Consider the following 72,089-nt stretch of genomic DNA (forward strand, 5'->3'; position numbering starts at 1 on the left):
GACTGGAATTGGAGCTACTGGTTCTGGCTCATATGCTGGGTGGTCAACTTCAATTGAATGTGAAGCAGGTACCTACTAAAGTGGGGTGGGAGGGCACGTCTCCAATGGGAACCCACTCCGAATGCTGCTCCAGATTAAAATGGACATAACTCGGTCAATATAACTCAGAATATTTATTATAACCTATTTTTGGAAACAAAAGGATCATTTTGCATCTTCCCATGTGTTGGAAATCCTTATCTGGACACTCTAAAATCTCAGATTCGCACTGCAACTATTCCGCCGTCACAAAAATTCTGAAAAATAGTTGATTTTAAATCAGCGATATCTCCCACATCCGAACTCCAATTCGACCCATTTTTTTTTTTGAAATTGGGTGATTTTTCGCAAGGAATCCAGATCTGGTATTTTTTTTTGTAAATTTTGTACCAAATGTTTTAGATCTGATCTGAAAAGTCGCCACCCAAGAACATTCCTGCAAAAAAATGAAAAAAGAAAAATTCTTCCTGCTTGGCCCAAGAAAATGCTCTGTGGAGGACGTAGCACATGCCTAAATTTTGTTGAATATTGCTGCAAAATTTGAAACTGAAATATGCATCAAACCCTCATTCCCATGGAATCATAACCTGCTCTGATACCACTGATCCGGATCTTGAGGGGAGGCCCCCAAGATCTAAAAGATTGAAATGGATCTTGGGGGAAAGACCCCAAGATCTGAAAAAAATTGAAATGCCAGAAGAAAAAAAGAGAGGAGAATGCCCAATAAACAAAAACCACAAAGAAACTTTTTATTAAAACCGATAATAACTATAAAGGCTACATTGTGGCGGACAATCTCTCCTTTTACAAAATGTGACTTGTTACTTATAGTATTTTTCAGTTACAATACCACGGGTCAATTCCATGGGTGAATGAATACCAAGGGTGGATTTTACAATACCATGGGCGGATGCCATTTACAATACAATGAGTAAATTCCATGGGTCGGTGAATAATATGGGTGGATGAGTATCATGGGTTGATGCCATTTTCCATTCGGATCAAAATAAGACCTCGGGAGGAGCAGTAGGTGAAGATTTGGCTTCATAGTCCGAGTTTTAATTTACCCTCATTACATGCATGGCTAACACAATGATGGGGAGCGTGTGGTACTTGGACTCATTTGCATCTTTCCATATGATAGGGAATATAGACCTTTTTAGTGACATGGAAGAAAAATATTTGCAGATGCATAGATGGGGGACAGCGGAAGGTATAGCATGACCGAGATTGGTACAATCACCTTTCAGAGGGAGTCGGGCTCTCCCCTCAGGCTCAAGGATGTCTTGTTCATTCTGTCCTAAAGAAAAATCTCTTCTTTGTTGTAGTTTTCGAAGATTGTGGTTATGATGTGATCTTCAACAAAGGAAAGGCATTCCTAAGACACATAGCTATAGGACATGTGAAGCAAATCGGGGCTCATGTGAAGAACTTGTACAAGCTAGATGTGGAGGATTGTACTGCATTGAGCACAAAGGGGGAGAAGGTGCAGAGTCACAATGTCGGTGAACTTTGGCATAGAAGACTTGGCCATTTGCATCATGGTTCTTTGAATATCATACAAAAGATAAGAATAGGCCTCCCAAAAGGAGCAATTTAGTAGCAGGATGCATGCAAAGGATGTACTTTGAGGAAGTACACAAAGTCCACATTCCATGATCAGGACAACAAAGCACATGCAGTCCTTGAAAGGATCCACTCCGATGTTTGTGGACCTTTCTCGATATCCTCCATTGTGAGGCACAAATATATTTTCACTTTTATGGTTGACTTCTCATGAAAGTGCAGGATCTTCTTCACGCAGAATAAAAATGAGAAATTCTCCAAGTTCATAGAATTCATGGCACTGGTTGAGAAATAAATGGGCAAGAAGGTGAAGGCTCTTGGGAGAGATAATGGAGGTGAGTATGTGTTGAATGAATTTAAAGATTTATGTGAAAAATAAGTCATTTGAAAAGAGTTGACAACACCCCACAACCCAAAATGGAATGGGGTGGCTGAGAGAAATAACCATAGCATTGTGGGAGCATGATCAAGGCCAACCTCTATATTTTTATACCAAGGCATGTAACATAGTAGTCTATTTGCAGAACTGGAGACCTCATTGGATGCTTGGCATGATTACATCGAAGGAGGTTTTCTCGGGGAAAAAGTTGGATGTGTCACACTTCAGGATTTCAGAGTCTATGTTTACTGCCATGTCTCCAAAGAATCAAGGAAGAAGCTAGAGTTGACAGTAGAATTGGGGGTAATTTTGGGTTACACAAAAACTCCCCAGACCTACCATGTGTACTTGCCATACCTCGGAATAACAGTTGTGTGAAGGGATGTAAATGAAGACAAAGGCATGTGATCCTTTCTTGAAAGGGAGCTTTAGATCCCATCAGAAGAGGAGATTTTTTCTCCAAAGGAGGAACCTCAGGAAGTTGTGGAGCAACCACAAATTGAGGAGAAGATATTGGAGACATCCACTCAAGCAAGATCATCCATAGAATGCAGGAAAAGGACCTGGGAAGCTGAGAGACTTGTGCAAGATACAAGGGAGAATGTGGGTGCTTCTTCAAATGAATGCAGTCAAATAAGGTCACAAGATCGGTACATTGGCTACATGCCTCTAATGACTGATCTTGTAGAGACTGAGCCATCCTCTTTCAAGGAAGCAATAGAGAAACTTGTGTGGGTTGATCCAATGGTGGAGGAATACGAATCCATTATAAACAAAAATGTTTGAGAAGTGGTCCCAAGACTATCAAATAAACCAATTGTGGGTTTGAGATGGATCTTTAAGGTAAAGAATGCAACAAATGGAAGCATAGAAAAGTACAAGGCCAAATTTATGGTCAAGGGGAACTCCCAAGTTGAGGGGATTGATTATGAGGAGACCTTTTCTCCTATAGCAAGGTACTCATCCATCAGATCAATTATTTCTCTAGCTATACAGATGGGGGGGAAGATCCACCAGATTGATGTGAAAATAACATTCCTCAATGGAGTTATTAAGGAGGAGGTGTACATCGAGAAATCTAAAGGATTCAAGACTTTTGACCGAGAGTCTCATGTGTGCAGACTGAAGTGAGTGTTATACGATCTCAAGCAAGCACCTTGTGCTTGGTACACTAGGATCAATAGCTATCTCACAGGTTTGGGCTTCACCAAAATTGAAGCAGATGAAAACCTCTATCATGTCTTGGTAGAAGGTAAATTGTTGATTATTGTCCAATATGTTGATGAATTGATTTTAAGTGGTGATGAGCAGCTAATTAGATCTTGCAAGGAGGACCTTGCAAGATAGTTTGAAATGAAGGACATGGGCCTCATGCCACTTCAGGAGAGGAAGTGGATTCTACTAGATGATCCAAGCTAGGGTTAGGCCAACCAAACTATTTTGGAGGGAAGCTAAGCATGTTCTACAATATCTCAGAGGCACTACCCAGTTTGGACTATGGTATAGTCAGACAGAGGGAGTGAAGCTTTGTGGCTTCACAGATGCAGATTGGGTGGGGAGTCCATCAAACCAAAAGTGTAGATTAGGTGGAATTTTTAGTGTTGGGTCTACACCGGTTTATTGGTATAGAAGGAAGCAAAGATTTGTGGCACTCAGCTCGGCAAAAGCAAAATACATGGCTTCCAATCAAGAAACATGTGAGGCAATCTGGATGAGAAAGATACTTGTTGGATTGTTTGGTCAGATGATGAATCCAACTACGATCTACTATAGTACATTCTTATAGAGGAAAAAGATGTTAATATTTTGAAAAAGGCCTTGTCAAGAGGGAAGTTCGAGTTCCATAGGTGCAGGATAGGGGTGGTTGATAATCCCTTTCTTGCTGAGAGGGAGTGTTGAAAATTGCAACAAGAAATTCTCAATTTGATTTTTCCTTGATTAAATTGATAAAATTCGAATTTCCACATTAGCAGACAACTTGGATGATGTTAACTTGTGTGACATGGATTGTGTCACCTAGTTTACTTAGTAAATTTGAGTTGGAAGAGTTAGAGCTCAGTTTTTCATGTGTGATTGCTAATTTGTAGCAATCAAGATCAGTTATCTCAAGTTGTTTTCAGTTAAACTAGTTCCAACTTTTGGAGGAACTAGTGGAAGGTCAGTTAAGCAGTGGGACTTCAGTCAAACTCAGTGATCATCTAGTTAACTGATAAATCAACCAAAAATAGCTAGTGCATGTAGAGAATTTGAGTTACCTAGTTGAGGTGGAGATTCCAAGGCAGTGTAACATCAGTTGTAGACTAGTCTTGAGTGTACATGTGTTGCATGCAGTCAGATGATTAGCCTAAAGGAATTGTGCAATTCAATTGAGGGAATTTCCTAAATAATAGGGGTTAATTCCTCAAGGAACAATGTAAGGAAATAGGAGCTCAAGTTGAGGCAAAATTTTGACTTAGTCTATGTTAGAGGCCTTTAGTGGGCAGAGAGATAGGTTGTGCACTTGGAAGGTGAGTTTATCTAAGAAAATAAATTGTAATACATCTATATTTCATTTGATTAATGCAAAAGGCATTGGGGTTTTTAGCATATTTTTTTCCCCAGATAAAAATACTTGTTTCATGTGTGTTATTACTTCTTGCAAGTCAGAATTTTTTGTTCTAAATTGTGAAATAATGTCAGTAGAGCAGTAGTGTAGATCTGTTTCTTGTGATTTTGTTTAAAACTTTAAGAGAAGTTGCAAATCTACATCCTAATTTGTATGTAGAGGGTCCAAAAATCTAACATTAATAAGAAGTTGACACATGCAAAAATTGTAACCCTAACCATGGATGACTATTAAGCTATGTTAAATATTGGGCTGCTATGAAAGGAAGGGTTTCCATTATTATTATATTATTTATTATTCCATAGTTAACTAGATGACCTAGGAGTGGGATATTGAAGCATCACAGAAGAAACATAAGATTGTGTAATAGCCATACTAGACATAGTGCCCATAGAAACTCCATATTAGGTACCCCTTTCTTTGTATTTTCATTTCATAACTAAAGAGAAGAGAGTAGAGCATAGGCCTCCCTTTCTAGTTTGGTTTTTACTATATTGGTTTTCCCCATGATTTATCTTATGTTCATTGTGTGGATAGTGCTTTATTTCCGTAGCTTCATTCATTTCAATATTTTCATGTATTAAGATAGTAACTAGAATATTAAGTAAAACACTACCACTAATTATAGGATGAGAAAACTTGTATGACTTATTATGATGAACTATTGTAGTGGAATATTTCTCGTATTTTATGGAAATCTATATTGATTTTTGAAGGGATATATGTTAACACTTGATTTTTATCACCATGAGACATCTATTATTGACTTTAGTAAACATCACCATGTGGAATTTGAAAAAGGAATTAGTGTTGGGTATTTTAGTCTATTCTTTGCATGAGTAACCCCATGCAGAAAAAATCATTGATAGGTTTTTATTGACCAATTTCTCACAATATCATTTTCCACTAGCATTTATGGAACGGGTTTTGAGTTCCATCATAATGTTTTTTTTGGTTAAGGAACTACGAGTATATTATAATCTAGGGTTAATTCATTTGGGGAATATACATATTGTATTATAACATTGTAAATATTGAATATACTAAAAAATTGTTTCTAGTTTTCTGAATTTGGGTTTCGAGAGTAAGGTCTTTTCCTAAATGTGTGTGTGTGTGCACGCATACCATTGCATTTTTTTTTTTATTAAGAATATTTTTGCAACAATTAATTGTATAGGGTCAACACCTACATTTGGTATCTAAATAGTTTGGCTTCAAGGGGATGCCTTTGTTGCTAAGGGTTTTAGCTTAGCCTTGGGGAAAACCTTGTTAGAATCATACATATGTAGTGTTGATTCTTATGGTGAAAGGAAATGGCGAGAAATTAAAATACATCTATTGAGAAATTCTATGGGTAGAGTTTTGAGATGTGGAATCTCAAAATGGAAGATATATTGGTGGACAAAGATCAATGCATTGATATGGATCTTGGTACTAATACAATGAGGATGTTAATAGAAGACTGGACCAAGTTGGATTAGAAATAAAAGAGAACAATACAATTGTATCTCTCAAATTTAGTATTACTAGATGCTCTAGGAGAAGCTACAAGGAAGGCATTGTGGAACAATTTAGGGGCTTTGAATTATTCTAAGTCCCTCGTGAATAAATTGTTCCCACAAAAGAAGTTGTATAACATGATGATGAAGGATGGAGAGCCAGTGAAAGATCATCTGAATGCCTTCAATACTGTGGTAAGTAAGCTATTATTTATTTATCATAATATTTTAGATGAATATAAGGATGTCATATTGTTTTTTTCTTTACCAAACTCATGAGATAGTCTGGTTTTTTCCATAGGTTGTAATGCAACTACTTTTAAGTTTCGATGAAATAGTCTTATGGAGGAGATGAGTTGGAAAAATGAATAAAGACAGAACATAGATTCCTTATTTATAAGAGGATGATCCTTTTATAGAATAAAAATAAGTCCCAATGTGGGCAATTTAAATCTAGATAAATCTCGAAGAAAATTTGTAAAGGTATGATGGAGAAGTGCAAAAGAAGGGAAGTACAAGAAACATTGTATATCCAAAATTGTTAAGAAAGGGAAGGGATCTAATGTTTGTCCTCCTCCAAAAGCAAAAACCTTTTCAAAAGAATGGGATATGTCCTTGGCTTCTTCAATTACACATGCAAGGTTAGTCAAATTAGGTGTATCTTTTCATATGAGTTCTCACAGGGAGTGGTTTTGTAATATGAAAGATATGATGGCATTGATGTTTTCCTAAGAGATGTGGTAATAGCTAGAATCATAAGATGTGGAAAAGTCAAGTTGAAGCTCATTGATGGAAGGATTAGAACACTCTATGGTGTTATACATATCCCATATTAGCCAAAAAATTGATTTCTAAAAGCAATATGAACAATGCAAGTGTAAAAATAATGTTTGGAAAGGAACCTATAAGATGGTTCAAGGAGAAATGGTATTTCCAAGGGTATTTTGGATTGTAACTCTGTATAAGTTTCTATGAAGCACTATTAGTGATGAGTGCAATAGCTCCATTGTTTCTAATAGTAGAACTAAAGAAGGAAAAAACCATGTAGTCTTTGGAGAAAAGAATATGTTGTGGCGTCAAAGACTAGGACATACCGAAGAGAATGACCTTCAATTACTCCGTGATAAAGGTGTTGTTAAAGCTATGTCTAGATTTTATCTAAACTTTTATTTTTCTATGAACAATTCTTATATGAGAAGAAAAACCAAGTAATATTCTCCTCTAGTGCTATGAGGATAGAGGGAATGTTATACTTGACGCATAATGATGTGTTTTGTCAGTTCCATCATTGGGTAAATGTGTATTATTTCTCATTTATAGATTACTTCTTGAGGAATACGTGGATTTTTTTTTCCTTGGGAAGGAATATGAATACTTTGACAAGTTTAAAGAGTTTAAGGATCTTGTGGAAAATCAAATAGGGAAGAAAATCAAGGTGTTGAGGATACATAATAGTGAGGAATTCTATGGGAAACAGTTCCATGAGTTTTTTAATATGTGTAGTATAGGAAGGAAAAAGACTATACCATGCACACCTTAATAGAATGGGGTTGCAAAAAGGATGAACATGACATTGATGGTAAACGTAAGGATCATCCTCAAAGGTGCCAAGTTAGGACATGAATTCTTGTAGAGGCAATGGGCATTATGTGTTACCTAGTAAATAAATCACACTCCCGAGCATTGGATGATAAGAATACGAGAAAGATAGATAATAGTATCTTTATTAGAAATGAAAATGTTATGAAAGGTTATAAACTTTGGAACCCAGAAACTAAGAAGGTTGTGTATAATCAACATGTGGTATTTAGAGAAATCAAATTTTTTGTCAAACAAGAAGTCCTACATAGGGAGAAAGAACTTTAGAAAGTAGAGTTTGAATTGAAGGGTGATGAATAATACTCTACAAAACAACACGAGTGAAGAAAATCATGTTTCAATATTGAGGATATTGGTTCAAGAAAGAAGGCAATGAGAGAGGTATGCTCCACTTGATTTTAATTCTAGATTTTCTTTTATTTATTATTGATGATGATCCTAGAACTATTAGGCAGGTAGTGGATTCAAAGGATGGAAACTTTGGAAAAAGGCCATTTTTAAGGAAACATAAATCTTGGTTAAGGATGAGGCTTGAGATCTAATGGAGTAGTTGGTTAGAAGAAATCCCGTTCACATCAAATGGGTGTTTAAGAAGAATTTGAATGTAGAAGAAAAATGGACAAATACAAAGCTCATTTAGTAGCAAAAGATTATTTCCAGGTAGTATAAATTTCCTTGTGAATTTTTTCCTCCTATTGACAAATTAACTTCTTTTATATTTCTTTTATCTATTGTTGTTGCTTTTTATTTTGAGGTAGAATAGATGGATGTGAAAACAAAATTCGTACATGGGAATTTAGAAGAGTAAATCTAGTTGAAACATCCAATAGACTTTGTAGTGAAAGGAACGGAGTTGGAGGGTTGAAAAAGTCATTGCATGGGTTAAAGAAATCATCAAGGATGTGGTATAAATTTTTTGATACTTATACATTGGGACTTGGATTCATAAGGAGAAAAGCATATCACTATGTATATTTAAAATTAGTTGGTGATCATCTTATTTGTTTGGTCTTGTATGTGGATGATATGTTGTTTATTTGAAACAAAGAAACCATATAGGTTGTGAAAACTTAGTTTTCCACTAAATATGACATGAAATATCTTGGTGTTGCAAATTTGATTTTGGGAATGGAAATTAAAAGAGATTGAGAAAACAAGAATGTATAGTTAAATCAGAGAACATATGTTGAGACAATATTCTATAGGTTTAATATGCAAGAATCTAAACCGATAAAGGCCCATGTTCCTGCAGGTGTAAAGTTATCTATTGATCAATGTCCCGACATGGGAAGAGGAAGCGGACATGTCCCGTGTTCCTTATGCTAGTGCTATTGGTAATTTAAAAGATGCAATGGTCTATGCTAGATTGAACATTGCATGTGAAACGAGATTTTTGAGCAGTTATATGTCAAAACCCAAGGAACATAGGGAAACAATAAAGAGGGTTTTCAAGTATCTACATGGTAGTTATCGATTTCACTACTGAGGAAGACTAGGATTGGATAAAGTGTTGGACATGCATGCGTTTGTTGATGCAGAATTGACTAGAGATTTGGATCACAAAATATTTACAAGTGGACGTGTTTAACCCATTTGGATGATCAATTGGTTGGATAGGAAAGAGATAATATACAGTCACACTCTCAACTACAAAAGTTGAATACATGGCATCCACTCATGAAATAAAGGATGTAGTATGGTTACAAATATTGTGTTCAAGTATTGGTTTGTATAGAAAATCTAATGATAGATTTTGATTGTAAGAGTGTTATATTCCTAGTGAAGAACCCAATTTATCATTGTAAGACAGAGCATATTGATGTTTAGTATCACTTTGTGAGAGAAGAGTTTGAAGGCAAGATAGTGTTGTTGGTGGAGGTGGACACCTTGAACAATTTTGTAGATTCACTAATAAATTGTATGAGCACTAAGAAGTTTTCTTGGTGCAAAGAAACATTGGATGTTGCTTTCTTGGATCATTGATCAAGAACCCTTGTGGTGCCTGAAATGCAAAGAAAATGACAAATGAGAGAATATTGTTTATGTGTTATATACATTGCATGATTATCGCCACATGTGATTCATTACATTGGGCACAACAAGGGGTCACAAAGGGGATATTAGCCCTTGTGCAGGGTCCCAAAGGGGCCTGTTGAGCAAAAAATCATTGGTAATTGTTTATGGAGATTATTTTATTAAGCGATTTTTTTGGTATGGTTTTTGTCTTTGGTGGTTTCATGGCACATGGTTTTGAGGTCCATGGTATTGTAATTATAGTTAAGGAACTATGCTTATATTCTAATCCAGGGTATCAAAATTTTGATACTTATACATCGAGACTTGGCTTCATAAGGAGAAAATCGTATCACTGTGTATATTTAAAATTAGTTGGTGATCATCTTATTTTTTTGGTCTTGTATGTGGATGATATGTTGTTGAATGGAAACAAAGAAACCATATAGGTTGTAAAAACTTAGTTTTCCACTAAATATGACATGAAAGATATTGGTGTTGCAAATTTCATTTTGGGAATGGAAATTAAAAGAGATCATGAAAACAAGAAAGTCTAGTTAAATCAGAGGACATATGTTGTGAAAATATTTTTGAGGTTTAATATGCAAGAATGTAAACTGATAAAGGCCCATGTTCCTGCAGGTGTAAAGTTATCGACAAATCAATATCCTGACATGGGAAGAGGAAGAGGACATGTCCCTTATTCCTTATGATAGTGCTATAGGTAATTTGATGGATGCGATGGTCTATGCTAGATTGAACATTTCGCATTCAATGAGGGTTTTGAGAAGTTATATGTCAAAACCAAAGGAACATTGTGAGACAATAAGGAGGGTTTTTAAGTATTTACGTGGTAGTTATTGATTTTTCTACTAAGGAAGACTAGGGTTGGATAGAGTGTTGGATATGCATGGGGTTGTTGATGTAGAATTGAATATAGATTTGGATCACAAAATATTTCAAAGTGGATATGTTTAACCCATTTGGATGATCAATTGGTTGGATAAGAAAGAGATTGTCTATAGTCACTCTCAACTACAAAAGTTGAATACATGGCATGCACTCATGCAAGCAAGGATGTAGAATTGTTACAAATAGTGTGTTCAAGTATTGGGTTTGTATAGCAAACTCTAATGATAGATTATGGTTGTAAGAGTGTAATATTCCTAGAGAAGAACCTAGTTTATCATTATAAGGCAAAGCATATTGATGTTTATTATCACTTTGTGAGAGGAGAGTTTGAAGACAAGATAGTGTTGTTGGTGAAGGTGGACACCTTCAAGAATGTTGCAGATTCACTAATAAATTGTATGAGGACTAAGAAATTTTCTTGGTGCAAAGAAACATTGGATGTTGCTTTCTTGGAGCATTGATCAAGAACCCTTGTGGTGCTTGAAATGCAAAGAAAACGACAAATAAGAGAATGTTAGTTATGTGTTATATTCTTTGCATGATTATCACCACATGTGATTCATTACGTTGGGCACAACGAGGGGTCACCAAGAGGATAGTAGCCCCTATGCGGGTCCCAAAGGGGCTTGTTGGGCAAAAAAATCATTAATATTTTTTTAGGGAGAGTATTTTATTAAGTGGTTGTTTTGGTATGGTTTTTGTCTTTGGTGGTTTCATGGCACATTAATCTTGGTCAATGGCCATATTCTTGGATAAAAAATTGTTAAACACTTTGTAGGCCTTCTCCATGTCTCCTCCTTTCACTTCACAATGACCTACACACTAGAACATGCAACACACCATGATTTCTTCCTTACACAACTTAATCAATCCACACCATTTCATATTATTCAATGTTCTTCCTTCTTGTTCATCCATGCCAATTTTGTCCTTGAGTGGCTAGAGATTCTCTTGCATCACCTTATGAGGACATATTTTTGCATAAACAAAGTCTTTAGAAATGATGGCCTTGACTTAGCGAAAGTGGTCCCTTGACTCTTGTTCTAACATAGATGGTAAAGTTGTAAAGAGGAGTTTTTGATTAGGATAATGGAAGGGTTAATAATGTTTCTTTAAGTTCATGAAGGTAAAGAAATAATTGCTTAAAAGGAAACTGGAGGAGCCAATATTGTTCTATCAAGTTCATGAAAGTATAATAAGAAGTGTTCGGTTAGGGGTTAATATCGATCCTTGAAGTGGGTGAATGTATAGAGAATATATACATATAAGTTTTTTAATTAGGAATATGGAGGGGTAATATTAATTAAAGGTACTGAGAGATGTATCTATTCTGCTAAGTAACATGACATGTGATCCTCCTCCCTTGTGTCACGCATTTCAAGTGTCAGACAAAATACACAAGTGACACGTGTCTGATATGAGTTTGAATCATGTCCTATTCGTAGAACATGAGTTTAATTGGTGTTAGACACAAGATCCATTGGTGTCGCAAATTTTGGACATGTGTCCAGTGAAAAAAGCATCTTAAAATCATTTATTGCCTTATTCTCATGCAACTTAGTCATAGTTTTAGAGATCTCAAAGGATTTGGAATGAAGCTAAGGGAAATTAAGCAATTTTAGAAGGGATTCCAAGTGTTGGGAAGTGGATTTATCCAAGTATTACTATTGCTATGCAATTTAAAATTCTTAAAATCAAAGTGACATTCTCCTTAAAGAAGAATGTCACTTTACTTATTTTTTTAATACTACCATTAATTACCATTAACATTATCATTAGATTTTATATGGAGAAAATAGAATTTTAGATCCCACTCAAAATTCAATAGATTTAACAATTTTCAAGATAGACTTTATAATTTTCAAGATTTTAGGATTGGGGGTTTGCAATGTTCCCATTGGAGTTGCCATGTATGAGGGTATGGGACTAACATTTAATTAAGATGATTAAGCCCTCTATGTGCCTTGATGTTGGTGGCATTATTTGTTGAACTCTTGTGTCACGACCTAATAAAAATGCACCCATCACTCAAATAGAATTTCAATTTGATATGCTAAGATTTTTCTATTTTATTTTAATGCTTAAAGGGTGATATTAATGATGAGAATCCCAATATAAATAATGATTTTGATGATATATAGAACTAGTTATTTGTTGTAGTATGGCTTTATTTTAGTGTACAAGTCATTTAAGCTCTCTTTGTTGATGTATTTTTAGTTCAGAAATAGATTGCATTCAATGTTATTTTGGTTATATGCATTAGTTATATGATTAAATTTATATTATCATTATTTAAATGTTTTATATTTCATATTATATGTGTAATTGATTAATTTGTTATATTTTTAAATACATATTATATTTTTCAATATGTAATATATGCGCCCTCTGTGTTATGTTCTTCGGAGACACTAAGTCGCTTGTCGGATATTTGTATTTTCTTGTCTTTTGCGTTTGTGTTTTTGTGTCATGTGACTTAGCTATTTTGGAAAAGGGAGGGGTAATATTAATCCTTTATATTAGTAAATGAAGTATAAAGAAGTATTTTGGTAGGAAAATGAAAATAAAATTTGAAGTTGGTGTAGGGAGGGAAAAAGTTTGAAATTGATGAAGGTATTAAGAAAAATATTTTGATTAGAAAAATAGAGAAATTAATATTGGATTTTAAAGTTGGTGAAGATATGGAGAAATGTATTTGATTAAGGAAATAGAGAAATTAATATTAAATGTTAAAGTTGGTGAAGATATGGAGATAAAGATGTGGAAAGAGGATTTTGGTAAGATGGAAATGAAAGTATGAAATGTTTCAAAGAAAAAGTGAGAAATTTCCTTCGGTGGGTGAAAGCATGACGTAGTGTTTTGTTTTGAATGGTTTTTTTTGGAAGATGATATCTTTAAAATTGGTGAAAGTATTGGGAGATGATAGCTTTAAAATTGGTGAAAGTATTGGGAGAAACGTTTAGTTTGGAAAATGAATAGCAACTATTGATTCTCTAAGGCAAAGACGTGTCTTGTTGAGAAATGCAAGGAACCATTATTGATCAGTTAATAGATAAAGAAGTATTGTCTGGTTGGAAAGACGGTGGGGACAAAGTAATCTTTAGCTAGACTTTCTGGTTGGAAAGACGGTGGGGCAAAGTTATGGGAACAGTCTGGGAAGACGATGGGGGCGAAGTTATAGAAAATAGTCCTGGGCTGGGAAAACAGTGGGGCCGAATATTGTTCATTTAAGTTTTAACCAAACACAAACACAGTACATGGTACAGGAGCATGACTTTATTTTGAAAGGTGAAGTATATTTTACAGGCGCATGAGTTTATTTTTAAAAATTTTAAAGGTTAAGTTAAATTTATAAATAAATGTTTTGTTTTTGCCTAATTGGTTTATTGTAATTTTTTATAATTTAAGATGTTTTTTAAATATATAAATAAATTTAGTGTTTTGAAAAATTATTGAGTTTAGAGTTTTATTCTATAATTTAGTATAAGGGGATATGTAAGGGTAGTATAAGGGGATGTGTAAAGTTGTTGGTGGGTCTGTTCTCCTTTAAAATAAAAAATAAAATTAAAAATTATGTTCTAAATTGAAAAATAATGTAAATTATAATAATAAAAATGAAAATGTTGTAAAATAATCGGAAGTGAAAAAATTGTGTAAATAAGATGTTTAAATCCTATACTTTTCAAAAATATTTAAATAAATTATTTGAAAATCTATGTTAACTAATTTATATTCATATAATCTTCATATAATTTATATATAGAAAAGAATTGTTAATAAAATATTTTAATGCTAATTATATATATATTGGTAAATTAAGTTTTATTGTTAAAACATTTATTTGGTCCTATATATACTCTATTTAGTATTCAAAAATACAATTTAAATATTGAAAAATAATACATTATATTTTGCACTCTAAATAAGTTTACAAGTGAAAAAATTTGATCCCTCTCAACTAATGTTAGATCCATACTTAAGATGGCTCTATGCTAGTTATACATTTAAATTTTGTTAAATAAATAGGTTTAAATTTATTCTTAAAAATTAGTACTAAATTTTGAACAAAATAAAATAATTAAAAAAACATGCACTTAACAAAGAGTCAGTGGTAATAAATAATGTGTAATGTTAAAGGGCAAAGTTTTTGGAAATCTAAATTACAGCTGTGAAGCATTAAGATTTTGAGTATCCCTAGCTAAATCTATTTATATATTCAAACACTCCAAAATTTCAAGTGAAAATTTAAATTACAACTCTGAAACTTCAAAATTTTGAATATCCTTAGAGTGAAAATATTTCTTGCCAAATATTTTTTTTGCCTAATTCGGATGAGAAATTTTGAGACAATTAAAGTAAATCCAATCATCCAACAACTTTACGTGCTCAAAACTGGAATGGAAATAAATGCGTATCTTCCTGTGTGGATAATCTTGGAATGGAAATAAATATGGCAGTTGTCTATAATGCGACTTTTTGGAAGCCTTTCCGGTGGGTTTTTCGGGTCAAAATCCAGCAGCAATCACAAGTTTGATAGCTAGTTTCTGCACAATCAAAACGTCCCAGGGGTTTTTCAGGGTGCTGAATCCAAATATGCATTAAAAAAACCATTTTAACTCCAACAAATCAAGATTTAACCTCAATTTCTTCCGCGGGATTCTGTCACCGAATCTCCAAAAAGTCACAGTATATACAACTCCATAAATATGTATCTTTCCACGTGGATAAGCGATCAAAAACAGAACGGACTTCAAGTTGGTACCAGTCATTTAATATATCTCACGTTAAAAGTGAGATATATACACACGTGACTTAAACGAAGTTTCAGGAATGCACTCACCTTTACACACTAAAAAATGCAGTTGTCTATAATGCTACTTTTTGGAAGCCTTTCTGATGGTTTTTTCTGGTCAAAATCCGGCAGAATTTTATTGGAATCGCAAGTTCGATAGCTAGTTTCTGCACAATCAAAGGGTCCCAGGGGTTTTTCAGGGCGCTGAATCCAAATATGCAGTTAAAAAACCATTTTAACTACAACAAATCAAGATTTAACCTCAATTTCTTCCGCTGGATTCCATCACCAGAATCTCCAAAAAATTGCATTATAGACAACTCCCTAAAAAATTAACTATAACTTTTTGTTGAATTCTATCTTTACGTGGAGCAACCTTACACTCTACTGAAACCCTTCCATCGATACACGTCTGCCTCATTGGGTAGACGCTGCGTCCGTGCATTGAATATGAATGACTTCACAAGATTCTGACCGCGATACGCGAAGGCCACCTAACAGTCCATGGATACCATAGAAACATCAACCAACATATCAATTCAAATCTGTAACGAGTGCAGCCTTTCGCAATCTCAGCAATTATCTGGCAAAATCATGGAAACCTGCCCTTACGTGACTGATCCCAACATCTATTGCTGCACTCAACATTTACTACCGCACTACGAGGCGTAACCCTTCGAACTTGTCACTTTTAACCCTTTGAACTTGTCATGCAGATGGCATAAAAGTCCTAAACCGTTTCACAAGGAAACTGTAACCCTTTGAACTTGTCCTGCATATGGCATAAAAGTTATTGAGACCACGTCGAGTAGGTACTAGGTAGGTGTCCAAGATATATCGCAGAGCGTCAGCATTCCGCGTACGACGGGAAATGCTATTTCCAACCCTAATGCGGCCTGACAGCCTGACATGGCCGATCGTTTTTTTCGCTCGCTAGTCATACCCCGCGCGTACGAGGGGAAATGCTATTTCCAACCCTAATGCGGCCTGACATGGCTCATCGTTTTTTTCCCTAGTCATACCGCGCGCATATTAGGGTATCGATCGGTCATGGCAAGCGTCATTAACTTTGTTATAGGGTTGGATATAAGAGTCGCCCCGTACAATACAGTATAAAATGGATCTTGGCTTCTTCCTTTTAGCAGTACCATCATATCTTTCTGTTGCATCTCTTCCTCGGCAGAAACTATCATTACAATTATACCCCCCTTGAGATTCTTCCAGTAACTAGGGTACTTGCTGCAATATTTCAATTCATTCATCCATCATGGATAAACTTGCAGAGGTCTTTCACTTTGGCCCCCATCACAAGTCTACGTCTGGACAGCAAAAGAAAATTAAAGGGTTTGTGGTGCTACAAAAGAAAAATGTTTTAGATTTTAGCGATTTCGGTGCAGACATCCTAGACGATCTTAGCGAGCTGATTGGGAAGGGAGTTTCATTCCAGCTCGTCAGCACATCTCAAATCGATTCCAGTGGGTGCTGCTTTCCCTTCATATAGATTCAATCCTCAAGCTGCTTTTTCCTTTTGATTCACCCATTTTTCTATAATTTAATATGTAAGCTGTTCGAAAATTCATCTGCAGGCAGTGGAAATGGAAAGTTTGGCGAGAAAGCGCTTCTACAAAACTGGATTTCTACCCCTGAAAGACTCGTTACAGGCCAGACTACGTATAGTATCGATTTTGATTGGGACTCCGACTTCGGACCCCCTGGAGCTGTCTTCATCACTAATTCGCATCATGATGAGTTCTTCCTCAACTCACTCACGCTTGAAGTTCCCCATCATGGCAACGTCCATTTCGACTGCAACTCGTGGGTGTATCCCGCCTCTACAGACAATAGAGGCCGTATCTTTTTCTCTAATCGGGTATGTAGTGTTATGTGTAGATTAGATATGTAGTGTTATGTGTAATTCCTTAGAGTGGTTTAGGTAAATTTGATCGGGTTTTAAAAGTCTAGATGTATAAGAATTCATGGTTTTGTTAATGATATTTATGTTGAAATCTAATGGTAGGTCTAGATCTGGTGTCTAAGAACTTATGATTTTGTCAATAATTTTCATGTAAAATATTACCTATTTAAAAACACTTACAAAATCAACATAAAATCCTTTTACCTTTTGCCTACTTATAAAATCACTCACCAAAATTAACCTAGCATCCTTTTACCTTTAATAAGATACATTAGAGATGAATAGCCTGAACAAAAGCATGGGTTGTGTAAACAAACTAACCTTACATTGATCACATCTCTGAGATCGAGTACAATGTCTTGAATGGAACTGACGAAATTATGTGCTACTAACCGTGTTTTACTGTAATATGCAGAGCTATCTCCCTTCGAATTGTCCTCCCGCGCTCATAAAACTGAGGAATGAGGACCTGATCAGCCTGAGAGGCGAATACGATGGAATGGCAGAGACTGAGAGGAAGGAGAAGGACAGAGTGTATGACTACGATTTCTACAATGATCTCGGAGACCCAGACAAGAGTGTGGAGCTCAGCCGACCAGTACTGGGAGGGTCTCAACAGTTCCCATACCCGCGGAGGGGCAGAACGGGCCGCCCTCCTACAAAAACAGGTTAGTGCATTTGTAGTGCCGATCTATAAAACAACACAATCCTTATTTTCCCACTCAATTGTGTGGCATTCGTTGATTTTTGGCATTACAGAGCCCGCTACCGAAAGCAGATTGCCATTGGACATGAGCCTTGACATCTACGTTCCCAGAGATGAACGTTTTGGGCATCTGAAAATGTCTGATTTCTTGGCGTATGCCCTCAAGTCAGTCGTCCAATTCCTGATACCAGAGCTCCAATCTCTGTTCGATCCAACCCCGAACGAATTCGATTCCTTTGAAGACATTATAAAGCTCTACTCCGATGGGATAAAGCTGCCCGACAACCCAATTCTGGACGCTATCACGAGTCTCATCCCTCTTGAGCTCATCAAGGAGTTCCTCACAACAGACGGCGAAAAGTTGCTCAAGTATCCGCTTCCTCAAGTTATTTCCAGTCAGTACTTTTCTTCTAAACTGATCCCTTCATGTTCTTATTCTGCATTAAATTTAATCGACCTGATTTTAATTGAAATTGATACAAATTATGGAATGAATGGACACAGCTGACGAATTTGCGTGGAGGACAGACGAAGAGTTTGCGCGCCAGATGCTGGCCGGTGTCGATCCTGTTGTTATACAGAGACTTCAAGTAATTAGCAAAGAGCTGGCCCCTCCCTGCCATTATCAATATACAGAACCTCGTTTGATATTTTAGTTATGCTAACTTCACATTGTTTTCATGTTATGAATGATTGAATTGACAGAGTTTTCCTCCGAGAAGTAAACTGGACCCAGAGATATATGGTCCTCAGATCAGTTCTATTACGGCTTCACATATACAAAAGAATCTCGATGGGCTAACAGTAGAGCAGGTATCATCCAACCGTATACTTGTTTCTTATAATAATAATAATAATATAATATCCATTTTTAATGTCACAGCCAAGCCAGACACCAAATTGGTGTATGAGACCCCCTTGTTTATGGGACAAGGGACCCACCTCCGCCCAGCGATTTGACTGCTAAGTCTACGAAGGCATACATACTTTACCCCCTCTAGTTTTGAACCTGTGACCTCTTAGGAGGAAACACATGCTCTTAACCATTAGGCCCACTTAATCTGATACTACTTATGTAATTCTGTAAATAAAATTCATTGCATCCAGAATCGTAACAAATATTTACAGTACAGTACATTAAAGATGCCATATTTCAATGCAGTAACTATGGTGGATTTAAAAAAATATAATAATTATAAGAAATATAAATGAAATTCATCGCATGCAGAATGGTAACAAATTTACAGCACCGTCGGATGAAGATGCCATATTTCAATGGAGTAACTATTTACGATTAAAAAATATATAATATTTAGATAAATGATACTTTGATAAGTCAGTGAAACATCCATATAAATTACAAATATTAATATATACAGATTCCTAGCCACTTCACCTATCAATTGATAAATCAATAGGAAGCTTTTCCACCCACAAAACATTTTATATATCGTCACTTCTGTATTTAGATTAATAAAAACTTTAAAATGATAGCTAAACAATGATTATTTAATGTAGAATAATTACTTATCGTAAAGAATCGTAAAAAATTTGATGTCCAAGAAAACATACTACCAGCCATTGATGCTTGCTCTCAATTTGTCACTGTTTCTTCCTCTCGTTTTGGCACTGGGTACACCTTCAACCTTTGCTCATGAAGTTTAACAAATATTTCTTTCCGCTAGACTCTTGAAACTAAATATCTCTTCACATTTATCTGGCTGCGAATTTTTCTATGCGCTCAAAATAGAAATAGCGAGAGGGGGATTTGTTGCTTCTAAACCAATTGTAAAATACACCAAATGTTCTTCAAACACCCATAGGTGCCGACAATGAAGGGAAACACCCACAGTTGGCCCACTGGCATTTGATTTACCGGCAATCACCATTCACTGGTGAGAATGAGAAAACATATCCACTTGTGAAACAGCTATTCCGGTCACGCGTCGGACAGACCCTACATAGTCCAAATCTGGGTATGCATGTTGCAGAAAAGATGAACTTTTTCAGCGAAGAACGGCATTAGAAATCACGCCAAAGCAGGCAGATAAGAAAATCTGAAGGCACCTCGAAGCTCTGCTCTCTCAACTTGATGGTGTAAAACTAAAGGGGATTGAGATGCAAGCTTGGGGACCAAACATAAATATATATAGCCAAGCTTCCATCAAGTTTCTGTTGGCTATGTGTCAAGTGTTCCAGAGATCATGGTAGAGAACTCTAGAGGGAGTAATGGACCACTTCAGAAGTTCCCAACAAGAAATTAATTAACTGCAGTTGATTTCCTTAATTTAAGGAAATTACTGCAGTTGATTTCCAGAAATTAAGGAAATGACTGCAGTTTATTTTTGTAATTGTAGGCAGCAGTTGGGAAAACATAAAGGAACTTAACATTCCCCCACTTGGTCCATACTTCCAATTTTAATGTCTCATCTTAAAACCCATTGATAATCTGTATTAAGTAATAGATACATGAATCATGGCGATAAGTCCTCTAATGACAAGTATTATCTTCCATGTATTACTATGTATTTATTCTTATTATAATTAATGTGGCAACAATTTCTTAATGAATAAACCTTATGTTTATTCATGGTCCTACACAGATGAATTTTCTCAAATCAAATTAAGGTGCACATAAATATGAGAAAAACATCACAATAATTAAGAATTTCATTAAAATATCATTGTCCATACAATGGGAAACTACGTAATGGAACCAAGTCCCATATTCATTACATGATCCTTGAATTTAAACGGTGGCATGCCCTTAGTCAAAGGATCATCGATCATCAACTCAGTGCTGACGTGCTCAATGACCACTTTCTTTTCTTTAACACGTTCTCTTATAGCTAAATACTTAATCGATGTGTTTATTTCGACTCCCATTTTTGTTGTTTCTAGCCATAAAAACAATAGCTGAATTGTCGCAATATATTCTTAATGGCTTAGAGATAGAATCCATAATTCTAAGCCCAGAAATGAAACTCTTAAGCCATACACCATGTAAAGTAGTCTCAAAATAGTGGACGAACTCGGCTTCCATAGTGGAAGTGGCAATCAAGGTCTGCTTGGCACTCCTCCATGATACAACTCCACCGACCATCATAAAAATGTATCTTGATGTTGATTTGCGTGAATCAACACATCCAGCAAAGTCAGAATCTGAGTAGCCAATTACTTCCAAATTGTCCATCTGTCTATACATAAACATGTAGTTTTTGGTTCCTTAAAGGTTCCTCATTACTTTCTTTGCAGCTCTCCAATGGTCTAAACTTGGATCACTCTGATATCGTCCCAACATTCCCACAACAAATGCAATGTCAGGTCTTGTGCAGACCTGAGCATACATTAGGCTTCCAACAGCAAAAGCATATGGAATGTTCTTCATTTGTTCCCTTTCAAAGTCGTTCTTCGGGCATTGGTTCAAATTGAACCTATCACCCTTCACAATGGGAGCTACACTTGGTGAACAATCCTTCATCCAAAATCTCTCTAAAACTTTATTAATATAGGTTTCCAGTGACAAACCCAAGATGCCTCGAAATCTGTCTCTATGGATCTTAATGCCAATGACATAAGATGCCTCACCCATATCCTTCATATCGAAATTTTTAGAGAGGAATTGTTTTACCTCATGTAGCAAACCCTTATCATTGGTTGCTAGCAAAATGTCATCCACATATAAAGCAAGAAAACAAATTTTACTCCCACTGACTTTTAGGTATATGCATTGATCCATAATGTTTTCTACAAAACTGAAAGAAGAAATTACATTATGGAATTTCAAATACCATTGGCGGGATGCTTGTTTTAAACCGTATAATGACTTCTTGAGCTTGCAAACCAATTGCTCACCATCACTAGAGGGGAATCCTTCAGGTTGTTTCATGTAAACCTCCTCCTCTAGATCTCCATTAAGAAATGTTGTTTTCACATCCATTTGTTGCAATTCCAAGTCAAAATGGGCTACTAATGCCATAATAACGCGCAAGGAATCTTTCTTAGATACAGGAGAGAAAGTCTCCGTGTAGTCGATTCCTTCTTTCTGAGTGAATCCCTTAGCAACAAGTCTTGCCTTGTATCTCTCAATGTTGCCCAATGAGTCTTTCTTTGTCTTAAAGACCCATTTACATCCAATGGCTTTTGCACCATTAGGCAACTCAACAAGATCCCAGACTTCGTTACTCTTTATAGAATTCATCTCTTCCTTCATGGCATTGTACCATAGTTCTGATTCTTTGCAACTCATGGCTTGTGAAAATGACTCGGGATCATTTTCGGCTCCAATGTTGTAGTCAGATTCTTGCAGATACACAACATAATCATCAGGAATTGTTGATCTCTTTGGTCTAGTAGATCTTCTTAATGTTGTACCATCATCTTCCTGAGAAATATGTGGTTCAACTTGTTGTTCAAAAGTTCTTGGCAACTCTTGAACTACCTGATATACTGGAATGTTGTCAACAGCTTGTGGAACTTCAACAATTGGTTGTTTAACACTAGTTTGTACTTGAGGGATGCTATGAACAATAACGAATCTATCACTTGAGGTGGAAGGTTGAGATTCTGAATGATCCTTTTTAAAAACTATGTTCCTGGTTTGATCGCTCCCACTGATCAAGTCATTTTCAAGAAACTTTGCATTTCTTGATTCCACAATCCTAGTGCTGTGAGATGGACAATAAAATCTGTAACCTTTAGACCTTTTAGCATATCCAATGAAATACCCACTAATGATCCTTGGGTCCAGCTTCTTCTCTTGTGGATTATATATTCTCACTTCAGACGGGCATCCCCAATCGCGCATATGTCGCAAACTCGATTTCCAACCTTTCCATAATTCAAATGGCGTTTTAGGAATAGCCTTGGTTGGAACTCGGTTTAAGATATACACTGTTGTCTTAAGTGCTTCATTCCACAAGGATTTAGGAAGATTGGACCTGCTAAGCATACTCTGCACCATGTCCAATAATGTTCGGTTTCTTCTTTCTGCTACACCATTCTGGTCGGGTGAACCAGGCATGGTGTATTGGGAAACAATCCCATGCTCTTAAAGAAATTTAGTGAATGGCCCAGGTGCTTGTCCATCTTCTGTGTATCTACCATAATATTCTCCACCTCTATCTGATCTCATGATCTTAATTTGCTTACCGCATTTTTTCTCTACTTCAGCCTTAAAGATCTTAAAGGCATCTAATGCTTCGCTCTTTTTATGAAGCATGTAGAGATACATATATCGTGAGTAATCATCTATAAAGGAGATGAAGTATCTCTGACCATGTGAGTCCATGTCTGGACTACATATATCAGTATGTATGATCTCTAATACGTCCAAACTCCTATTGGCACCTTTCTTTGACTTGTTGGTCTACTTTCCCTTTATGCAGTCCACACAAGTCTCAAAATCAGTGAAATCCAGAGTATTAAGTACCCCTTCATCTACCAATCTTTTAATTCTTTCTATGGAGATATGACCTAGTCTCCAGTGCCATAATTTAGAGGAATCTTCATTAATAACACATCTTTTAGTGCCAGTGTGAACATGCATTGAATCATAAGTGACATTGTTTTGTAAATTAATACAGTAAAGACCATTAGACAAAATACCATTCCCAACACAATCAGATTTATAAAATAGATTGAAGGATTTTTCTGAAAAGTTAAAGGAATATCCAAAAGGTACAAGCCTTGAAACTGAAATCAAGTTTCTAGAAAAACTTGGAACATAAAAGGTCTTTTCTAATTCTAAAACAAAGCCACTACTTAAAGTTAAATAACATGTTCCTATAGCTTTCACATGTGAGCCCATCTTGTTTCCTGATAAGATGCTTTGCTCATTTCCCACTGGCTTCCTTAGGTTTTACAAACCCTGCAAGGAATTCGAAATGTGAATTGTTGATCCAGAATCAATCCACCATTTGTTAATATTGACGTTAACTATATTAGATTCATAACAAACAAACGAGATTAATTTACCTTTGTCCGCAAGCCATTTTTGAAATTTGGCGCATTCCTTCTTCATGTGTCCCTTCTTTTTATAGAAGAAACACTTGGAATCCTTCTTGATATCAGCTTGGGGAGGTACTTTACCTTTCCCTTTCTAATTGGCTTGAGATTTTCCCTTTCCATGCGTTGGCAGCATTGCACTTTCTCCCAGTTCCATCACCAGTCTCTCTTCCTCTTGAACACACATGGTCATGAGTTCATTAATTGACAATTTATCCATATGTGTGTTGTATGAGATTTTGAAAAGGTCTGTATTGGTGCGGAAAGGTGTTTAGGATGTAGTGCACTAGGAAGAACTTTGATATTTCAACCTCGAGTTTCTTCAATTGAGCCACAGTGTCCCTCATTTGCATGATGTGCTCGCGCACACCTTTCACATTGGTGAGCCTTAGGGATGATAACTTCATGATTAGGGTGATTTCTAGTGCCTTGTCTGAAGTGACGAATTGATCATCAATGGCCTTTAGCGAGTCTCAGACCTTTTCATGCTGATCAACGGAACCACAAATACGAGCTGAAATTTTAGTCTTAATGAATATCATGCTTAGGCGATTGGATTGCTCCCATCGTTCATAAAGCGTGATGTTCACTGCAGTGCAGGTATTAGTGAGTGCCAGTGGTTCATCTTTCCTAATAGCATAGTCTCTGTCCATCCACCCCAAATGAAGTAGAACTGTCTCCTTCCAAACCTTATAGTTATCTCCCTTAAGTTCAGGGATATCACAATGAATTTTAGAGAAATTTGCAAGTTGTACAACTGCATAAAATTAAAGATCACATGGGCCTAAATAAAATTTCATGTTTTACCAATGTAAACCATGCTTAAAAATTGAATCTAATGACATAAAAATTGCATGTGGGCTAAATTTTCAATTCAAGCAGATTCGATTATTCTTTATGATAGAATTTATCAAATTATTCACTTAATTCATAATTCTAATTCTAAAGGGTATATTATGATTATAATTCGATATAAATTCTATCTTAGATTTGAACTTTATGATAAAACTATTAATTCATAATTCTTGTGGGTAAGTTATGAATATTTTATCCTAATTAATTATATAAATATAATAAAAATTCCTCTGGGATAAAATTTATTATATTTAGTATAATTAATTACAATTAATGTCCAAATAATCTTTATCTGATCTTAACCAATCTTATATAATATTATTTAATTTGAGATGTTGTGGCTATTCTCTAATGAATTAAAATTATATGGATCACTAAACATTATTTTTTACATAAAAAAATAAAAATAAAAAATAAATAAAATAAAAATAAAAATAAAAATAAAAATAAAAAATAAAAAATAAAAAAATAAAAAATCACTTGATATGAAAAGAATGATAATATGCATAAATAGAACTAAAATATTCATGCATAACATTCTTAAAAAACTCTAATTAGGTTTTGTAATGGGAATTTGTTATGTAATGCATTAGGTTTTAGTGAAGAGTCTAGAATTCCCCTGTATATTTTGAAAAATCTTTATATGTCAAAAAATTTCATTATTTATAAGGCCACTCATTGATTTCATTATATTCCTCTTTTTACTTAAGTAAAAACAAATTGTACAATCGAGTAAAACATACGAAATCAAGAAACTCCACAAAACCCTCATTTTAATGCTAAACACCAAGGCAAAAATAAAATAGTGGCTCTAATACCAAATGATAGCTAAACAATGATTCTTTAATGTAGAATAATTACTTATCGTAAAGAATCGTAAAAAACTTGATGCCCAAGAAAACATACCTCTAGCCATTGATGCTTGCTCTCAATCTATCACTGTTTCTCCCTCTCGTTTTGGCACTGGGTACACCTTCAACCTTTGCTCATGAAGTTTAACAAATATTTCTTTCCCCGAGACTCTTGAAACTAAATATCTCTTCACATTATTTTGTTGTGAATTTCTCCATGCGGTCAAAATAGAAATAGCGAGAGGGGAATTTGTTGCTACTAAACCAATTGTAAAATACACCAAACGTTCTTCAAACACCCATGGCTGCTGTCAATGAAGGGAAACACCCACAGTTGGCCCACTGGCATTTGATTTGCTGGCAATCGTTGTTCACTCGTGAGAATGAGGAAACATATCCACCTGTGAGACAACTATTCCGGTCACGTCCAAATCTGGGTATGCATGTTACAGAAAAGACGAACTTTTTTAGCCAAGAAAAATCACGCCTAAGAGGAATACGCCAAAGCAGGCAGATAAGAAAATCTGAAGGCACTTCCAAGCTCTGCTCTCTCAACTTGATGGTGTAAAACTGAAGGGGATTGAGATGCAAGCTTGGGGACCAAACAGAAATATATATAGCCAAGCTTCCATCAAGCTTCTGTTGGCTATGTGTCAAGTGTTCCACAGATCATGGTAGAGAACTCCAGAGGGAGTAATGGACCACTTCAACTTGATGGTGTAAAACTGAAGGGGATTGAGATGCAAGCTTGGGGACCAAACAGAAATATATATATCCAAGCTTCCATCAAGCTTCTGTTGTCTATGTGTCAAGTGTTCCACAGATCATGGTAGAAAAATCCAGAGGGAGTAAGGAGTAATGGACCACTTCAGAAGCTCCCAAAAAGAAATTAATTAACTGCAGTTGATTTCCGTAATTTAAGGAAATTACTGCAGTTGGTTTCTAAAAGTTAAGGAAATGACTGCAGTTTACTTTCGTAATTGTAGGCAACAATTGGGAAAACATAAAGGAGCTTAACATAAAATCGTTATGCAAAAGAGAAATATTAAAATATATTAATCTTACAAATACATATAAAATTATGAAAAATAGAAATATTAAAATACATTACTTTTACAAATACATAAAAAAAATTATGAAAAATTGATATAAAACAATTTAAGTGATTTATATATATATATATATATATATATATATATATATATTGATAGTTTTTAGAATATATTTTATTTTTTACCATGTTTTTATAATGACCTGAGTAACAATTTACAATGAATTTATCATGCTTTTAAATAGACTACATAATGTGAAAATATCATAGACAAAACCATAGGTTACCAAAACTAGTAAACTTTAGGTAAATTGACTCTATGCATGAGTCGAGTTTACCCTAAATACCCTAAAAATCCTCACTTTAAACTTTATTTATATAGATTAACTTGGTCCTATGTTCTTTAGGATTATGCATAAGATAATTATACCAGTCTTCCTCATGAATGCCACCATCCAAAGCTATAATGGGTGATTATAAGGAACAAGTTATCCTTACCGGTTCTACCTAAAAATGCTTTTCCAATCTTAAATTTGAGATGCTTCTCACTATGTCCATGATAATGCAATTCATCTTTTCTAGATCTGCTCAGGAGTATCATCTTCTCATGCTTTATCCAGAACCTATTGCAATAATGCTTAAAGTCATTTGGATGGAACAATACTCTCTACCATTATTTTTTCCTCAAACAATTCAACAATATGTTAGTATCAATACTACCCACCATTATTTGTCCTAGAACAATTCAACAACATGTTTTTTTAGAAATATTTCAAGCACCTCACTTTTGCTTTTCATGAGGTGGGGCCCAAACCTTCCCAATTGCATCATCTATGAACATTACAAAATATGTTTTTTTAGAAATATTTCAAGCACCTCACTTTTGCTTTTCATGAGGTGGGGCCCAAACCTTCCCAATTGCATCATCTATGAACATTACAAAATATGAGGTTCCTTTAACTAGGACCAAATACAACAAAATGTAACGATTCTAATATATTTGTTTTCCTTTCTTGGCCACTTCTCATAAATGAAACTCTTTTTACAATTGTGTAGGCCTAATGATTAAGCCCCTCTGCCTTGTAAAATATCACTAATTCAAATCTAAAAATAAATAAAATATGTACACCTCTATAAAGTTTAACAATTAACCTTGTTCAACTTTCTTTTCTTATATCATAATATTGCAATGAAAGCAATAAGTCAATAACCCATAACCCCATAAATAAATTAATATTATAATTAATAAAATATAATTTAATAAAAATTCAATTATTAATAATAAATAAGAACTAAAATTAAATTATGAATAAATAATAATAAATAAAAATGATTTAAGGCAAACTTCAATTAAAAAAATATAAACCAATGATCGATAACCACCATGAATATATTAACTTCATGACTAGATAAAAACTATTTAGGTCAAACTTCAATTAAAAAAATATTTCTCTTACCGAGCGAAAGATATAAATATTATTTAAGTCAAACTTCAATTAAAAAAATATATCTCTTATCGTTGTAAATGTGTATATTAAATTATTAAAAATCTTATATTGCTAAGTTCTTTATTCCTTTTTGTATTTATAAATTAATATGATATGTCTCTTATCTTTGTCTTTATAAATTAATATGATATATCTCTTATCTATGGGCAGATGTATATGAAACTATTATTTTGTATTTATAAATTTATATGATATGACGTATGTTCAGAGTATGGAGGACAACAGGCTGTTCATTCTGGACCACCATGATGTCTTCATGCCTTATGTGAACCGAATAAACGCTCTGCCTACCACTAAGATATATGCTTCTCGCACAATTCTGTTCCTTAAAAAGGATGGCACATTAAGACCAGTCGCAATCGAGCTGAGGCTACCCCCTTCACATTAACGTCCGGAAAGTGTTCGTAAGGTGTTTAATCCAGCAGAGGAAGGCGCACAAGGAGCTCTATGGCAGCTCGCCAAATGCTACGTAGCCGTTAATGATTCTGGTTACCATCAGCTTATCAGTCACTGGTAAAATCATGCAGAATCTGGGAATATATATTCAGAATCTATTTAGTATTTACAATATCATTATATAATATAGGGTCCCAACTGAGTAATGGTGGGATTTTTTCAGGCTTAAGACTCACGCAGTCACGGAGCCATTTGTCATCGCTACCAACAGACAGCTGAGTGTGATGCATCCCGTGTATAAGCTACTGAGTCCCCATTTCCGGGACACCATGAACATTAATGCTCTGGCTCGCCAAATTCTTATAAATGGTGGAGGCATTCTTGAAACAACAGTATTTCCTGGAAAGTATAGCATGGAGATGTCTGCGGTAGCGTACAAGGACTGGAGGTTTGACGAACAAGGGTTGCCTGCAGATCTCCTTAAGAGGTAATCATAATCAATACTGCCTAAAATCTAATCTCGATCTGTGTCATCCATTTGAATTTTGATTAATATGTACTCAAAATTTGACAGGGGTATGGCAGTGGTGGACTCATCAATGCCCTACGGGCTGAAGCTGATGATCGAAGACTACCCTTATGCTGTGGATGGATTGGAGATATGGTTCGCAATAGTTTCATGGGTTAAGGAGTACCTGTCCCTGTACTACCAGAATGATGATGCAGTGAAATCTGACAGAGAGCTGCAAGCATGGTGGACCGAAATAAAAAATGTTGGTCACGGAGACAAGAAGGACGAGACATGGTGGTACAGCATGGACAACGTGGAAGAAGTTGAAAAAGTAATAACAACAATCATATGGGTAGCCTCGGCTCTTCACGCTGCGGTTAATTACGGGCAATACCCTTACGGCGGATACATGCCTGATCGGCCCACCATGAGCAGAAGGTTAATCCCGGAAGAAGGGTCCCAAGAGTTCTCAGAGCTGGTGGAGAATCCGGACTTGGCTATCCTTAGAACTCTAAGTAACCCATTTCAAACCACCCGTGGTATTGCGCTCTTTGAAATCCTGTCGAGGCATTCAACAGACGAGGTATATTTGGGGCAGAGAGCCACGAGTGAATGGAGTGATGATAAACGTGTGACAGAGGCTTTTGAACGTTTCGGAACAAAGTTGAAGGAGATAGAGAAGAATATAACAGAAAGAAACCTGAATGCAGAAATATTGAAGAACAGGTCTGGTCCGGCCAAGGTTCCCTATACTTTGCTTTATCCAAACACCTCGGATCTGACTCACAAAGGAGGAATTACTGGCATGGGAATTCCCAACAGCGCTGCTATTTAATTTACTCTATCCGCCGTTAATTAGTAATTACAATGTGATTTGTTAAACAATATTAGTTTTATTCTAAGGCATTAAATCATAATGTCATATGTATGTTAAATAACAGATGGTGCGTTGAAATCCATCAATTAATAAATATCATGACTGTTTATATGTATGTTAGCAATCCATGATTATTAATTCACGACTGTTTATATGTATGTTAGCAATCCATGATTATTAATATCTATATTTGATAGATAGGAATCATAACTTTCGGATCTTGTGGAGGTATTCCAATTGAATCATATATATTTATCTTCATTTTATTTCGTAATTCAATCTGCAATTTGGTCACAATTTTGACGTTTTGAAGTCCAACCCGCTTTCCCCGACAGGGCTGAGACCCTGACCAACTGTCCTTTAAGTCAACTTCAATGAAAAAATGACACTCCATGTTATTGAAATTGCAACATTGCATATGCTTCTAAAGAACAACCTTGCGCCTGCTCCTTGATGCGTAAAATTCTCACATCTTGCACCTACTTTTTGATATATCATATGTTGCTCCTGTTCCTTCTTGTTGCCGGAAAGAAAGTGGTGGTTTGTCTCCAATCTTGTACATTGATAGAGTTTTGTCTTGGCCAACACTGATTGGCTTATATTGACTTCGTAGGGTTACAAAATTTCACCTCTTGGATTATAATATAATATAATAGTTGCAATATTATGATTTTTTTTTTCACAAATTATATGTTTTATAGCTATCAAATGTTTTTAATCTTAAAAAAAATTAATAATCAAATCACGATATATATTTTTCAAAGGATTTTTTTCAAAAAATATTTTGGTTAACCTCATTTAATAACAATGAATTTTTGTAGTCTCTTATGATTAAATATAAATAATTAGAAAAGTGGCAATTCATGGCTAATTAAAGATTAAGGTATTGAAAGCATGTCATAATGAAGAGTATTACATCTATTATACAACAAGGTGGCATAATTAGAGATGACAAAGCTTAACCATGTGGCAATAGTGGTAGGTTACAACTCTAAGTAATTAATGCATACATATGAAAGGCAACGAGGAAAAATGTTTAAAGAAGAATGAGATGAATAAAATTTGAGTGTAGCAAAAACTCTACTTGTGTCATAATGATGACATGTTATAATTATTTAGAGACTACTTGGTATAATGAAATTGCATTTCACCATAGTCATTACAGTAGAAATTGCAGTTGCTAATGAAATCAAACTGAAATTAATAGACACAAATTTCTTCTATTAAATTCCGCAGAAGGAAAACTAACAGTAGAAACACATGTAATCATTCAATCACAATGCGCAAAGTTTTTACTGAGGAAACCAACTCGGAAAACCCTTCATCTATTTGTATTATATTAGATGAGAACAATGATCTATTACAATGACTACTTCAATGCTTGAAGCTCAATCTACACTGCAATATTGATCTCCTCTTGAGTATGCTCTCGCTAATACTTAGCCAAAATAGGACTCCTACTTCCTCCTATTTCCTTGCGCAATTCTTGCTCCTAAAGAATAGGGAAGCTCCTATTTCCTTGCGCAATTCCTGAGGAAATTAGCTCACCTGCTACATGCAAACATTTTACACTCATTAGTATACAATAATGATTACATTATGCGTTTTCTCTCCAACTTCACTAGGCAATTCGAATTACATGCATGACTAGGGCTATTTATAGTAAATTGACTACTTAATTGATAGTTAGTTATGTTTACAATAGTTACAACTACTCAACTGAACTCATACTGACTCTATTCTAGATTAGAGCTCAGATAACTGACTTTCACTGAAGATAACACCTCTAGATAGCTATATATTAGCCACCAACTTGCACACAACTCTACTTCTAGCCCACAAACTTGAATTGACTGACTTAACTGAGTGATTTGGCCATGTCACTCTTGCTAACTACTTGACAACTCATCCTACTGAAGTGGAAATTCGAATTTATTCATTTGATTAAGGCACAAGTCAAATGAATCATTTTCTTGCTACAATTTAACACTCCCTCTTAGAAAGAAAAGGGTTTTAAACAACCCCAATCCTGCTCCCATGGAACTCAAACTTTCCTCTTGACAAAGCCTTTATCAAAATGTCTGCATTCTGCTCCTCTATAGGAATGTGCTGTAACATAACAATCCTCCTCTACACACAATCTCTCAGGTGATGGTACCCTATGTCTATATGCTTGGACCTATCATGAAACACTAGATTTTCAGAGAGTTTTATACAAATATAATTGTCACAGTGGATCAATGTAGGCTCCATCCCCTGACTGAAGAGACCAACCAAGATCTTCCTCCAAATAGCCTCACATGCTGCTTGACTAGCATCCATATACTTGGCCTCTGCTGAGCTAAATGTTACAAATTTATGTTTCCTGTTGTACCAAGAAACTGCTACTGACCCAACACTGAATACAACTCCCAATGTGCTCTTCCTATCTGAGGGACTCCCTGCCCAGTCTGCATCTGTGAATCCTTGGAGCTTCACTCCATTAGTATGCCTATACCATAAACCAAACTCTGGTGTGCCTCTGAGGTATCTTAGAACATGTTTTCCTACTTTCCAGTGAATCTTGGAAGGCTCCACCATGAACAGACTAAGTTGGTTCACTGCAAAACAAATATCGTACCTTGTGTTCACAAAGTACATCAAGCCCCACCAACTGTATGTAGATAGTGCCATCTACTGCCTCTCCTATAGAAGCATCCTCTTTCCTCCAGGTAGTACCTAGAGGAGTATCCATGGGTTTTCAATCCTACATATGCAGTATCTGAAGGATTTCCGAGGTGTACTTCCCCTGTCCAACAAATATCTCTCCATCTCCTTGCCACACCTTCAAGCCAAGGAAGTAGTTCATCAAAACCATATCCTTCCTGTCAGTATCAAATCATCCACATATAGAACTAAGATGAACAAACTTCCATCTACCATAATGTAGTAGAGATTGGCATCTGCTTCACTCTTAGTGAAGCCCAATCCATTGAGATAAGAATCTATGTGAGTGTACTAAGCATGGGGTGCCTACTTGAGACCATAGATGGCTCTCTTGAGCCTACACACATGTGTCTCCTTGCTAAAGGTCTCAAAACCCTTAGGCTACTCAATGTAGATCTCTTCCTCAACCACTCCATTGAGGAAGGTAGTTTTAACATCCATTTGGTGGATCCTCCACCCCGACTGTGTTGTCAATGCAAGTATGGTCTTGGTAGATGAGTATCTTGCCACAAGGGTAAATGTCTCCTTATAATCAATCCCCTCCAACTGTGAGAAGCCTTTTGCCACAAATATGGCCTTGTACTTCTCAACACTGCCATCAGCTGCATGTTTCACCTTATAGAACAGTCTGGAACCAACAACTGACTTGTTCTTAGGTTTGGGCACCACTTACCAAACAGTGTTCTTCAATATGGAGTTATACTCCTCCACCATGGAATCTACCCACACCTGCTGTGAAACAACCTCTTCAAAATAAGATGGCTTAGAATCTATCAAGTCTATCATGAGTGCCATATATCCTATATATTTGTCCGGTGATCTCCTCTGTCTACGCAAGGAGCTAGGAGTTCCAACCTGCTCCCGAGCTTCCTGCACCAACTTGTCAACCATCCTGGTCCTCTTCCTCCCTTCTCTGGAAGGCTCTATGTGAGTGGGTGCCTCTACTCAGTCTGCTCTTTGCTCCTCCACATGTGGCTTCTCCACATCATCCTCTTGGAATGTCCTCTTGCCTTTGAGTAAGATCTCACTCTGTGGATTTCACTGAGGCTCCTCCTAGAAGCTCCTCCTCTAGTGGTATGCTCATCTCTCACTCTAGAGAACTCCTCATGGATTTATCCTCATCAAATATCACATCCCTCCTCATAACAATCATCTTGAGTGAGGACGTGTATAGCCGGTAAATATGAGGTGTCTCAGAATAGCCCATAAATATCCCCTTTTCTGTAGTGGGATCCAAATTTTTCTTGCTATTTTTGGAGACATGACAATAGACTATGAATCCAAAAATACAAAAGTGCGAGACATCTAGCTTCCTCCTAGTGAAAGTTGGTTTAGGTGAAACCATTCCAAGAATTTTGTGAGGGCTCCTGTTTTGCAAGTAAACAATAGTATTGAAGCTTCAGCCCATAGGGATAGTGGCAACTCTTGGCCATGTAACATTTCACTAGTAGCTCCTACAATACTTTTATTTTTCCTCTCTGCAACTCCATTTTTCTATGGGTTGTTGGGTGCAATCAAATCCCTTCTAATACCCTCCTTGGCACATAATTCTTTGAAGGCATTAGATACATACTCTCCTCCATTATCACTTCTCAAGGATTTAATTTTCTTTCCAGTCTCATTTTCAACTAAGGCTCTAAATTCAACAAACTTCGAATAAACCTCATCTTTGTTCTTCATAAAATAGATCCAACATTTGTGGGAAAAATCATCTATGAATATCACATAATACCTGTACTTTGCAGTGGAGGCTGTGGAAAACAATACACCTACATATGAGTGAACTCGCTCCAAGATGGCTCCAGCTTTTCTATTTCATCCCTAGAAGGAGCATTTAACATATTTTCCAAGAGTTCATCCCTTGCAAACATCATGTTGATCAAGGGTGCATTTTGGAAGTCCATTGGTGATCTACTAAATTATTTTCAAAGCTCCATGGTGTAGGTGTCATGCACGCTTATGCCAGAGCTCTCTAACATTTCAACCATGAATATGTTTTTCCTTGCTACTCAATGCAACACATCCATCCACCTCTAGCTTGTAGATATTTTTTAACTATAAAACCAATTTGTTTTGCTTGTCTAGTAGAAACATGCTTCAAATAAATCTTCCCTTTACTGAACACCACATCATATCCTCTGTCTTCAAGTACAACTACAGAAACTAGAATTTTATTCAGACCAGGCACATACATTACATTCTTTAGGTGAATATGGGAGCTTGAATCCCTCTTAAAAGTGACAATGCCAATCTCTTTGGTACTATAACTTCCATCATCTTCAAGCTCTGTGTAATTTTAGGTCCTTCTCGTCTAAGCTAATTAAGAAATCCTTAATTCCTGTCGTATAAAATGAAGCGCTAGAGTCTAAGTACCATACACTACCTTGTACAGTGCTTTCCATGTAAGTAATGAGGGTGAAATCCAACTCAAATTGTGATGCGAGAGCATCTCCTGTTGATGTTGTTGTAGGCTTCTTATTGGATTTCTTATGTGGACACTTGGTTGCATAATGTCCATACTCATGACAGTGAAAGCATTTAATTTTACTGAGGTCTTTCTCCTTGCCATGGTTTTGGTTGGCTTTTGCCTTGCCTTGGGCTTTCTTTCCTTTGCTTGCTAAAGAAAAGTTTACTTCATCATTAGTTATGGATCTGACTCCATCTCTAGTGTTTCTTCTAATCTCCTACACCAAGTTAGACCAAAGTATCTCCAAATTTGGGAGCTTGTCTCTTCCATTAGCTGAATCCTGATAACTATGATAGGACTTCTGAAGACCAAGGAGTTCTAACCCCACAAGTTCAGATGGTGGCACAGTCTCTCCAACTCCTCCAAGTTCATCTCTCACTTGAGTGAATCTATATAGGTATTGAATAATAGTTTCATTTTTATTCATTCGAATGTTCTTGTGCTTATATTTCAATGCCAGCTTCCTCACATCGTTGCTACTTTCAAATAGGTCTATGAGAGTTTTCCACATTGCAAAAGTAGTCTCCTTTCCATTTTGAATTCAAAACCACATGGTATTTGACTCCCTCCAAGATAATCCTCCTGGATTTTGCATTATCTTTCTTCCACTGAGCCAACTGATGTGCATTTGATGTTGCTGGTTTTGGAATATATGTTTTTGTGTACTCTAATATTCCATTTTCATCCAACACAACTTACATTCTTTCTTTCAAAGCACATAAATTCTAAGTTACCTCCAATGCATACTCAAGCCTCAATCCATTGAAACATTGTTCTTGCATTGAATAAATACATGCACCACAACTCTGCTATTTAGAATTACTTTGAGAGATTATCAGGGACCTGGTTTATATGTATTTTTAAATAGATTTGATAGGATGTAGAAATAACTTGAAATTTGTAGCTGCTAGTGAAATCAATAAACACAAATTTCTTCTACTAAATTCCATGGAAGGAAAACTGGCAATAGAAACATATGCAATCATTCAATCACAATGCACAAAGTTTTTTACCAGGGAATCCAACTCGGAAAAAACCCTCCTTTATTTTTATTATATCATATGAGAACAGTGATCTATTACAATTATTTTTTCAATGCTTGAAGCTCAATCTGCACTGTAATATTGATCTCCTCCTAAGTCTACTATGGCCAATACTTAGCCAAAATAGGCCTCTTGCTTCCTCCTATTTCCTTGGGAAATACCCAAGGAAATTAGCTCATTTGCTACATGAAAACAGTATACACTCACTAGTACACAATAATGATTACATTATTCCTTTTCTTTTGAACTTCACTAGGCAATTCGAATTTCATGGATGACTAAGGCTATTTTTAGTAAATTAACTAGTTAATTGAGAGTTAGTTGAGTTTAAAATAGTTACAACTACTCAACTGAACTCATACTAACTCTGTTTTGGAATAGAGCTCAGATAATTGAATTTCATTAAAGATAACACCTCTAGATAGCTAGATCTTACCCACCAACTTGCACACAACTCTACTTCTAGCCCACAAACTTGAATTGACTAACTCAATTGAGTGATTTGGTCATGTCATTCTTGCTAACTGCCTGAAAACTCATACTTGAAGTGGAAATTCAAATTTCTTCATTTGACTAAGGCACAAGTCAATTGAAGCCTTTTCTTGCTACAATTTAACAATTACACCTTGGGACAATTTCATGGATAGTTGGTAGAAATAAGTTAGAAGTTATAAATTATTGTTTCAAATGATATCAATAGTCCATCGTGCATGAGAGGATCATCATGTCAACAATTTCCCATTAGTGGCAACACATTCGCTTTGATCATTGTTCTTTCCAAAGGTATGTATGTTCCATGACCTAGGCACAAATCCCATTTGAAACAAGTTACATATTCCTTTCATGAGTTTTTTTTTTATGGTGATTAATTAGATTTGTGTTTGTTCCTTCTCCCTTTTCCTTCTCTTAATTAGAGTGAATTGAATAATTAACAATTTTGTTACTTCTCTCAAGTGATGCTTGTAAAGATAATACTTATGATCACATCCTTTACTCCGTTAAATACTTAGCTAGGCATCTTTCCTCCCCTACAAATAATAACTTGAACATAAATGTAGTGCCCATGAATACAATGTAATAAGGTACTACATCACAAGTAACATCATCATTCATTGGTTTGATGCCACATATTACACTTTTAAGTTACTCAAACATCCTTTCTTTTTCCATACCAATGAAGGGAGTATAGTCATAAATGCTTGATAGTGTCCAAAAGAAGAGATTTTGGATGATTGATTTTCATGTCTTCTAACTTCTACTATTGATGATATGGGTGGCAGGAGGGGGAGGAATATTACTCAATCCCGAAGGAATAATAGAGATCAAATTTGCATGGGGTCTAGGAAGGAAAACTAACAATCAAGTTGAAATGTATTGTCTTCTACAAGGTTTACACATTGCTAAATACAAAGGCATCAAGGATATTATTATATTTGGAGACTCACTGATTACAATGATCCATTATATCATTAAGGAAGGAAATCCAAAGGATAATTCCCTTGCCCTGGTGCTTCATTAATTTGTAATTGAAAACTTGAAGATTTGAACAAATTGCAAGTGAAATTTTTAAATGTGTTTTGGGTAATGGATCAAGTTATTAAACACATAAAAAAAATATTTTTAAACTTAATTAATAGCCAAAATAAAGACAAAATGCCATTTCAAAAAACACATAACAACAAACATGATAAAGCAGTTCACCCCTCCCCTGGGCTACATCCTGGTCCAGCTTCCAATGCATGGCCTCTTTCATTAAGTGATAAAATGTGTGTGTTTCATGGCTTTATAATGCTCAAAATGAAAACAAATGTCTCCAATGGATCTAAAACTGTCAAAAACCCCCATCTGGGTTCTTTCTACACCTCATTTGGCCAAAAATTGAAAAATTTATGCTCGTTACAAGTTTTTCCCAATTTCCCATTGCCAACCATCCTCCAATTTGACCCAAACCTTGCTTGAGCACCCCAAACTCAAAACTGGTGTGTAAACGTGGCCTACAATCCCACCCGACGAGCGAAATTATCAGACATTTAAACTGTTCACTAACACCTAGTTTCCAAAATTTGAGGTCGTCTGGCAACAAGTGCCCAGGGGCTGGGGCTAACTGCCCGCTCCTGTCGACCGACCCCCAATGAATTAACACACGGCATGTGAACCCCGCATAACCCGAGGTTGGTGCCAAAATCGACGCTAAGGTATTTATTTAGTTTTTTACATTTTCCTTTAAGACTCTCCTTGCTAATGTAAAGCCAAAGTTCATCTCCAACTTGAAAATTGTGGTCAACATGATGCTTATCATGCCCTATCTTGTAGTTGGCCTTGCACTTTTCCAATTGTTCTTGAACCATTTGATGCACCAATTGAACTTGTTCAATGAACCTCTTGGCCTTATCAATCCCACTATGACCATCAATAGCAACATCCTTCCCAAAGCTAAAATCTAAAGGAGATTTTGGTAAGTATCCAAATAATGCCTCAAATGGAGATGTTTGAGTTGATGAATGTTTTGCCTAGTTATAAGAATGTCGAATGTAGTGTAAGTGTTCATCCCAAAGCTTAGGATGTTTGATGCAATAGCCACGAAGAAGATGTACTACTTGTCTATTGATCACCACTTCTGCCAGACCATCGATTTGTGAATTGAATGTTGCACTCCTTTTCAACTTGGCGTCCATGAGTCCCCATAAGCTTGACCAAAAGCTCCTGACAAATCGAGAACCTCGATAAGAAATAATGGATTTGGGCACCCAAAATGTACCCATACATGTTGAAAGAAAATTTGTGTAGTATGTTCAGTTGTAACCTGCTTCTTACAAGGCATCAAAATACACATCTTGCTGAAATGATCCACCACAACCTAAAGATAATCATGATTTTTTTTAGACACATGGAGTCCTCCTACAAAGTCCATAGAAACACTTTCCCAAGGATGGGAAGGGACTGGAAGTGGAGTATACAATTCTAACTTTCTATTGCTAGGCTTAATTCTAGCACACAAATAATGCCCTCTTACATATCGTGACACACTTTAATTCATTCTAAGCCAATAACAATATCTTTTTGATTGTGCCACCGTCTTTCCTACACCAAAATTACCAACAATAAGAGAAGTATGTGCTTCCCTTATGATGTTGAATCTTTCACTCTGTGGAATGCATAGCTTTCCAAGGTGATACAATTTTTTTTCATGCACATGGTAATCCAATTCCTATACTTGGTTGCCTTGACCCAAAGTTGTATATACATATTTAAAATCACAATCTAAAGCATATTCTTCAACATAAATCTCATGCATGATAAAATTATGCTTAAGAATAACTGAAGTACTAACAATTGGTTTAGAAAGCATGTCATCAACCTTGTTATAGATACCTTTCTTACACCTTATCACCAAGTTGAATTGTTGCATGAAACCCATCCATCTGAAGTGCCTCGCTTGTTGTAGCTTAGTATGTGATTACAAGTATTGCAATGGTTGATGATCAATGTGAATGATAGTTTCCTTTCCCATCAAATAGTGTTTCCACTCTTTCAAACTTTGCTCCAATGCATATAGTTCCTTGTCATATGTAGGATAGTTAACTATTGCACCATTAAAATTTGCATAATGATAGCATATGGGCTTACCATGTTGCATCAAGACGCTCCCATGGCGTAGTCACTTGCATCTGTTTGTATCTCAAATGGTTGTCTTAAATCAGGAAGTGCAAGAACTAGAGTTGTACTAATTCTCTCCAATGCATCAAAATATTTTTCTTGCTTGCCTCCCCATTGAAAAACCTGCTTTATGCTTGTCAAGGCATGTAATGGAGCTACAATTGAAGAAAAGTTAGAAATAAACTTTCTCCAATATTCGGTTGCTCCCAAAAAGCTTGTAACCTCAGTTACATTATTGGGCTTGGGATAATCTACAATGACTTTGACCTTTGAGGGATCTATTCAATTCACCCCCTCCAACAATATGTCCCAAATATACTAATGAGGTCTTTTCAAACTCACATGAATGTCGCAGGAGCATTACAAAGCTTGAATGGCATAACCAACCATTCAAACAAAACTTGCTTTGCTTTGAAAGTTGGTTTCCATGTGTCTCCTTCAACAATACTAATGTGGTGATAACCACTTCTCAAGTCCAACTGAGTTAAATGCACATCATATTTCAATTGATCAAGAAAATCATCAATTTGAGCGAGAGGGTAACGATTTTTTTATCGTAATCTTGTTCAAGGCTCTGAAATCTACACACATGCGCCATGTACCATATTTCTTTGGTACTAAAACAATTGGTGACCCACATGGTGATGTGCTTGGTCTGATGAACCCTTTGTCAAGCAACTCTTGGACTTGACTTTTGATTTCTACATTCTCCATGACTGACATCCTGTACATGCCAATTTTTGGAAGAGGGAAATCTTGCTGCAATTGGATCTCATGTTGGATTCCTTTTTTTAGAGGCAATCCTTTGGGTTCCTAAAACATCGCATCATAGTTGTAACAACCTAATATAAATCATATTTTAACTTTGCGTCACATCATTGGAAAGCTTAATTTTCAATATTCTCTTTGGTTTTGATCATAAAGAGTACAAAGTTCTTACTAGCATTGACTAACCTCTTCATTTGTCTAGCATTCACAAGTGACAAATTCAACTTCTTGTTATGTGCTCTAACAATGTACTCAACTCCATTTTTAAACAAGTGATATTTGTTCTCATGGCAATGAAAGATGGCTCTCCTATCATATAGATATGGACTTCCCAAAACAATACCACAAATGTCAAGTGGAATGACATCAAGCTCTACCTCATCTATAAAGTTTGCAGTGATGGAAAATCTTAATTTACATCTTTTTGTCACATGCAATTTTGCATTGTCACATATCCAACCTAAAGGATATGGTTTAGGATGAGGATTTGTTTCCAAATTCAATTTCTTGACAACGTCCTAAAAAATGAGGTTTTCTTATGAACCACTATCAAACAATGTATCTATCTTGGTATGTTTTTAAATGACTCTAATATGGAAAAGCTCTATTCTTTCTTTTTCATGTTGAGTTTCATTGAGGCTACTTGAAGAACTAGTATTTGCAATAGAGTCCTTACCTTTGAATCCCATGGCTATGATATTTGTTTCATCCCCAGAGTCGGATCCTAAATCATGTTGTGTAGCTGCAATAGTCTTTTGTTTCCTTTGTTGTTAAAATTTATGGGTCTCATTTCAAGATGAAGTTTCCAACAGTGGTCTTCATCTTCTTTTGAACAATGTTTAGATGTGAGTTTTTATCCATATTTCATGACTGAAGCATTCTTCTTTCATTTTCCTTTTAATTTCCCCTTTCCTTTCTCTCCACTCTTAAAAGGATTTTTGCTGCCCTATTGAGGAACATTTTCCCTCTTGCTTCTAAATGAGTTTCCTGTACACAAACTTCATCTAGTTTTGTAGGGTTAAACATGAGAATGGTGTGTCTCAAATAACTATGCAATCCTCAAATATATTTGAGTAGAGTGTCTTGAGAGGATAAATATATACCCAAAATCAAAGCTCTTTTTCTAAATTATTGAGTATAGCTTTGCACATTTTTACCTTTAGCTTGCCTAAAGTTTTTCCAATCCATAATAAATTTTTTAATATATGCTAATGGATAATATTTCCTTCTTATTGCAACAACAAAATCATTCCAAGAGGATGAAACCTTACCATGTTTCTTCATGTCTTCTTGAGTTTTGGCTTCCCACCAAATAAGTGATGCACCTTCCAATCCAAGAGAAGCAAGCTGAATTTTGGTCTCATCATCCTTGATTCTTTGTATCATGAAATACACTTCAATTTGACAAACTCAATTATCCAATTTCTCAGCATTTACCTCCCCATTATACATAGACAATTCAAACTTTATATCAAGCTTAAGAAAATAAATTTTACAATGTCCCTTTGGAGAATTTGGAGGTGTTTGTGAAAGGGTGGGAGAAGTACAAGATGAGGATGAAGATGAGGATGAGGATGGAGGAAGGTGGTGGTTTGTCACCATTCCCTCCATTCCATTTTGGAGGCTTGTATCATTTTCCTCCATCTCCTTTTGGAGGCTTTGAGCTCTCTCCATACAAACTTGAATTCCTCTCTTCATAAAGAACCTTTACCATTTCAAACATCTCAAAGAAATCTTTTTTGAAATTTCTTTCATCTTCAGACATCCTTTCAGAACCTTCTTCATGTGCCATGACTATTGAAGCCTGAGGTGTGTTTGTTCTCCTTGAAACAATTTGAGATCTTGGCTCCACAAGTTCTCCTTCACCTCTTTTAAGCTTCAACCTTGTAAGCATTAGAAAAACACGTGCAAACCAAATAAAACCTTCACAATAACCTGATGCTCTGATATCAAAATGATCTGTAATTGAAAACTTGAAGATTTGCACAAATTGCAAGTGAAATTTTTATATGTGTTATGGGTAATGGATCAAGTTACCAAGAACATAAAAAATTAATTTTTAAACTTCATTAACATCCAAAACAGAGAAAAAATAGCATATCAAAAAACACATTAAAAAAAACATGATAAAGGAGTTCACTCCTCTCTTGGGCTACATCTTCTGGTCTAACTTCCAATGCAGGCCTCTTTCATTAAGTGCTCAAATTTGTGTTTTGTTGGCTTTACAATGCTCAAAATGCAAAATAAATGTCTCTAATGGATCCAAAACTGTTTGCACCTCATTTCGCAAAACATTTAGAAAGTTATGCCTATTATAAGTTTTTCCTAATTTCCCATAGCTAACCATCCTCCAATTCGACCCAAACCTAGCTTGAGCACCCAAAACCTGGAACTGGAACATAAACCTGGCCTACAATACCGCATGATGGGTGAAATTGTTAGATAGTTAAACTGTCCAATAATGTCAAGTTTCTGAAATTTGAGGTCGTATGGGGGCACATGCCCAAGGGTTGGGGCTAACCGCCCAACCCCGTCGGTCGACCCCTAACGAATTAACACATGGTCATATGAACCTCGGAGAACTTGAGGTTGGTGCCAAAATCTGTGCTGAGGGCTTTATTCAGGGCACTCTCCTTTTTGCTGGCGGTGAGGTCGTGTGAGGCCACATATGGCCCAAGGTTGGCCCCCTATGGGCTGGCCCCTATACTTTACCCTGCGGACAGTTCTGCTCTGGTGCATGTTTTGTTGGTTGTGACCATAGGGCTGACCCTAAGACCTAGCCACTGGTCTCGTCCCATGGTTATGTGGGCGCAGGGACCAAGGATTGGGCTTATCCCTGACCTAATTTCAAAATGAAAAATGCGCCAATCTTAAATCAAAATTTAGGTCTTATATTGTTAAGTAACACATGCATGGCATGTTGGTTGAGACTCTTAGTGCTTGGGCAGAGGTCTTGAGTTCAATTCCCATTAGGCCCGACTAACCCAAACAAATTTTTACATGCCAACAGGAGGCCACGTGGCAGCCAACCATTGGACCACGTGGCTCTCCACTATTGGACCACTTCAACAAACCCACAACCAATAAAATTGCACCACTCATGAGCCAATCACAAAAAGACACTTGTCAATCAACCATAGGCCCGAATTGTATAGTCAAATTCACAGTCACCTACCTAGTTAGCGTACATACTGTTGACTAGGCGTACCTACAACCCAATTACAAAAAATTAGTTATTTGGAAATTCGATCAAAACATGATATCGGGAACATACAATATCGGTTTTGAGTGAAACGCATTGCATTGGATTCAAGTCACCGAGATCTATGCACTGGTACATATTTCAAGAATTTTTTAACACTTTGAATTTTGAGCATTAAATTGATCCCTTGGATCATTCATAGAATCAGAGGATAATTTGTATCCTTCCACTCTAAAGAGTTCTACCATATTCTCAGAATCAAAAACATGTATTTCGATTTACAAGGAAATAAGGCTTATTCTTTGGAAGAGGCCAAGTTAGAAATCAATGACTTTAGTTGTTCCTGCCCAATTCCCTAAGGTTAAATGTCCCTGAATTTATTGTTGGCTTATTGGGGCCTGACCCAGGTTCGGAGTTAATTAGCCAAATAAATCCCTATACTACTAGCCCTTTCGGCAACAGTCCGCGGAGAGTGAACTAAGGTCTCACCCGAAGTAGTATGGGGGGGTGTTGGAACTAGGTTTCCACACCCTTGAGATGTCTGAGGGGTTGATTTGATCCAACTGCTAGTCCCTTGGCATAGGTTACTTCGCGCACTTCCCTGGCCTTCGTGCCCTGATATATTCGTCTTCGCACAGCCCTAACCAGGGGATGTGGGGCTAACACGCTGCTGGAGAAGTGATCTGCACTATTTTGCTAAGTCACACCCGAGGTATTACTTATCTTCTTATACCAGTTAGTTATCTTCGTGCAACCGGATGCCTTATGTTATATTTACTTATTCAGCACATTCATATGAGTTCGCATAGTAAATAAACAGTAAACTTGCAATTCATACTCAATAATACATAAAACAGGAAAAGATACACAGAAATATTGTAAAACTTCTCTTTATTAATTCTTCTGATGGTTATAGACTCGACCTGCCCTGCACACTCAGCTACAGGGGTCCGTGCACTCAACTATGGGCTACTAGGCCTCTGCGCACTCAGCTGCAGAGCCTTCTCCTACTCTACGACCCAAAGACACAACTTACACTTCGACTCAATGATTCTATTCCTTCTATTAGATTCATCCCTCTTACACTTAGAGCCTCGCTCTATTTATACAATCCTATGGTCCGTGAACCATGGGTAGATATTTCAAACATACATTACATTACAAAAACAAGGGTGGACAAATCTATGACTCTATTATGACTTCGCGCTCCGCGCCCACAAATCGTGGAGTCTTTACAATGGACTTAGTCAAAACTTGGGCTTTAAGCCCAAAAACATGCTTTGGGGGGATTCCACGCCCAACAGGCCCCCAACACAAACATTGTGACTCGCCCTCGAGTCACTTTGTCTGTGCCTATATCTTCGTGCAGAGACCCTCTAACTCTACCCGAACAGCTGCAAGGTCGGCAACGCACTGAGAAGCTATCTACTGAATCTGTTGTACACGTTGTTTCAATACTGCGGTGTTAGAAATGCTTCCTTGGATCTGTTCTTACATCCCCTACATTTGTGCGAGCTTGCCTTCAATTGTTGTTGTAATGACAAAGGCCTCATCAATCCAAGGCTGAACGCGCACCTTCAAAACTACTTCTCAGTGTCATGCTGCGTCCACTTTCTCTTTCAGCGCTTTGGCGTCTTGCATGCGCGCGAGCCTCTGAGTGAGGGCCACCATCTACACGGTCCCTTTGACGCTGTCATACTACTGCTGGAGCTCACGCGCCTCTATCTCTAAGTGCTAGATGTTAGGGTCCTCCTGTAGGTTGGTGAGCGCCTCGAATGACTCCTCCAACATTCTGGTGCAGTCCCTTACTGCACTGCTGATCTCTTCCATCATCGATGTAATAGCATTGGCATGCTGTTCTATAAATTTTGGAGGGGTGGACTGTTGCGCCTTCATTCACAACTTTGCTATCTGAAGGTTCAGCTCCATCTGAACCTTGGTCATTTCTTCTCGTGCCTTGCGCACCCCTACTACTAGTCTTTGGATGTGCGCCTCTGCTGGTGCTTCTACTAGGATGGCCAGCTCAGGGACCATCTGGTAGGCTTCTTCCAATACCTATACCATCTGCCTGTTCTGCGACACAACCTCGTCGCGCTGCAAGCTCAACTGCGCCGTGTTGATCTTCTACTTGCTCAGCACTTGCAATGCACTAGTCTCCCTAACCCGTAGTTCTGCAGTAATCCCATCCTACAGAACATAGAGCATCTCCCGCAGGAGCGCAGCCATGTTGATCCCCATCCCTTTGAGTGCACTAACCGTAGGCCTATCGGCCTCATTTGTTGTAACCAGTGCCCCTTCTAGCAGCACTATTGTGTTGGTTGTCCGAGCGCGTAGCATTTGCTCAGCTACAGCTATCCCTACTGCGAGGCTGGTGGAAAGAGTACCAACCTGAGGAGTGCGGACCTGCAACTCCTGAATCTGTGCTCGGAGGCCCCCCAACACAATCTGATTCTCCTCTGCAAAGTTCTAGAGGGCCTTGGTGGTGACGTCACGCATCGTCTCGCCTATGTTGTGCAGATCCCCCTCAGTAAGGGTGATCAGGTCGATAGACAGTTTAGAGGCTTTGACCTTCTTACACGGCCTAGTCCATTCACTCAGGCGCTGGCACTTTAATAGTGTTGATGCTTTTTGTGGGTCCATGCTACCCTCCTCTTCCTCTATTTCCATTTCTTTCTGTTGCCCATGCAAATATGACTTCTGGCCCTCGCGTGCCTTCTCAACTACCTCCTGTGTTGCTACTGCTGTGACCCTTTTCTGTTCTGCTGCTTTCTTTGCAGTGTCCCATGCCTCCTGCACTTTTTTTGCCACTACTTCTTGCTTTCTCTTCTCTGCCAACTGTGCCATGTGCAGTTTGGCCTCCTCTTTCTTCTTCTGCGCTGCAGACTTCTCCACCACAACGATGTCTAGGGTGCACAACTCCAGCTGCCATGTCTCTAGTACATTGAAAATTACATCATCTGTGGCTATAAAGGGTAGCTCGCTCCATTTCTTGGCCGGGTCCTTGTGCGCTCTGAGATATATGTTGTGGAAGTCTACTTTAAATTCTGCAAATCTTTGCAAGCTATTGAAGACAGTGGGTGATAACTGCAGCTTGCGGTTAATCCCCATTCTGGTGTTTGTTAGCTCTGCTATATAGCATGTATTTTCTGAAGTTGGAAGCACACTTTGTTCATGGTCATGTTCAAAGAAGGGCTTATAGTGGTTACCCTCACCTTCCCCTCTACCTCTCTCTTCCTCCTTCGTCTTTATTTCCCGTGCTTTTTGTTGAAAATCATATTAAAGCCCTTTTCAAGCCTCAGGCGTTAATACACAAAACCTTATAAAACCCGCGCCCACACGACCACGTGCCCCCATAAAGTCTTCACCGTAACCCCAACCCAACGTTTCCCTATCACACCTGAGGATATTAGCGCGATTTAAACCCCGCCGTCCGATCATCTCCGACGCGATTGGACGGCATCCGCTTCCCCCGCAACCAAAACATAGCGGCGCGTTAACACGTGATGGAGGGTGGTTTCCATCCTTCCCTCGTCGCCACGTGTCACCCTTTGAATGGTATCGCGCGCCATTGTACTTTTACCACCGTAGGCCCTAAAGTAGTGGGATTAATACCGCCCGCCACCGAAACCGCTGTTCCCGCCCGCTAACTCCCGCGCGTCTCTTTCGCCCAATGACCGTGGGATCTATCCACCCAAGATCCAACGGCTCATGATCATCTTGCTCCCGCTTCCTCCCGATACCTTCCATCGAGCCATCTTCGCCGTCTATCCACTTGATCCGATGCCTGATTTCCTTCCTTCGTCCTGCTCATACATCCACCATGCAGTCCACTTGCCCTAACCATCCCGTGCACCCGAAGGATGAAGATGACCGTCTACCAGTACTTGGTGCATTTCCTCTCCAACCACCACATTCAACAGACTGTATACTCAAGAAGAAGAAGGACAAGGCTCGAGCAGATAACTTCATTCAACAGGTATGGGGTTTCATCCTATATGACACTTCACCTGCCCGAGAGGACAGTAGAGCACAGGAAAGGATCATATTCATCCGCTACAGCAAGCAACCGCACTCAGAAGTTCTGCCAGGCATTTAAAGCGGTTGGTGGTCAATTATGACCCCTCCACACCTAGAATGGTTGAGTGCCTCTGTAATGAAACTCTATATATACCTGGAAATCAGATGTAATCAGGGTTGATGGTCGTTGTTTTGATGTAAGGTTCAACTTCTGGAGACTGTAACTATTTTGATACCTGCAACATCTCGTCTTCATTTTCAGCTAATACAAGCTTCTTTTGCTGTCAATTGCTCACTTTTCATGTATCTACTTTTCCAAGCTGTGCCTGATATACTGTGTTTTTGAACTCTTGATGTTTACCATTAGAGAAGCTGTCATCCTATCTCTGTGTTGAAATCTTGTAAGTATCAATGAATGAGTTATTGAGGTCTCTTCTCACCTAATGCCAGAGAGCTGTCATCCTATTTGTGTATTAGGGGATTAGACTTGCAGACTTCTTTATTGTTGCAGTCAGCCATCGCAGGGTCCTGTGCATCTGTTGGTGTGGTCAGTATTCTCCACATTCACCAAATCCTTAAACTGTGAGTAATTGGTGGTCTAAAACCTTGTACTCTGGGGGTGTTCACGCATGTCTAGGGTCAAGCAAAGTAGGAGGGGTTATCTGGCTTGAACAAGCATCATTCCTAGTATTCATCCACCTGCAACATTAAGTTGAATTCGTAATGTCCCGAGCATCTCCGAGCTACGACCTAGGAGAGTTTCTTGGGGTGATAACATTAATTGATGCCATTGCCGAGGGGAGGAGATTGAAGCTCAGCTTCCCTAGGAAAATGACACAGTTCCAGCTTTGATGATAGACAAAGTCTGGACATGTTTCTGGTTGTAATCATCTATCTGGCGACTCTACTGGAAGACCAACCTTTGGCGACTCCACATCACAGTCCTGACTCAGTTTGTGAGGTATACTCGGAGAAATCCTCAGAAATCACCAGCTGACCCAATGCCTGACCCTGAGAATATTGTTAAGCAAAGGGAACCATCACAGAAAGGAGCATCAGGATCAGGTAAGCCTAAAAAATCTTATGAATCTTTTCATGAAAGGCTGGTAGCTGAACATGCACAGTTTGAAGATATAGAGGCTAGCATTGTTAGTGAAGAAATACCTGCAGAGATTTATAAAGCTCCTTGTTCATTCAGTTCCCCTTTGGATCTCAGTCCAAAGAAAGCATCCCATACAGTCCATCACATCCCTTTGTCTCTACCATATATTTTATTACTGCCTACCACTCCATCTACCAGTATCCTCCCACCTACCCCAGTCATGGCTAGCCAACAAGCTCCCACAAAGATGGAAAGAATCATAGCTGTTAGGTATGGACCTCTGGTCTTTTCGATTCCCTTGAATGCCATGCCTGCAGGAGAATATCAGAAATATATGCCTAAATTCACTGGTACAGTGTTATGAAACCAACTCAAGAAAAAGATAGAAAAGATAGATCAACGCCTTAGAATTCAGCCTCTTCGAGGGGGCAACCTCCTTTACATTACATAAATGAGCCATTCTTGGATGATTTAAATGACAAAACCTCCTTTCTATATATAGGAGTCTAAGGAGTCACAATATAACCTAGCCGACCTAACAATAATAATATAAAGCCACAAAAATAACAATAGAGGGATTCTATGGGGCACAGTAATAAAAATATGGGGACAATAGGGGCACAACAATATTAATAAGGGATAAAACTACAATAGTAATGGGGTAATCACTAGTATTATAGGGACCTATCATGCCCCTCTCCTTCAAAAAAAGTGTTGTCCTCAACACTTGAGTAGTTTTGGATGCTTCTGTATAAAATTCTCATCCTCCCATGTGGAATCTTCAACGGATAAGTTCTTCCACTTGATGAGATACTCCGAGATTGATCGATTTCATAGTTGTTGAGTTCTTGTTTCTGTGATTGCTTCCGGTTCCAATATAATTTTTCCTTCCTCGTCAAGTTCTGGTAATATTGTTTGAATTGGGAGCTTGTCGCCTATAACCTTCTTTAAACATGAAACATGGAAAACTGGGTGCACTCGAGATGCTGCAGGAAGCTCCAATTTGTATGCCATAGTACCAATCTTTTGCAACACCTTGTACGGACCATAATACTTTGGTGATAATTTATTATCCTTCTTAGCTTGCTTGAGGGACATTTGTTTATATGGTTGTAGCTGTAGGAATACCCAATCACCTACATCAAAACTTCTTTCGCTGCGATGTTGATCTACCTGTTGTTTCATTCTATTCTGTGCCAACACGAAGTTATCCTTTAAGAGTTGGAGGACTTGTTGTTGATGTTCAATGTGATGTTCCACTCCTTGAACCTTAGAATTTTCTCTTAAATATGATGTGATGGATGGTGGCTGATATCCATAAAGTGCCATAAATGGGGTCATTTTTGTTGCTGTATGGAAGGAAGTGTTATACCACCATTCAGCCAGAGGCAACCATTTGACCCATTGTGTCTGTTTATCAGATACAAAGCAACGAAGATATCCTTCCAAACATTTGTTTACTATCTCAGTTTGCCCATCAGATTGAGGATGATAAGATGAGCTATGAGCTAACTGAGTACCAAGACAAGAAAATAATTTTGTCCAAAAATTTCCAGTGAAAATTAGATCTCTGTCACTTACAATAATCTTTGGGTTTCCATGTAGCTTTTGAATTGTTTCCATAATGCAGTAGAAACTATACTGGCTTTCAATGGATGTGATAATGCACAAAAGTGTGCATACTTGGTAATTCTGTCAACTACAACCATGATGACACTCTTTCCCTCAGACTTGGGTAAACCTGTGATAAAATCCATTGAAACCTCCTCCCAACGTTGGCTTGGAATGGATAAAGGTTGTAATAGACCCGGGTCTTAATTGTTTCAACTTTATTTTGTTGGCAAACCAAACATTCCACCACAAACTTTTGAATATCTGATTTAAGGCCATCCCAAAAAAATTCCTTCTTAACCCTATGGTAAGTTTTTAAAAATCCTGAGTGCCCTCCTAAGGGAGAAGTGTGCAATTCCATAAGAATCTTTTGTTTGAGTTGCGAATTCTTACAGAGGTATAAGCGATCTTTGTACCATAACGAATCATTTTGCCAGCTAAATGTATCAGATGTACTAGAATCTTGTTGTAACTTTCGAATAAGTGCCCACACTTCTTCATCATTCTTCCACTCCTCCCTTGCTTCGTTTATCCAATATGGTTGGATAATAGAAATGGCGCACAACAACGCTTCCACATCCTCATCCTTTCTTGAGAGTGCATCTGCCACCACATTTTGCTTCCCTTTTTTGTAGATGATTTCAAAGTCATAACCCAACATCTTTGTGACCCACTTTTGTTGCTCTTCAGAGGATAATCTTTGTTCTAAAAAGTATTAAAGGCTATCATGATCCGTTTTTACCTTGAATTGTCTTCCCATTAGGTAGGGTCGCCATTTCTTAAGTGCATGTAGTATTGCCAACATTTCCTTCTCATAAATAGCTTTCTGTAAAAACTTTCCCTTGATTGGACGGCTTTCAAAAGCAATGGGTCTTTCATCTTGCATTAAAACAACACCAATTCCATTTCCTGAAGCATCACATTCCACAATAAAGGTTTTTGTGAAGTCTGGTGTAGCTAAGACCGGTGCTTGGCACATTGCCTCTTTAAGATGTTCGAAGGCCTTTGTTGCTTCTGGAGTCCATGAAAATGCATCTTTCTTCAATAATGTTGTTAGAGGTGCTGCTATTCTCCCATAATTCTTAAGAAACTTGTGATAATACCCTGTCAACCCAAGAAATCCTCGCAGATGCTTTATGGATGTGGGGATTTTCCATTCCTTAATGGCTTTAATTTTGCTAGGGTCTACCTTAACTCCTTCATGAGATACAATATGACCCAGATATTCCACCTCTTGTACTCCAAAGAAACATTTGGATCTTTTTGCATATAATTGTTTCTCCTCCAATAGTTGTAGCACCCTGTCAACATGTTCAACATGATCCTTCCAAGACTTGCTGTAGATTAGTATATCATCAAAAAATACTAACGCAAATTTGGAAGGGTTTGAAAATGGAATTCATCAAACCTTGAAATGTAGAAGGTGCATTGGTAAGGCAAAAAGGCATGACCAAAAATTCATAATGACCCTCATGAGTTCTAAATGCTATTTTTGGAATGTCTTCAGTCTTCATTCTGATTTGATGATATCCTGAACGAAGATCCAACTTGGTGAAGTAAATTGATCCATGCAATTCATCCAATAATTCATCAATGACAGGAATGGGAAACTTATCTTTAATAGTGAGCTTGTTGAGCTCCCTATAATCCGGACACATGCGCCATGATCCATCCTTCTTGTGCACCAATACTACTGGAGTAGAGAAAGAACTTTGACTAGGTTGAATTATACCAGCCTCTAGCATTTCTGCAACCATACGTTCACTCTTTTGGGCATAGGGATATCTGTACGGCCTGATGTTTGGAGGAACACTTCCTGGAATCAGATGAATAGCATGATCATGATCACGAATAGGTGGGAGACCTTTGGGAGTCTCAAATACCTTGGAATGATTGTCCAAGACTTTTTGGAGATCTGGAGAAATAGATGATTCCGATGTGGAAACATCTAGCGAACATAATTGTTCAATTACACCTCTTTGTTCCTTTTTTAGAAGCTTTGTCATACTGTTAGAGCTGATTATCTTTCCCGGTTTCCCTGCAATACCCCTTAATTCAACTTCCTTTCCTTTCGCAGAAAATTTCATGAAAAGTTCTTGAAAATTAAAAGCTATTGTACCCAAGGATTGTAGCCATTAGACTCCTAGTACAACATCAGCACCTCCCATTAGAATGGAAAGCATTGGGCTAGTCAATACATATTCTCCCATGGATAGCTTGATATTATGGCACTTTCCAGAGCAATTTATCATTCCTCCATTTGCAATCATCACTTGACACTCTGGTGCTGGATATAGGAAGCAATTCAATTCCTTTGCTACCTTACAATGAATAAAATTGTGGGTACTTCCTAAATCAATCAACACTATTACCTTTTTCTTCTTGATTTGTCCTTCTATCTTGATGGTTTGAGGAGTGGTAATTCCAGCCAATGCATTACAAGATATGGTCAGATTCATTTCTTCTTTATCTAGGCTTTGTTCCTGGAGTATATCCTCTTCCTTTGACCTTTCTTGCTCCTTTTCTTCTTCCTCTTCACAATTTATGTAGAATAATTTCTTCTCAGCACACTTATGACCTTTAGTGTATTTGCTATCACAACTGTAACAAAGCCCTTTTGCTCTTTTTTCTTCCAATTGTTGTATTGTCAACCTTATAGGTTGTGGAAGGCTAGGGGTAACAACACTTGCATCTTTATAGTTGTGATTGGTATGCTTCCTAGTTGCCATAATTTTGCTTTCCATTTTTCTTGCTAACCTGAATACCTTCTCTAATGAATCAGGTTCCCAAAGGCGAACATCATGTTGGATATTATCCTTTAAAGTCCCTATGAACACATCAATCCTATGCTCCTCTGGAATATTTTTTACCCTTATGTTCAATTTTTGAAACTCCTCAATGTGCTCCATTATTGGACCCTTTTGTTTGAGACTTATCAATTGGCTAAAAAAAGTGTTGCTTTTTGTATCCTCATAATGTGCTATCAATTCTTCCCTAAAAATTGCCCAAGTGATAATTTTTTTACGAGAGCAAAGCCATTGATACCATACATACTGATTTGGTTCCAAATATAAAGTTGCAATATGTACCTTTTGTGTGTTTTGCACATTATTGAGATCGAAAAATTGCTCCATCTGTAATATCCATGTTGCGGGATCCTTGCCATCAAACTTCCTCATATCGATTTTTGGAATATGGTGGGTCTTCGATCCAAATTAGAGTCTATGGAATCATGATTAACATTTCTTTTGTTCTCATCATGAGTTTCCTTTACTACCCTTTCACCATTAGTGACCATTTCTTGTAGCAACTTATTCATATTTATCTTCAATTCTTCCATGTCTGTCTTCAAATCTATCTTCAAATCGTCCATCTTAGCTTCCACGTCATTCATCTTAGCTTCTACGCCTTTCTTTAAACAATCCATATTAGCTTATATGCCTTTCTTTAAACCATCCATCTTAGCTTCTACATCTTTCTTTAAACCATCCATCTTAGATTCTGTTCCTTTTTGTGCAAGTGACACTTGTTGCACTTGGTCTCGTAATTTTGATATATCATGTTGCATTTCTTCCTCTTCTTCATGAGTCATGCTAGAGCTTTCAGTTTTCCTACTAGGTGTTTTCATTTTATCTCCTCGAGGCATCAATTACCAATAATAATGCTTTACTATGCCCTTTGAATTCCTTCAAACTAATTTTTCAAACCAAGCTTATGCAAAAATTAAAAAAAACTACACACATTTTTTCACTTTGTAGGAGCCTGATATTGAATTTGATATATCTTTGTAATTTCGGATCATCCAATTCTGAAATTGTGACCTGTAGTAGCCCTCTACATCCTCTTTCCAATTCCACCGGTCTGATCCAAATTGGATTCTCCAAGAAAGAGTTATGCACAATCTCCCATAGTGACCTGATTATAGACTAGTTCAGTAGAGCGAACTTGTACGACGTGCCACGAGTCACTGTTTCGACTTTTGGATCTGAAAAATATATACAAGAAACTACAGTCCGTCCTCTTTCTGTAACTTCTTACAAAATTTCAATGCAATGTTCAGAAAGAAAGTTATGACGATTTTCCCCAGGTCACCTATTTGGAATGTAATTCAGGAGTCTGCAAAAAGACCAACTTCCTCAGATCATATCTCCGCAAATATAGCGCGAAAAGCTCTGAAATTCGGACCCGAGATTCAGTGTGATTTCTTCTCAAATGGTTTTTTTTTTAGCTTATGAATGTCGCAGAAAAAAAGTTATAGCGAATATGCCACGATGACCTGTTTGGAGCAGCGAAACCCTAGAATCCAAAGCTCTGATACCAAATGTTATGGAACAAGCTAAAGAAAAAGATAGAAAAGATAGATCAATGCCTTAGAATTCAGCCTCTTCAAGGGGGCAACCTCCTTTACATTACATAAATGAGCCATTCTTGGATGATTCAAATGACAAAACCTCCTTTCTATATATAGGAGTCTAAGGAGTCACAATATAACCTAGCCGACCTAACAATAACAATATAAAGCCACAAAAATAACAATAGAGGGATTCTATGGGGCACAGTAATAAAAATATGGGGACAATAGGGGCATAGCAATATTAATAAGGGATATAACTACAATAGTAATGGGGTAATCACTAGTATTATAAGGACCTATCATACAGAGGGAGTAACAGCTGAAGAACACCTTGAGTCTTTTTATAGTTATGCTGATAACCTAGATACCAGTGAAAACGATGTGTGAATGAGAGTGTGTGTCCAGAGCCTTGATGGTGAGGCTAGAAAGTGGTTCACAGAATTGACCCCTAGGTCTATAGTAGACATTGAAGCCTTAGATGATGTATTTTTGAAGCATTGAGGGGATAAGAAAGACTTGTTATACTATCATACTGAGTTTGGTAACCTGAAGAGGGAAAATGGGGAATCATTGCTTGATTTTAATAAAAGATTCAATCGTATGTATAGTAAGATACCAGTTGAAGTAAAGCCTACCCCCACCTCTGCCAAACTTGCCTATTCCAGTGCTTTTGACTCTAATTTTTGCCTACTATTGAGAGAAAGAAGATGTGCTACTCTAGCTGAAATGCAAGATGCAGCCCTAGAGGTAGAATCAAATATCATGGCTGTAGAGAAACTCAAAAGTCAAGCTGATAGAAGGAGGCAGAGAGGTGAGACTTCTTCTTCTTCTGCTTCATCTTCAGAACCTAAGTTAGACAAAATGACTAAAATGATAGAGTCATTGGCTACTGAAATATCTAAGCTGAAGCTTGAGCAGAGCTCAGGAAAGACAAGGCTTCCAAACACATTTGCTCCAAGAAACCAAAATCCATTTAGAAGAGCAAATGAATAGTTGCAAATCATTCAGAGGGGTAAAGAAGCGAATGAAGAACAAAAAGTTAAGGCTCCTTTCCAAAATGTAGTCATGGAGGAGGAGTAGTTTCAAGAGGAGGACAAGATTCATTGCATGGAAGATAAAGGCAGTGCTGCCTTTTTGACATTGGCCGCCTATGAAGAATCATTGCTGCAGGACCAAAATAGTCAAAGGTGTGACAAAGAGGCTATTCTGCAGACTGATGAACAACAAAGATACAATCTGAGGTCAAAAGAAAACAATGTCAAGGAGAATCTTGCACAAAATGATGTTGTCCCAACAGAGCAACAGAATATCAGACAGAAAATATCAACAGTTGATCCAGTCATCCTCAAAGCACCAACTCAAGAGGTAAGAGGTCTGGACAAGCTCCCTTCCCCTTTTAGCTTTGAATCAGAAGTCTAGAAATTAAAAATATCTATACCTCCGGCAGAAATTGCAAAGAGTGAAGTTTTTAAAAAACCTATTCTTGATGTTCTTGAGCCTAAAGCCTCACAAGCCCCCACCGACTATGTAAATTTGCAAGATGATAAGCCTGCAGTTGTGCTTAGCCCGATGACCGAACCTGCGGATGATAATTCTCCATCATTTTATGTCTTCTTGACTATTCATGGCAAAATTCTCCACAATTTCCTACTAGACACAGGGGCCAGCCATAATCAGATGCCTAAAGCTGTCATGGAAGAGTTAGGTCTTGATATCACCAAACCATATCATGATCTATTCACCTTTGATTCAAGAAAGGTAAAATGCCTAGGATTAATCAAAGACCTGGCCATTACCCTAACTCAGCTGCCCATGAAGAGCATGGTGATGGACATTGTGGTAGCAAATGTCCCTCCTAAGTTTGGCATGCTGTTGTCCAGAGGGTGGGTTAAGATACTAGGTGGGACATTGCAGAATGATCTATCTTATGCCACTGTCCCAGTTTTTGGAGGAGAAAGCAGGAGATTGTACAGAGAAGCACATTTGGCATACATCATCAGAGAAGAATCCTTCCAATCATCCCATTTATGCTGTGGACACCGATTTTGGAGCATGTATTCTCCAAATTGAAAAATCCCAGAAGGCCTCATTGCAGCTCAAGAAACAAATAGTTCAGGCCAAGGGAGAGCAAGGAAGTCAGGTTTGGGAGATTTTCTTCGATGGAGCATGTTCTAGGGAGGCTGCAGGAGTAGGGGTAGTGCTAATATCCCAAAAACAAGAAAGCACACATCTGTCTTTTAAGTTGTCTTTCCAAGTCACAAACAATGTAGCAGAGTATGAGGCTCTGATATTGGGCCTTAATGAAACTAGAGACAGAGGAATCAGGGACATAGAGGTGTTTGGAGATGCTGATCTTATTATTCAGCAAGTGAACAGAACTTTTCAAGCAAAGGACCCAAGGCTGAAAGCATACAGAGATGAGGTATGGAGACTTAAAGATTCTTTTGATATTTTCTATATCTCATACATCCCTAGAGTAAAAAATCAGCTCGCTGATTCCCTTGCTGTGTCTGCTAGCATGTTTATCCCTCCCATGCCTCCCAGACTAGTTTATGAAGTCCAAGTGAAATATAGACCATCCTTGCCTGATAATGTCCATCATTGGAAAGTTTTTGAGGATGATGATGAGGTAAATAGATTCCTGCAAGTCATTGATCAATTTTCTGAAATGGAAATTGACCAAGAGAATGAAGCCTTGGAAGAAAGCCCCCAATCCTAGCTTAGAAACAAAATTGGTGAAGATAGCATTGTCCAACTGCCCAACAATCATATTCCTAAAGGTTTTGTTCCTTTAGAAAAGCTGTTTGACTAGAATGATGTGCCCTATAAGGCTACCCAAAAAGAAGACCAATTTGCAGTCCATAGGCACAGTATAGGCAGCCCAGATCAACCAATATACATAAACCTGTCCACCCATCTATCTGCTGCCCAAAGTTCTGAGTATTGCAATTTAATGAAGCAATTTGTTGATGTCTTTGCCTGGGAATATAGTGACCTGAAAACATATGACAAAAAGATCATCCAGCATAAAATCCCTTTAGAGAAAGACACCATCCCTTTCAAGCAGAAGCTGAGACCAATAAACCCTTTGCTCCTTCCTCTGATTGAAAAGGAAATCAAGAAGTTACTGGCTGCCAAGATCATAGTCCCTCTCAGATATTCAAAATGGGTAGCCAATTTGGTAGTGGTAAGGAAGAAAAGTGGAGAAATCAGGCTCTGCGTTGATTTCAGAAACTTAAACAAATGCTCTAAGAAAGACAATTATCCTCTACCCAAGATGGAGCATTTGTTGCAAAAGGTTTCAGGAGCCAAAGTGATGTCTTTCCTGGATGGATTTTCAGGGTATAACCAGGTTGCTGTGCATCCAGATGACCAAGAGAAGACTGCATTCACCACTCCTTGGGGCACTTTTATGTATTCCAAGATGCCTTTTGGGCTGATGAATGCTGGAGCCACCTTTCAGAGAGCTATGGATATAGCATTTGTGGGAGAGAAGGATAAGTTTGTCCTTATCTACCTTGATGATATAACAGTATACTCCAGTAGCCATCAGGACCATTTGTAACATTTGAAGAAAGTGTTCCTGAAGTGCAGAAGGTTTGGGATTTCAGTCAATCCTAAAAAGTCACAATTTGCTTTAGAAGAAGGCAAGTTGTTATGACATGTTATTTCTGTTGCAGGTGTTCGGATTGACTTAGAAAGAGTAAGAGAAATACAGACCTTGTCTATCCCAAGATCAAAGAAGGATATCCAGTCCTTTCTGGGCAAGATAAATTTTGTGAGGAGGTTTATCCCAAATTTTACAGAACTTGTGAAACATATTACCTCCATGTTGAAAAAAGGGTCAGAGATTAAGTGGATTGATGCAGCAAGAAGATCCTTTGAGTCCATTAAGAAAGCTATTATGGAAGCTCCCACCTTAATCAATCGGGATTACAGCAAGGAGTTCCATATATTTTCTTTTGCTTATGATGACACCCTTGCAGCAGTCTTATTGCAAGCAGATGAAGAAGGTTCAGAGCATCCAGTGGCATTTTTTAGTAAAACCTTAAGGGATGCTGAGCTGAGGTATGATATCATTGAGAAACAAGCAAATGATCTTATCAAATCTTTGAAAGCTTTCATGATTTACATTCTGCATTCCAAGATAATTCCATATGTGCCCTCTGCTTCAATAAAAGATGTCCTAACACAGCCTAATGCTGATGGGAAAAGGGCTAAATGGATTGCAAAGTTGATTGAATTTAATATAGAACTGAAGCCCACCAAATTTTTCAGAGGTCAGGGCCTTTCTAGATTAATGACTGAAGAAAATTGCAGAACGCTGGACATAAATCTCATAAGCACAATTGCAGAGAAGGGTCAGACAGAAGAGGAAATAGCAGAACATGAAAAAAATTAGTTATTGGCAGAAAATCTAGCTTCTTGTGAATGGTACTCTGCAATAGCCCAATTCCTGTTGAAGCTAGAGATCCCTCCAGGCTTTAGTTCAAGTCAAGCCAGAACTGTTAAGCTCAGAGCAGCTAGATACTGCATCCATGAAAATTTGCTTTACTGGAGGGACCCCTCCGGGATGCTTTTGAGGTGTCTGGACAAAGAACAATCAACGGAGGTTATGCAGCAATTTCATTCCAGCATGTTTGGAGGACACCATTATTGGAAAACTACAGCTCACAAGATTCTCAGAGTTGGGTACTATTGGCCCACCTTATTTTCTAATGTCTTTTCATTTGTTAAATCTTGTGACAGGTGCCAAAGATTTGAAGGGAAACAGCAATTGAAGTCCCTGCCCCTAAAACCTATACATCCTAGTGGCCCTTTTCAGCAGTGGGGTTTGGATTTCATTGGAGAAAGCAATCCACATTCCAGCGGCCAGCACAGATGGATCTTAGTAGCCACTGATTAGTTCACTAAGTGGATTGAAGCAATCCCTTCCAGAAAGGTTGATCATCATGTGGTCATGAGGTTTTTGACAGAGGATATCTTCACCAGATTTGGCTGTCCACATAAATTATTCACAGACAATGCAGTAGCCTTTAGGGCAAAAGAATTGGTGGACATGTGTGGTTCAATGGGCATTAAACTGGTTCATTCCACCTCGTACTATCCTCAAGGAAATGGCCTAGCAGAATCTTCCAATAAGAGCCTGATAAGGATCATTAAAACGTTGTTGGATGACAACAAGAAGAATTGGGATTCTAAGCTCAAATATGCACTGTTGGCTTACAGAGTAACCACCAAGAAATCCACAGGGAGTTCTCCTTTCAAGCTGGTATATGGCACTGAGGCTGTATTCCGAATTCGGTTAATCCTCCCTATGGCAAGATTCTTGCAGGAAGAGTAGAATGAGAAAGGAGACATGGAAAAAAGGATCACTGATTTAGCAGAGGTGCATTAGGTCAGAGAACAGTTGGTTGAGAAGTCTGTGGCACATCAAAATAAGATCAAGGAAGCCTTTGACAGGCGGGCAAAAATAGATAACTTTTAGGTTGGAGACTTGGTTCTTAAGTGGGATGCACTGAAAGAGAAGAAAGGTAACCATAGGAAGTTTGATGCTTTGTGGACAGGGCCTTTTATCATTTCTCAGCTCCAAGGGAACAATACCTTCATACTGCAAAGTATGGGAAGGGAGACAATTTTTAATGGCCCAGTTAATGGGCAGTTTTTGAAAAATTATGTTGCCTAAGGTCTTATGGCCTTAAGGTTGTAAATATGTTATTTTATCAGTTTTTAGTGTAAGCTCAGTTAGACTCCATGCCCAATGGAACACTAGGAAATTTTGCTAATTTGGTTTTCATAGGAAAGGCAATGATCTGCAGTTCTTGAGACCTCACAGGGAGGATCTCATCCCCAAAAGGAGCCAGTGTTAGCTCTACTATATAGCATTGATTTTCTGAAGTTGGAAGCACACTTTGTCCGTGGTCATGCTCAAAGAAGGGCTTATAGTGGTTACCCTCACCTTCCCCTCTACCTCTCTCTTCCTCCTTCGTCTTTATTTCCCGTGCTTTTTGTTGAAAATCATATTAAAGCCCTTTTCAAGCCTCAAGCGTCAATACACAAAACCTTATAAAACCCGCGCCCACATGACCACGCGCCACCATAAAGTCTTCACCGTAACCCCAACCCAACGTTTCCCTGTCACACCTGACGATATCAGCGCGATTTAAACCCCGCCGTCTAATCATCTTCGACGTGATCGAACGGCATCCGCTTCCCCCACAACCACAACCTAGCGGTGCATTAATGCGCAATGGAGGGCGGTTTCCATCCTTTCCCCGTCACCACGCATCACCCTCTGAATGGTATCATGCGCCATTGTACTTTTACCACTGTAGGCCCTGAAGCGGTGTGATTAATATTGTCGGCTGCCGAAACCGCTATTCCCACCCGCTAACTCCCGCGTGTCTCTTTCGCTCGATGACCATGGGATCTATCCACCCGAGATCCAACGGATCACGATCATCTTGCTCCCGCTTCCTCCTGATACCTTCTGCCAAGCCATCTTCGCCGTCTATCCGCTTGATTTGACGGCTGATTTCCTTCCTCCGTCCTGCTCGTACATCCACCATGCAGTCCACTTGCCCTGACCATCTCGTGCGCCCGAAGGACGAAGACGACCGTCTAGTAGTACCCAGTGCATTTCCTCTTCAACCATCGCATTCAATAGACTGTATACTCGAGAAGAAGAAGGAAAAGGCTCGAGCAGATAACTTCATTCAAAAGGTATGGGGTTTCATCCTATACGACACTTCACCTGCACGAGAGGACAACAGAGCACAGGAAAGGATCATATTCATCCGCTACAGCAAGCAACCACACTCAAAAGTTATTCGAGGCAGTTAAAGCGGTTGGTGGTCAATTATGACCCCTCCACGCCTAGAATGGCCGAGTGCCTCTGTAATGAAACTCTATATATACCCGGAAATCAGATGTAATCAGGGTTGATGGTCGTTGTTTTGATGTAAGGTTCAACTTCTAGAGACTGTAACTATTTTGATACCTGCAGCATCTCGTCTTCATTTTCAGCTAATACAATCTTCTTTTGCTGTCAATTGCTCACTTTTCATGTATCTTCTTTTCCAAGCTGTGCCTGATATACTGTGTTTCTGAACTCTTGATGTTTAGCATTAGAGAAGCTGTCATCCTATCTCTATGTTGAAATCTTGTAAGTATTAGTGAATGAGTTATTGAGGTCTCTTCTCACCTAATGCCAGATAGCTGTCATCCTGTCTGTGTATTAGGGGATTAGACTTGCAGACTTCTTACTGGTTGCAACCGGCCATCGCAGGGTCCTATGCATTTGCTGGTGTGGTCAGTATTCTACACATTCACCCAATCATTAAACTGTGAGTAATTAGTGGTCTAAAGCCTTGTAGTCTGGGGGTGTTCACGCATGTCTGGGATCAAGCAAATTAGGAGGGGTTATCTGGATTGAACAAGCATCATTCCTTCCATTCATCCACCTGCAACATTAAGTTGAATTTGTAATGTCCCGAGCATCTTCGAGCTACAACCTAAGAGAGTTTCTTGGGGTGATAACAATGTTCATCTCCATGAACACCCAAAATAGCTTACTATTGCAGATCTAGTCTGCATCCTTAGTTGCCCATAGCGAAGCATATTTCACAGCCTCCGGCAGATCCCTGTCAATTGTGGGGAATTGGCTGTCCTCCGGCAATTCCCCTGCCACCAGCACTATGGACAACAGAAGCCATGCATAGTGGAACAAGTTTCCTTGTTCCTGTGCCTCGTGGAAATTCTCCAGGAACTCTTTGCATAAGAATTCAGACTAGTTAAACTGGACCCCCTCTGTGCACTGCTCATCAAGTGAAACCACGGGCACGGGCACATCATCCGCGTGACACTTCCGCATGAGCTTTCCAGCCAGTATCGGGGTCGCAACTTTAACTGCTTTGTTTTTGATGCTGGATATGGCATAGCCCCTTTTCTTCTTCTCCAACTTGTATTTCTTCTTCATGGCCTCCGTGATGGCCAAATCGCTGCTCTTCGCCTCTGAGATGTCTGCAGGGTCCTCTCCTTTGCATGTAAGTCGGGTAATACGATGGATTAAATGGTCCATGATGGGCTTGGGCTCCTCCAACCACAAACACCCACCATGCATAAGGCAAAGCAGTTGCTTGATGATGAAGATCGTCACCAGGGTGCAGTGGAAATGCGACACCCAGAGCAAGTTTAATAAACTTGCCTTTTCCACTTCGTGTAACCACTTTCACAGCTCCAATTCTATAACCCCGCTGTGGTGTTCTACTTGGGCTTCATGAGCTACACGGTCTCTAGATGAAGGAATTTCTTGTGGTTAGAGAGATCCCAATCTTCAAATTTCAAGTTTGGCACCCGCCCTAGGTCCGTGCCCTCAAAGATGATGTTGTTCGAGAGGAGTGGTGTCTGAAGAGAGCTCTTGCTCTCATCGAGGTCCTTGGGTACTTTTGCCTTCCCCTTTCGTGGAGGGATATACGCGGGCATCTTGGTTGGAGGGTGCTCAGGCTCGGTTTCTTCTTCCATGCCCTCGTCCTTGTCTTCTTCAATTATGAGGTCCTCTAGGTCTTCCTCCTCCTCATCGGTTTCCAAGTTAAATACTTTCCCTTTCTCCTCCATCGTTAATCTGGTGAGTAGTGGGTTTTGAGGGGACACACGCACCGAAATCATTAGTTGTTTGTCTTTCTTCAGCCCCAACGAGCGCGGTGATTTAGGAATTTTTGCCACAATCTTGGTGCCTTCAAGGGCATCTTCTACGATTAGGGCCTACGCGACCTCTTCGGTGGTCATCTTTGCAATTTCCCTAGCTTCTTCAGATGTTGCCATCTTGCTTGTCTAGAAATCTCTCAATCACTCAATTAGGGGCTCAATCAATGCTCGGCACAGGGAAAACAGATCTTGGCTCAGAATACGCGGGGCATACAACAGCTCAATTCGCAAATGAACAAGTATTGTTTGCTAGGAAGACCTTAGTAATTTATAATGTCTTTTGAATTTGAATTCGACCGTTCCCCCCAAATCCAGTTCATTAATGGTCTGGCAGTAGATTTTCCCAAATCTTGCCATAAAGCACATCTTAAAAGCCTACCGCCCACTCCATTTGGTCTCAAGTCGAGCATCACATCATGAATAGTGACTCCAACGGTCACTTTCCAACCAACTTGCGTGGCAGCGTAGCCCCCCCTTGCGCGGTCGCGGACCTTGTGACACTTTGCTCTTGTGCGCAGCTCCAACATCATGTAGCTCCCGGGCAGAGTAGTTTATAGTCTCGTGCCTCCTTTCAACTACCTGGAGCACTAAGGCTATACTTCCCACAACTAGTCAGGTGGCCGCACCACCTGTATAGGGTTTCATCTACTCATCCATCACTTTTTCTGGAAAACATCCACCTTTTATTGTTACTGGCTGCGTCGCACACTTTATCATCTGTAGTGCGCCACCATGGTTGATTCGTTTAGTAATATGTGGTCCAATCCAAGGTATAAGGCTGATCAACTCGCAACAGTAGTCCCCAAATTTTTCAACGTGATCATGCGCACCTAGTTTTATCACCCTGATTTCCTTATCGAGAAAATCCTTCTTTATTTCATCCTCAAGCTTCTTGACTTCTGCTTCCACTAGAGCTCTTTTCTCCCTTAATCGTACCCTTTCTTTCATAAGTTCTTGGAGCCTAAGATCACCCTGTTGTATTTCTTCCTCAGGTCACAAGCGTTTTTCTTCATCCAGTTGTACGATCCCTTCTTCCAAGGTTCCACGAGCTCTCATATCTACCGGTGCTACTATGCATAAACTATGCATTTTATACTCTATGGAGATTACAACGTTCACTCCATACTCCAGCCTCGGAGGCATCTGCTTCGTCAATTTCTTGCACGTGGTCCTATAATCCCACAAAACTGCTGGTACGCACAGGTCCCAATCAGTCTGCTGCGCATCATATACCTTGTTCAGTGCTTCGCATACTTCGTTAAAGACTTCTGCGTGGATAACCTTCTACACACTTGTTCTTTCCATACTCCGTTGTTCCAACCGAAGGGGTCACTTGTGCAATTGTCTCACCCGCACATGCTTACTGATCATGTCTCCTAATGCGAAGTCTGTGTGCATCCGCGTAGGTTTTGTAACATATGCCTATATCCATCTTGAAAAGTGTGCGCGTGGATCTTTTCTTCCAGAAATCTTGTTTATTAATCGCATCTGAGGCTTCCCAAACTACATGCACATCATTCTCCTACCTTCGCGCCAGTCCTCAAAGATTCCTTGGTGCGTGCCCCACCACCTCGTGGGCATAGCTCGCATTACACATTTCAGAGCCTTGAAATGTTGCTATTCCGACACCTCCCTTTCGAATATATTAAGGAAGTCATCTACCTTGCTCAATCCATCATGCATAGGAAAATACCTTACCTCTGTTGATACGTAGCACAACGATCTCATCATCATGTTACTGTTCAGCGTGGTTACCTCGTGTAACTAGTTTTGCCATCGCTCTATCTCCTTGTCCAAATCCGATGTACAGGAGCTTTCGCGCTCCCATGAGATTCGTCCATCCACGATGGGATTTACCCAATCTTGCTATCGCGCGGTTATCTTGTAGATGCAATCTAAATCATCGTCACTTTCATAGTCACGCACTGGCTCTGTGTAGCGTAATCCTTCTACAGGGTCTAAAGGTATGGCTACGCGCAGAGACTTTTTCTCAAAAATCATCTTTTCTTCAGACTTATCACCCCATTCATGTCAGTGGCCCAATCTATCCCTAATAGCGTAGGTTAGGGATTACTGTCATCAACAATCTCTATCACTTCAAAATCTGCTAGCATGCTTGCTCCTTCGATATCTACGATGATTCCCTGCAATCTTCCCATAGGCAAGATCTTTTGTTGGTTTGGCATTCATAGTTGGATAGGATACCATTGCAGCGTAAGCCTTCCCATGCACTCCCATGTCTACTTTAGCATAATGTTCGCGTCCGACCCTAGGTCCAGAATCACTTGGTCCATCTCATATTCCCCAATTTGCACGGTCAATCTCATCTTTCTTTCTGTCCTTGTCGTGTGCTTTCCAATCTTCCGAACCATGCGCGGTTCTCTTGGCGTGGTCCCAACGCATCTATTTATGAGTTCCTGCAGTCCCTTTACAGCCTTGCTGTCGCATAGCAGCTTCATGCATGCTTCTAGGAACATTGTGAGCATCGATGGGTCCATTTCCAGCTTCGGTCTGTCTTTGCTTCGTGAAGTGGAGACATCAGCGAAGTTCAACCTAGCTTCCATGAAGGTTTCCTTAGCATGCTCCAAATCAAACTCTGGTTCTTTCGTCAGAGCCTTGCGAACCAAAGTACTATCTTCAAGTTGCTATCCTTTGTCATCCCCTGTTGTAATTCCACTTCAGAGCACAATGTTCACATTAGGGTCTTCCTCTCGCAGCTTAGACCTCATCATCTGCAGGCTTTGAGTCGAGGGAGGTTGGAGCACTCCCTTGTCGCACAGCCTTCCTATCAGTATGGGACAATCCTCTATCTCATGATCAAACAATGTACAATACATGCATGATGGACGTTTCAGATTCATACAATCGCGGGCATAATGTCGTGGCCCTCCACAATTGTAACATCTCAGTTTTCCGCGACCTCTTCCAGGTCCTCCACCTCAGCCTCGTCTGCGCCCCTGAAATCCGGTTCGCACCATCCTTGCGTTCTGGTCAAGGGGCCGCGTCTCGGCCTGAAATCTGTAGGTGGGAGTCCTATCCATCACCAGTTCATAGCTTCTACAAGTGCACTCATCATGTCCCACTGATCTACAGAAATTACAGAACAATTGTTGCGAATTTTGCGTGTACTTCTGTAATAAATGGAAGTTGTTGGTAGCATGCTTTCGTCCTATTTAACAAATAGCGCACCACAATGCAGGCGCTGCGCTAGGTCCTGCTTGTGCCTTTGGTCTTAACGGCATCGGTCCTCCTCCCGTAAGGTAATTCGCGAACACTGGGTAGTGGTCCTTGTCATGTCCCTGACCCTTCCACTTTACGCACCATACCTCGTTGTGCACTTCTGGGCAAGCTGTCCTGTCTTGTTTTAGGCTTTGCATCTCAAGGCACAAGTTTTTCAACTGCGAGTGAATCTACTAAACTCCCAGGTTTGGATCCTGTATCGGGGTCTCGTGTAGTCTCATTGCGATCTCCAAGGCCTCGGCCTGAGTTGTTAGCCTCTGTTGTGACAATGCATTCCTTAAATGTGGCGTTAGCGATGCTACAAACCATTCGCGGTGTTGTCCATCCGTCAAAGTCATATTAGCTTCATGAATTGTGAACTTCAGTCTTTGATCCCCTTGAACCCAATGATCGACTACGCCTCTGACTTTGGCCTGCTAAGTTCTCCATTCAACGCAGTTTGGATATCCACGATCCCTGCATTCGAATTGTCATTGGAATGCTTAATGTACCAGGTCAGCGCGCGATCCTGCAGAGCAATGACCAATGTTACTTTCTTTATATTGTCATCTGTAACTCCCTGTGCTTCCCATACGGCTTTTATCACGAACCAAAGCTGGTCTAGATCTTCATTCCCTACTCCCTTGAACTCTAGCAACTTTATTGCGCTTTCCATATTGACTTGCGGTGGTGGCAGAGGTGATATGGGTGAAGATGGGGGTGAAGACGGTGAAACTGGTGATGGTGTGGGTGGGGGTGGTATGCACGGAATCCTCTGCCTTATCAAATTGATCGCACTTCTTGGTGAGACCTTCGCAAGCTCTTCCTCATCCCCTCGTGGAGGTGAAATCAAGGGGCTAGTTTCTAGTTCTGCACTACCTTCATTTCTGTAAATTCTCCCACTTCGCGTAGCCCCAAACATCAATGTATTCACATAACCTGCTTTTCACACAGTAGAATTTTAATCCAAGTGTTCAAAGACTTAACGTACTTACCTCGCGGTCCTTTGAGGAAGTGTCGTTCTACCTCACTATAGCTGACTAAAGTATCTACCGCGAACTCAGTGATGAATCCTCCTATAATTCGATCGAGCCAGTGATCAACAGCACACGTGATCTTATCCTCTGATTCTTCCAATTTGCGCACCAATTCTAGAGTCCACACAATAGGTCTGTCGAGCTTGCACCTTCCTTGGCTATCTACTAGCCACTCGTATAGCTCAGTAGGGAAAGATGCCAGGAAAATTTCATGGATCTTCGTGTACAGGTAGCAGTTTAACCACTCTTCTTTCGATAGTCACAGATTCCTATTCTCCTGCCCCGCGAACTCGTGAATCTTCCTATCCAACCAATCTTCAATTCCTTTCTTAGTTGGATTCCAGTGATACGACATCAGACATCTCTATGTAGATCCCGGTCTCGGAAATGGAACCATTTGTTGGCTTGTTGGGGCCTGACCCAGGTTCAGAGCTATTTAGACAAACAAATCATTGTACTACTAGCCCTTTCGGCAATAGTCCCCAGAGCGCGGACTGAGGTCTCACTTGAAGTAGTATGGGGGGGGTGTTAGAACCAGGCTTCTGCAACCTTGAGATGTTTGAGGGTTTGACTTGATCCAACTGTTAGTCCCTTCGCACAGGTTACTTCACGCACTTCCTTGGCCTTCAGGCCTTGATATATTCGTCTTCGCACAACCCTAATCAAGGGTTGTGGGGCTTCCGCACTGCTGCAGCAGCGATCTACACTATTTCCCTAAGTCACACCCGAGATATTACTTATCTTCACGCAACCGGATGCTTTATGTTATATTTACTTATTTAGCACATTTATATGAGTTTGCGTAGTAAATAAATAGTAAACTTGCAATTCATACCCAATAACACATAAAACAGGAAAAGATACATAGAAATATGGTAAAACTTCTCTTTATTAATGCTTCGACAATTATAGACTCGACCTGCCTTGCACACTCAACTGCAGGGGTCCACACACATAGCTGCGGACTACTAGGCCTTTGTGCACTCAGCTGCAGAGCCTTCTCTTACTCTACAACCCAAAGACACGACTTACACTTTGACTCAATGCTTCCATTCCTTCTATTAGATTCATCCCTCTTACACTTAAAGCCTCGCTCTATTTATACAATCCCATGGTCCATGGACCATGGGTAGATCTTTCAAACCGACATTAAATTACAAAAACAAGGGCAGACAACCCTATGACTCTATTATGACTTCGCACTCCGCGCCCACAAATCATGGAGTCTTTACAATGGAATTAGTCAAAACTTGGGCTTTAAACCCCAAAACATGCCTTGGGAGGATTCCACACCCAACATTTATGGTTCTCCCCTTAGCCCCTACATTATTTGAGTATTTGTTGCTTTGGATTTATCTTAGGTCCCCCTCACCCTATGTATTCCTTATCTGTTGCCCATCCCCTTCTATGTGACACCCTTTATATCCTCATCAGACTCCTTGAAGGCTTAACGTATTGGCTACATGATCGATCTTGGATTTCCCTTGTTATGGCATCACATAAGAACCACCACCATATATATGTTTCTCTCTTCACCTTGCATGCTTTTTATTACTATATTCATCTGCCCAGACCTTGGAATCGACCTGTGCTCAGAATCATGATGGCTGCTATGCAACCAACTCAAAAAATAGAAGAAAAGATAGATCAATGACTTCAAAATTAGCCTCTTCGAGGGGGAAACCTCCTTTATATTACACAAATGAGAAATCCTTGGATGATACAAATGACAAGACCTCCTTTCTATATATAGGAGTCTAAGGGGTCACAATATAGTCAATGCCGACATAACAACAATAATGTAAGGGAACAACAATAACAATAGTGGGCTTCTATGGGACATAATAATAACAATATGGGGACAACATGGGCACAACATGGGAACAACAATAACAACAAGGGGATACAATGACAATAATACTATAATAATACACTAGTATTATAGGGACCTAACATTCCCCCCCCCCTCTTCAAAAAAGTGTCGTCCTCAATGCTTGAGTTGTTCTGGACGCTTATGTATAAAATTCTTATCCTCCCATGTGGAATCTTCAGAGGGTAAGTTCTTCCACTTGATGAGATACTCTGAAATTGATCGATTTCGTAGTTGTCGAGTTCTTGTTTTTGTGATTGCTTCAAGTTCCAATATGATTTTTCCTTCTTTGTCAAGTTCTGGAAATATTGTTTGAATTGGGATCTTGTCACCTATAACCTTCTTTAAGCATGAAACATGGAAAATTGGGTGCACTAGAGAAGTTGTAGGAAGCTCCAATTTGTATGCCATAGTACCAATCTTTTGTAACACCATGTACAGACCATAATACTTTGGTGATAATTTATTATCCTTCTTAGCTTGGTTGAGAGACATTTTTTTGTATGGTTGTAGCCGTATAAATACCTAGTCGCCTACATCAAAAGTTCTTTCGTTGTGATGTTGATCTACCTGTTGTTTCATTCTATTTTGTGCCAAAGTGAGGTTATCATTTAAGAGTTGGAGAACTTGTTGTTCATGCTCGGTGTGATCTTCCACTGCTTGAACCTTAGACTTTTCTCTTAAATATGATGTGATGGATGGAGGATGATATCCATAAAGCACCATAAATGGGGTAATTTTTGCTATAGTATGGAAGGAAGTGTTATACCACCATTCAGCCATAGGAAACCATTCGACCCATTGTGTCTGTTTATTAGATACAAAGCAACGAAGATATGCTTCCAAACATTTGTTCACTATCTCGATTTTCAAATTAGATTGAGGATGATAAGATGAACTATGAGCTAACTAAGTACCCATACAAGAAAATAATTATGTCCAAAAATTTCCAGTGAAAATGGGATCTCTATCGCTTACAATAATCTTTGGGTTTCCATATAGCTTTTGAATTGTTTCCATAAATGCAGTAACAACTGTACTAGATTTAAAGGGATGAGATAATGCACAAAAGTGTGCATGCTTGGTAACTCTATTAACTACCACAATGATGAAACTCTTTCCTTCGGAATTGGGTAAACCTGTGATAAAATTCATTGAAACCTCCTCCCAATGTTGAATTGGAATGTATAAAGGTTGTAATAGACTTGGGGTCTTAATTGTTTCAACTTTATTTTGTTGGCAAACCAAACATTCCACCACAAAATTTTGAGTATCAGATTTAAGGCCATCCCAAAAAATTCCTTCTTAACCCTGTGGTAAGTTTTTTTAAATCTTGAGTGCCCTCCTAAGGGTGAGGTGTGCAATTTCATAAGAATATTTTGTTTGAGTTGGGAATTATTACAGAGATATAAGTGATGTTTGTACCATAACGAATCATTTTTCCAGCTAAATGTATAAGATGTACTGGGGTCTTGTTGTAGCTTTTGAATGAGTGCCCACACTTCTTCGTCATTCTTCTATTCACCTCTTGCTTCGTTTATCCAATCTGGTTGGATAATAGAAATGGCACAAAGCAATTCTTCCACATCCTCATCCTTTCTTGAGAGTGCGTCTGCAACAACATTTTCAAAGTCATAACCCAACATATTTGTGTCCCATTTTTTCTACTTTTCTGAAGATAATCTTTGTTCTAAAAACTATTTAGGGCTATCATGATCTATTTTTACCTTGAAGTGTCTTCCCATTAGGTAAGTTCGCCATTGCTTAAGTGCATGTAGTATTGCCAACATTTCATTCTCATAAATAGCTTTGTATAAATACTTTCCTTTGTTTGGATGACTTTTGAAAGCAATGGGCCTTTCTTCTTGCATTAAAACAACACCAACTCCATTTCTTAAGGCATCACATTCCACAATAAAGGTTTTTGTGAAGTTTGGCGTAGCTAAGACCAGTGTTTGGCACATTGCCTCTTTAAAATGTTCAAAGGATTTCATTGCCTTTAGAGTCCAAGAAAATGTATCTTTATTCAGTAATGTTGTTAGAGGTTCTGCTATTCTCCCATAATTCTTAACAAGCTTGCGATAATACCCTGTCAACCTGAGAAATACTCCTAGATGATTTATGGATGTGGGAATTTTCCATTCCTTAATGGCATTAATTTTTCGAGGGTCTACCTTCACACCTTCATGAGATACAATATGACCCAAATATTCCACCTCTTGTACTCCAAAGAAACATTTGGAGGTTTTT

At 38.4% G+C, this 72,089-nt stretch overlaps 2 protein-coding genes across 2 annotated transcripts; both read left to right on the forward strand.

Moving 5' to 3' along the window:
- Nucleotides 1-16,559: 16,559 nt before the first annotated feature.
- LOC149153675 (linoleate 9S-lipoxygenase 1-like) lies at nucleotides 16,560-30,195 on the forward strand. The gene is made up of 9 exons (XM_089438917.1): nucleotides 16,560-16,879; nucleotides 16,991-17,274; nucleotides 17,735-17,987; nucleotides 18,079-18,420; nucleotides 18,530-18,615; nucleotides 18,731-18,838; nucleotides 28,505-28,809; nucleotides 28,916-29,179; nucleotides 29,267-30,195. Exons 1-7 carry the CDS (start codon nucleotides 16,672-16,674, stop codon nucleotides 28,682-28,684), a joined length of 1,461 nt encoding a protein of 486 aa, XP_089295043.1. The 5' UTR covers nucleotides 16,560-16,671; the 3' UTR covers nucleotides 28,685-28,809; nucleotides 28,916-29,179; nucleotides 29,267-30,195.
- LOC149153676 (linoleate 9S-lipoxygenase A-like) lies at nucleotides 29,022-30,038 on the forward strand. Its single transcript, XM_089443893.1, has 2 exons — nucleotides 29,022-29,179; nucleotides 29,267-30,038. Exons 1-2 carry the CDS (start codon nucleotides 29,022-29,024, stop codon nucleotides 30,036-30,038), a joined length of 930 nt encoding a protein of 309 aa, XP_089300019.1.
- Nucleotides 30,196-72,089: the final 41,894 nt, after the last annotated feature.

Source organism: Pinus tabuliformis, chromosome 9 (assembly GCF_031772625.1).
Source record: "Pinus tabuliformis cultivar Carrire ecotype Pingquan chromosome 9, CPIR1, whole genome shotgun sequence".
Taxonomy (NCBI): Eukaryota; Viridiplantae; Streptophyta; class Pinopsida; order Pinales; family Pinaceae; genus Pinus; species Pinus tabuliformis.

Bases quoted from the DNA above. Each gene is read 5' to 3' on its own strand.
- LOC149153675 (XM_089438917.1), top strand. From the start codon at position 16,672: ATGGATAAACTTGCAGAGGTCTTTCACTTTGGCCCCCATCACAAGTCT. The intron at 17,275-17,734 runs GTATGTAGTGTT...TGTAATATGCAG, and splicing joins GTATCTTTTTCTCTAATCGG to AGCTATCTCCCTTCGAATTG. The intron at 18,839-28,504 runs GTATCATCCAAC...ACGTATGTTCAG, and splicing joins ATGGGCTAACAGTAGAGCAG to AGTATGGAGGACAACAGGCT.
- LOC149153676 (XM_089443893.1), top strand. From the start codon at position 29,022: ATGAACATTAATGCTCTGGCTCGCCAAATTCTTATAAATGGTGGAGGC. The intron at 29,180-29,266 runs GTAATCATAATC...AAAATTTGACAG, and splicing joins CCTGCAGATCTCCTTAAGAG to GGGTATGGCAGTGGTGGACT.